Source organism: Peromyscus maniculatus, chromosome 13, assembly GCF_049852395.1.
Source record: "Peromyscus maniculatus bairdii isolate BWxNUB_F1_BW_parent chromosome 13, HU_Pman_BW_mat_3.1, whole genome shotgun sequence".
NCBI classification, from domain to species: domain Eukaryota; kingdom Metazoa; phylum Chordata; class Mammalia; order Rodentia; family Cricetidae; genus Peromyscus; species Peromyscus maniculatus.
Genome location: NC_134864.1, coordinates 59,146,106 through 59,218,194, shown reverse-complemented (window position 1 = coordinate 59,218,194; position 72,089 = coordinate 59,146,106). Strand labels below are relative to the sequence as shown.

Genomic DNA, 72,089 nt, shown 5'->3' with positions numbered 1-72,089 from the left:
CTGAAATCCAATCAGAAAGTAGTTGGTTACTCCGGTAACACTGTGCCACTGCTGTGCCAGTGTATCCTGCAGGAAGGTCACTGCTGTAGGTGGCAGGGTTTGTAGCTGGGTGACTGGGGTGGTTTGAATAGGAATGGCCCCCATAGGTTCACAGATTTGAATGCGTGGTCACCAGCGAGTGGCACTATTAGGAGATGTGACCTTTTTGAAGTAAGTGTGGCCATGTTGGAGGACATTTGTCACTAGGCATGGGCTTTGGGGTTTCAAATGCTCAAGCAAGGCATAGGTCTCTCTCTCTGTCTCCCTCTCCCTCTCCCCTTCCTTCCCTCCCTGCTGTCTGTGGATCCAGATGTAGAACTCTCAGCTCCTCTCCAGCACCATGTCTACCTGCACGCCACCATGCTTCCAGCCATGATGATAATGGACTAAATCTCTGAACTTGTAAGCCAGCCCCAATGAAATGTTTTCCTTTGTAAGAGTTTCCCTGGTCATGGCATCTCTTCACAGCAATAGAAACCCTGACTAAGACAAGGTGACAGGGTTTGTAGCTGGTGACTGCTTTTCTCCTCTAGTACTATGCAAAGTACTTCCAGAACCATGAACACCAGTCAGTAGAGGTAAAATTTCTAGTTGGGTACTAGCTCGATTTCTCCATGTCCAGTGATGTTTAAGTGGTGTCTTCAGCAAGAGGACCTTTATCATCAGGTTGTAGAGGTAACCAATAGCCTTGACAGTAGCCAATGACGTTTGGGGATTTCTATGGAACCCTTTTGGCCAACAACTCAATAAGATAAAACCCATTCCTGGTACTGGAGGTTTTAGTTGATGATTTATGATAACTAGTTGGAATATTATGTCTCCTGTTACTTGGTGACCTCCGTTTAGATTCCTTTCATATATGTATATATTTTAGGGAGCCTCCCCTTTATAACACAATGTTCTGTTTCCCCTTCTTTAGAAGATCATCTCCTCCCCCCACCCTGTCCCTTACTAGCTACCTAACATCTGTAGTTATTCTGATCAAAATACACATTTCTAAAGCTTAGAAGCTAACATCCACAATAAAATATGTCTTTTTGAGTCTGGGTCACACAACATCACTCAGGATGATTGTTTACAGCTACATCCATTCACTTGTAAACTTCATAGCTTCATTTTTTTTAACAAATGAATAATATTTCGCTGTGTAAATGTACCACATTTTCATTATCCACTCATCAGTCAAAAGACACCTAGGCCGTTTCCATTTTCTGGCTCTTATGACTAGAGCAGCAATGAACATGGATGAGCAAGTCTTTCTGTAGTAGGATGTAGAGTCCTTTGGGGATATGCCCAAGAATGGTATAGCTGGATCTTACAATAGATTGATTTTCAGCTTTTTGAGAACATCCATGCTGTGGGATGTCTTTCTGTATGCTGTGAATATATGTTGCTCCCATTGGTTAATAAATAAGCTGCTTTGGTCTATGGCAAGGCAGCTTAGAGGCAGGCAGGAAATCCAAGCATAGATACAGGAAAGAGAAAGGCAGGAAGAGGAGACACTAGCCTGCCACCCAAGGAACAACATGCCAACAGATCAGTAATACCACAGCCACATGACAATACATAGATTAATAGAAATGTGTTAATTTAAGATGAAAGATCTAGCTAGCAAGAAGCCCGAGCCATAGACCATACAGCTTATAACTAATATAAGCCTCTGTGTGTTTACTTGGGACCGAGCAGCTGTGGGACTGGGCAGGACACAGAAAAACTTCCAACTACACAGCTACACTGCTTTCCATGGTAACTGTATCAGTTTGCACTCCCACAAACTGAGTAAATGTCCTCTTTCCCAGCATCCTCACTCTTATCATTTGTTTTATTGATTTTGGCCATCTAACAGAAGTAAGATAAAATTTCAATGTAGTTTTAACTTGCATTTCCCTAGTGGCTAAAGACATTGATATTTATTTTAAGTGTTTCCCAGGTTTTTGTGTTTTGACTGTTCAGAACTCTGTTTAGTTCTAGACCCCCATTTTTAAGTTGGGTTATTTGTTTCCTTGATGTTCAGATTTTTTAGTTCTTTGTATATTTAATAGATAACAACCCTCTATTAAATGTATAATTGGGCCAGGCGGTGGTGGCACACGCCTTTAATCCCAGCACTCAGGAGGCAGAGCCAGGTGAGTTCAAGGCCAGCCTGGTCTACAGAGTGAGATCCAGGACAGGCACTAAAACTACAGAGAGAAACCCTGTCTGGAAAAACAAAAACAAAACCAAACAAATGTATAATTAGTAAAGACTTTCCCCTACTCTGTAGCCAGTTTGCTTAGATGATGGTGCCCTTTGCTATACAGAAGTTTCATGCAGTCCCATTTGTTAATAGTTGCTCTTAAAAAATTCTGCACAGCAATTGATAAAGAGACAGCCTACAGAATGTAAAGGAAATTTGCCAACTATGTATCTGACAAATTAGTCTGGCAGGGTAGGGGTGGCACACACCTTTAATCCCAACACTCGGGAGGCAGAGGCAGGGAGATCTCAGTGAATTCAAGGCCACCCTGGTCTACAGAGTGAGTTCCAGGACAGTCAGGGCTACACAGAGAAACCCTGTCTTGAACCAACTCCCTCCAAAAAAGGAGATTAATATCTAGAACCTATAAGAAATTTTATAAATTAAGCACAAAAATATAAATAGATGAACAAATATAGTGAAGAAAATTTTCTCAAAAGAAGAAATAAAAAATGGACCAAAAAATACATATAAAAACTGTTCAACATCCTTAGCCATCAGGAAAATGCAAATTAAAATTACTTTGAGATTCTATCTCCCCCCAGTCAGAATTACAAGATGGCTCAGTGATTAAGAACACTTACGGCACTCGGGAGCGCAGGCCCTGCACCTCACCCGGGCAGCACAATAGAGCCAAACCTGTTGGCTGAGGTGTGGGTGAGCCAGCCCCGAAGTTGTGAGCATGGGAGAGCTGTACTATTACTCATCTGTCATGTGGTGGCATGGGCAGGGGAGAGATACCCTCCCCCCACCCACCTACCCACCATCGCCTGAGGCAGATGGAGGAGCTGGCCCTGCCCCTCATCAGCTGCAGCACTCAGGAGAGTGGCCCTGTGCCTTGCCTGGACAACACAGTAGAGCTGTCCCTGATGGTGTAGGTGTGGGAGAACTGCCCCCCGCCAGGATGTGAAAGCCAGAGGACTGGCTCCGCCTCTTGCTCGTGGCTATAAGGGTGAACTAGCCAGGGCGGTGCTGGAGAGCTCACCCTGGTGGTAAAGACAGGGGAGAGCTGGAGAGCTGACCAACTACCGGGACCCAGAACCAGGGTTATGTGTTGGCCCACCCCAACATCCACCCCATCTCTGATCTGCTGGAGCATTGGGATTGGTTCTGCAGACCCAAAGCTGCAGGATCTCCATGACACAGGGCAGCAACAGGATGTCCAAGGAGAGTCCCAGGGAGGGCCCAGCATGGATGGTGTAGCAGAGGCCAGGGGCCTTGGAGTGGACCAATGATTCTTTGCGATAAACGCCTGCCTGTAAAAATGCGTGACTGGCTGTGTCACACTGCAGCTTCCACGATGAGAATCTCCTTTTCTCCTTTTTTTTTTCCTTTTTTCTCTTACATTTTATTTTGTTTTATTCTGGGGGATGGGGAGATGGGTGGGATCAGGAGGCATGATATGGAAGACACAAAGAATAAAAAGAAAGTGTAGAGAGAGAGAGGGAAGGAGGGAGAGAGAGAGAGAAAGAGAGAGAGAGAGAGAGAGAGAGAGAGCACTTGCTGCTCTTGCAGAGTATCTGAGTTCAGTTCCTAGCACCACATAGCAGCTAACGACTGTAACTCCAGGTCCAGAGCATCTGATGCCCTCTTCTGGCCGCAGATGTCACTGCATGCATGTGCTGCACATACATAAGGCAGGCAAAACACCCATATACATAAAAGAAAAAGAAGCAAATGTTTAAAAGAAGGAAAGAGAGAAAAACTAAACAACAGATGCTGATGAGGATTCAGGGGAAAATAAATCCTTACACACTGCTGGTGGGAAGGTAAACTACTTTAGCCTCTATGGAAATCAATGCTGGAAGTCCTCAGAAACTCTAAAAATAGACCTACAAAATGACCCAGCTTTACCACTCCTGGAAATATGCCCAAAGGAATCGAAGTCAACATGGCACAGATAACCTTTCACATCCACGTTTATTGGTGTACTATTTCCAAAAACCAAGATATGGAATTGACCTAGATGCCCATCAGTAGATGAAGGGATAAAGAAAATTATTACATGTACACTGTATAATTTTATTCAGCCATAAAAAATGAAAGTATCATCTTTTTAGGGAAAGGGATGGAAATGGAGGTAAGTTAAGCAAAATAAGTCAAACCCAAAAGGACAGATTATGCATGTTTTCTCTCACATAAACAATCTGTATTTTTAAAATATGTACATATAATGTGTGTGTGTGCGTATGTATGTATGTGTGTGTGTGCAAGCAGAAAGCAGACAATTTGAGGGCAGAAGGGGATCAGTGAGGCATAGGATAGGAGGGAGAGAAAGGACAGTGGGGGGGTTATATAAGCAAAGTACAATGATGCACTATGAGAATATTATATGGAAACCCATTATTTAACTAAAATTAACTTCAAAATTGGGGGGGGGGGTCAATGTAGGGACTGAAGAGGTGGCGCAGCTGTTTAAAGTACTTGTGCCAGGCAGTGGTGGCTCACACCTTTAATCCCAGCACTTGGGAGGCAGAGGCAGGCGGATCTCTGTGAGTTCGAGGCCAGCCTGGGCTACACAGAGAAACGCTGTCTCAAAAAACAAAGTACGTGTTGCTCTTGCAGAGGACCCAGGTTCAGGCTCCCATGTGGTGGCTCACAGTTGTTTGTTAACTCCATTTCTGGGGGATCTAATGCCCTCTTGCCCTCTGAGGGCACTGCACACATGCATATACACGCATGCTGTCAAAATACTCATACATGTAAAATAAAAACAAATAAATGCCTTTATTTTTTTAATCAATGTCCAGCAGAAAAAGGGCTGTGTCTTGGAAGGAGCAGATGAAGAAGTGCTAAAAACAGGCTCTCCAGCTGAACAGCTCACCTGTGAATCTGGACTCCCTCACCTAGACGCAGTATGATGCTGTGTGGTCCTTGGGGGCTTCATCCACACCAGTGCTAGGCACAGAATATTACCTGCTACCGTTCGACAGAGTCTGAAGGTTTATAAATTATGTATGGGCAGATGCTGACAAAAAAAAAAAAATAAGCAGCCGGGCGGTGGTGGCGCACGCCTTTAATCCCAGCACTCGGGAGGCAGAGCCAGGCGGATCTCTGTGAGTTCAAGGCCAGCCTGGGCTACCAAGTGAGTTCCAGGAAAGGCGCAAAGCTACACAGAGAAACCCTGTCTCGAAAAAACCAAAAAAAAAAAAAAAAAAATAAGCACTCAATTTTTAAATAACTTTGTAATAAAATAGAGATGATTTTTATATTATTTTTAAATGTCCTTTTTTCTTTTAAACATAGATAAAAATATTACATATTAATTATTCAATTAAGAAGAATACACCGTTCTTGGCAGCCTTTTCTGGGGCCGTGTTCTCAAAAGACTCACTGTCGTGCTAAGGCTTGCCATTCAGAAGGGCCAAGCCTTTCTTTTCCTGGGTGTTGCTGCCCCCTGTCGGAGATTAAGCGTACTACAGAAATCGGAATGCTTGGAACAAAGCCTTTCAACAATACAGCCGCCGCAGTCTGGGGGTGAGCCCTGTAAACAATGATTTGCTTGAAAATATGTCTACTTACTTCCGTGCTTCGAATTTCCTACACAACTTTTGGCAGCAGGAACCTGCCTGAAATAATTCAGGGGACAGCTTTCACACCAAGTCCCTGGGCATATATATGTCCCCTTCAAGAAAGCTGGTGCCGGGGATGGGAGGATAAGCAGGGGGTCCAGTCCACGCTCCCACGGCATACACAGACCAGCAGAGCAGACACTTGAGTGAAGAGAAGCCTGAACGTGGAGTGATGAGCAGTGTGGATCCCGGCGCGGCCGCATCCACAGACCATGTACCGTCAAAGGAGCTTGTGATGTAAGAACCGGCAGGGGCCAGTCAGGTCAAGAGGAAACCACGGCCCTTTCTGAAAAGCACCACTTGAATGTGCCAAGGCAGGGCAGCCAGTTCAGGCAACAGCCAGAGAGGAACTGAGCTGGGCATAGTGACGCACACCTGGAATCCCAGAACTACGGGGCTCTGGCAGAAGTCTCCAGTTCGAGGTCAGTTGGGGCTGCTGGGTGAACCTCGTCTCAAAATAAAATACAGAGGATGTGTTTCTGTTGGTAGAGAGCGTACCTGGCATGTGCAATGCCACTGCTTCAGCTCCTGGTACCACAAAAAGGTTTTTTTGTTTGTTTGTTTTTGTTTTTTATTCTACAATACCAAGGGTCACAAAGGCAGTCTTAGCAGTTAAGGGAGTGTAGAATAATACTAAATGTATTCATTGATGCAAGTATCGGCTTGGGTGGGGTCAAACCAGGGCCAGCTGATTAGGTGCCACTTCTCAACCTCTCAGAACAGAAATCAATGTCTGCTTCTGAAGGCTATTGTAAAAAATAAGTGAGCAGTTTTTTTTTGTAAATTCTAAAATTAACAAGCATTGACATATGAACCGGGCTGTCACTTATTAAGTGTAGATTTTTAATTTTTTATTTGAACAAAAAGTTGTAACTATGATAACGTTTTTTGGCTTTGTTTTTTAAGAAAGGACCTCATGTATCAGAGGTTGGCTTTAAACTACTTACCTTGGTGCTGGAGAGATGGGCTGGTGGTTAAGAGCACTGGCTGCTCTTGCAGAGGACCTGGGTTTGAGTCCCAGCACCCACACTGTGGATCACAAGCATCTGTAATGTCAGTTCCAGAGGCTCCGATCCTCCTGACCACAGATACCAGGCACACTTATGGTGTGTGCTCATGCGTGCGCGCACACGTACAGGGCAAACATACCCATAAAATAATTATTTTCCTTTATGCCTATGTGTGGATGTGTGCACACAAGTGTATGTGTCCTGAGAGTCCAGAGGGGAGACACTGGATCACTTCCAGCTGCACAAGTGCTCAGAACTGAACTCAGATCCTTCCTAACTGCTAAGCCGCCGTGCCAATCTCCTAATGTGACTTTTGATGGTGAGGAGGGACCCTCTACACAGCCAAGGCTGGCGGTGGACTCCATGCTCCAGCTCTGCCTCACGAGGGCTAGGATTACAAATGGGCACTACCACATATGTGGCTTAAATGACACTCTTGATGACCCCATTCCCGCCTGAATCAGGAGTGATTCCTTCGTTAGCAACAGTCCATACAAGCGGTTTTGTGTTGTTGTTTTGAGTGCCAGCCCAAGCTTTCTCACTTCCCTTCCTCACCAAGGCCATGCACTCTTCCTTTCAAATACACAATGCAGACCTTGCTGTTCCTAAAAGGCTAAGCTCGAATCTGCTGTCCTGCTCGGACTCCTTCCTTAACCACGTGAAGGAACACTGTCCTTTTGACCGCACAGAGAACTGGACTCGGCTGCATTCTGACACTCTCTCCTGGTGCTGCTACTTCAGTGTTTTCTCTTTTCCAGGTGCTTGGCCTGGGCTGGAAATACCCTGCAGTCCCTGGAAATGACAGAGAAATCCTAAATGTCCCTTGATGAGCTTATCGGAATTATTTCCAAAGTGATCTCTCCTCAAGCCACGAAGTCTCCTTCGTGACAATAGAAACACTGCTATCAGCATTACAACAGGATGCTGAGATACATATAAACATAATCTCAGTTCCTCTTGACCTAAGACCACCACTTACCGAAGGGGAAAAAAAAACTACTATTATGCCTGTTTATGAATTGGAAAACTTGCCCAAGGTCACAGAGCCAGTAATTGGCACACCTAGAGAACTAATGCCAGAACCAGCCAGTCACCTGCGCTGTAGTGACGCCCTGTTCTCTTCCCTCACAGCAAAGGCAGAGAGGGCTCCACCAGGCTGCCTGGCTCCTCCAGGCTGGCTAACACCACAGCCGTGAACATTTGTGGTTCAGTGTTCCCCAACAACCGATGTCAAGGAGGAAGTGGCAGGAAAAGTATCATGGATAGAGAGTGTCTTAGGGTTTAGGTTGCTGTGAAGAAACAGCATGAGCTGGCCTTTAATCCCAGCACTCGGGAGGCAGAGCCCCTCGGATCTCTGTGAGTTCGAGGCCAGCCTGGGCTACCAGGTGAGATCCAGGAAAGGTGCAAAGCTACACAGAGAAACCCTGTCTTGAGAAAAAGAAAAAAGAGAAAAAGACAGCATGACCATGGCAACTCTATTTAATTGGGGCTTGCTTACAGTTCAGAGGTTCAGTCCATAATCATCGTGGTGGGGCACGGCGGTGTGCAGGCGGACACGGTGCTGGAGAAGCAGCTGGGAGTCCTACATCTTGCAGGCAAAGAAAGTGGTCTGAGTGTCACGCTGGCCTGATCAAAGGAGACTTCAAAGCCCACCCCCATAGCGACACACATACTCCAACAAGGCCACACCTCCTAACAATACCACTTCCTATGAGCTTATGAAGACCAATTACATTCAAACTACCATGGACACCAACAAGGACTTTCACTCCAGTGGCCTGGCCAACTCTGTTGGAATAAATAGTTTTATTAAAAAAAAAATTTTTTTTTTTTGACAGGATATCTTTCCATTGCCCTGGCTGTCCTGGAACTCATCTGTGTACAACAGGCTGGCCTTGAAATCACAGAGATCCGCCTGCCTCTGGCAACGAACCTTCTTGGAGGTACTCTGATTACCTCTCGCTGTTTGCACAAACAGGTATTTCCATTCCTGTGCTGGTTTGAATGTACTGGTTCCCATCAACTCAGGGAGTGGCACTATTAGGAGGTGTGGCCTTGTTGGAGGAAGGGTGGTCTTGTTGGAGGAGGCTGGATGACGCATACCTTCTGTTGGAAGTGTGTCACTGTGAGGCAGGCTTTTAAGTCTCTCTTTCTCAAGCTTCCCTCAACGTGACAGTCAGTCGACTTCCAGCTCAGCACCATGTCTGCCTGCAGACTACCATGCTCCCCGTCATGATCATAATGGACCAAACCTGTGTGAGACTGGAAGAGCACCACCCTCAATTAAGTGTTCTCTTTCTAAGAGTTGTTGTGGTCATGGTTTCTCTACATGGCATAAAAACCCTAGGACAATTTCTTTCATCACCTGTCACTGCCAGCCTGGGAATGGAGAGGGATCAACAACTTCGGACATGCTGAGTCACACGGGAATCTCATTCTCAGTAGGGATAGGTAAAACCCACGTGTTCCTCAGAATCCCACGATACTGAGGCCGATCTGCAGACCACACAATGATGGCACTAGCCCAGAGCAGTTCTCCCGGTAAGATCCTGCTAGTGCTTAGGAATCTCTTTCCAAATACACATATTCTGCAAATGAACTATGGGGCACCTAGGATGAAGAGCACACTTCAAGGCCATAGAAGCCAGTGCTAACCCAGGGTTTGTTCTTTGTTGTCTGTTCTGCCCAAATGACCTATTGCATTTGTTTCTGAGGTACTGAAGTATTTTTGTATTTAGACAATAATACGGCATGGACAAACTATGTGCTCACATCCTACCGTACTTCCTTCCCAATGGAATCAGGACTGGTTTTCCTCTTCCTACCCAGAACTGGTCTTTCCACCTGAAGGTCCTATGCTCACTACAGTCCTACCCAACTGTGCACACTGTAAGCACAATGAAGACTGCCTTGGAATAACATGTATGTTGGCAAAAAAGTGGCATGAATGTTACAGGAGTAACCAATCACTGTCTCGTTAGATTTAAAGCCTGATTCACAAGACAGAACTAGGGCCTGGTATCATTAATTTGGATCAAAATTCCACTATCAGCCAGGCGGTGGTGGCGCACGCCTTTAATCCCAGCACTCAGAAGGCAGAGCCAGGTGGATCTCTGTGAGTTCAAGGCCAGCCTGGTCTACAGAGTGAGTTCCAGGACAGGCACCAAAACTACACAGAGAAACCCTGTCTTGAAAACAAACAAACAAAAGTCCATTATCTAGCTAATCTTAGGCACTAGGAGAATCTACTCTATTATTCTGCTGAATAAACAGTAATCAACTGGCCAGCTAAGTCAGTGTTTCTCAACCTGTGAGTCACAACCCCTTTGAGGGTCAAACAATTTTCACAGGAGTTGTATATCATATATCATGCATATCAGATATTTATACTACAATTCACAACAGCAGCACAATTACAGTTATTAAGTAGCAACAAAAATAACTTAATGGTTGAGGTTCACTACAACATGAGAAACTACATTAAAGGGCAGTAGCATTAAGAAGGTTGAAAGACACTGCTCTAAGTTCTTATCTTTATACTGATAAATTAATGTATCTCTCAACCTTCACCAGGGAAGCTCTTTTTGCAATAGATAATTATAGAGACCCACAGCTGGTCAGGTCAAACAAGAGACAACAGAGTTCTCGGTTCCAAGTGGGACATCTGTCATCACAGCCCTGGATTAGTTCCTTTTCTGTTGCTGTGACCAAGGAGTCAGTCACGGCAGGGAGTTATGGCAAAAATGGTGCCAGGGGCAGGAAACTCCCAAGCAAGAAGCCACAAGAGCAAACTAGAAACCGGCCTTTAGCCCACAGAGGCCACCTTCAGTGACACACATCCTCCAACAGGCCACACCTAAACTTCCCCAGGTTACCACCAACTGGGGACCAAGGATTCAAATGCCCAAAACGAGGGCAGACATTTATAATTCAAACCACCACACATCCCCTTCTCTGAAGGCCCAGTGATCACTTTGGAAGAGCGGACTGTAAAGTTGTTATTCTGTTGGTCAAGGAGGTCCCAGAGGCCACCACCACAGCTTCCTATGCCAATGTCTGTATTGGTTAATGTACTACAGATGACCTGAGATTCAATGTGTCAATGTTGCAGGAAGGAAGAAAAGTCTTCCTCTGGAATGGATTTGACTAAAAGTGTGCCCAAATCTGAACTCTCTCCTTCCTTCCTTCTGTCTTGTTTGTGGTCACTTTCCTCCGTCTATTTGGTCAAACTCTGTGCCTTTCCCTGTGTGGTCTGTCCTTGTTGCTGTCGCTAACAAAGGTCTTTCCTCAGTATTTCTTGAACAGCACAGAAGGCACCGCATGGGTAAGGAATGAGGGACACTTGACAGAAATCTTTAATACGAGTTTTACCAGGGAAGAAGTAACTTTACTGACCCCATCTGACCCAGAAACACTCTGTACTGCAAACATACATTATCAAGCAATATTTATGGCAGGCAATGTTGTATAAGGTTGCTTCCAACTTGTTGGCTGCATTCAGCAACATACACATACATTATTCTGGGTCAGAAGCATTAGAGTACATAAACTTAAGATTAAAAAGCTATGTATTAACTTGGGTTGTAAAAGCTGATGACATGAGATATCCAAGGCATTGGAAGATAATGACATTGTTCTCTTAAAGGCAACCTAAGCAGCTGAGTACACAGTAAATGCAGTCTAAGATCTCAAGAGTTCTAACGTTGCTATGACGTCTGCCAAACTTACCTATGTTATCACTTCAGGTCTTAAGAGACCAGCAGCAGTCCAAATGGAGCAACAAGCCTCCTTAGGTGCTGATGGCACTGAACTCTTGCACCAGACTCCAAGTGTACCATACAGATGCTCGGAGGACAGACAACTGAACAAATTCTCACAGCTGACTTTCCACAGAACTTACATGGCCATTTACCCAAAAAAAAAAAAAAAAAAAAAAAAAAAAAAAGTAACCTCTAGTTACTTTCCAGACATTTTTGCTTAAAACAAAATGCTTTCTACACATCCTATACTTTAGCAGGCGTGAGTCCTACTTAAAGTTTGAGGCCAGATAGGCACGGTGGCATGAGCCGTGGTCCCAGCCACAGGAAGGTAGAGGAAGGACCACCAGGAATTTAAAGTCAGCCTTTCAAAATCCCCCAAGTCTGAAGCTAGCTGTGTCTCTCAACCTTGGAAGATTTTACTTCCACAAAGGATGAAAGTTGATGCCCAGAAGCATTTTTGGTGGTCACATACGAGATGGGATGTCCCTGACACCTAAGCCAGAAGTTGGGGGTACATTTATAGGCCATCCCCACACATAGGATTTATGTGGCCTAAATAAAATGTTAGTGCAGAAAGAGTAATTCTGGGATTGCTGTATTTTATCTTCCTATCTCTTCAATTAACCTTACAAAATGTAAATTCCACTGGAAACCTGACCAGACTGCTTATCTGATAGAGCTGCAATTATTCTTCAACTTGCTTTCGTTTTTGTCTTGTTGGCTTTCTGGCAGTCTTATAGACCCCCGACAGGGAAACTTGTAACCCTCCTGCCTCTGCCTCAAGTGCGGGGTAAGAGGCCTGTGTCACTGTGCCCACCTCAGTTCCTAATTTCATGAAGAAAACCATGTCCTAGCATTTAACTTCAAGTGTTTGGCCAGCAACCCAAGGAGCTCTAATTAAAATAGTAAACCACAACAGAGTACAATACCATACAGTCAACTGAGATTAAGAACTGGTATACTAAGACTTTAAATATAATAAATTTTATTTATCTGGTGGTACGTGATGCTCATAGGGCACCATACAACAAATTTTAAAAATACAATATTAAAAAAAAAAAATCAAACAGCCAAAGAAATCAATTCCATCAGAGGGCAATGGCCCATGGGGAAAGCCCAGAGAAAAACCCACCCTCTTTCCCCTAAGAACATTAATTCTTCCTGCCTAAATTTTGCCTTAAGAAACATCAAAACCAAGTGCTAAAGGTCTCTGAGAAGAGTTAAAACTTCACATAACATCTTTCACAAGGGTTTATCACAAAATGCTTTTCTTATTAACAAGAGCATTAAACAATCCAAAAATTGGAGCGTCTATTTGGTCAAAATCTTGAGGTCCCAGCCTTTAGCATTCCCCCCCTTATCCATCCTTGAATGACCTCCATTAGGAAAATGTCACTCAAGCAGTCTCCTCTCATCTGCATTTCTAATGCAAAGCTTATTTTCCATAAATAGCAAGGAGATAAACAAACTTAAGCTATGTTAAGTATTTTAACTGATAATACATTAAATTTTCCCAAGAATGGTTTAAAATCAAATTTTAACTTTGAGAACTATATTCAATTCTCAAGATTAAAAATCACCAAGGGTTATTTGAAATCAACTATACAAAAGAACAGTATTTAAAAGTGCATAGGGGATGGCTAGAAAAATTCTAAGAACAGGAAAGTGGTTTGGAAATTGACGGTTGATTTTACTAGACAATGATATACATTGTCAACAAGTCAGACCACATACAAGGAACAAGGAACCATGTCCTGCCTGGGAACATTTAATGTTCAGTATCACTTTTATAGAAGCAAAGCAGGTGTGTCTCCTCTAAGCTCCCGCCAGAGACTTCTTTTGTTAACAGGCGCACAGACTACCTAGTGTGCCGCTGCAAAGTTTGAGGGTAGCAGAGTCACAGGCTAGTCACACTGACGGCGGCAGGATTTATTTCCTTTAGAATCCACACAAGTACAAACAGGGAGACAAAACACTGATGGGAAGAAAAGGCTTAAAAACAAGAGATTTAGAGCATAAAATAATAAAAGAAAACCGATTGATTCATTGCCCCAAAACATTAGAGCAGAGCCTTACTGTTTGGTTCTAGGACTGGAGGGGCATTTTGGCTTATGCTGCACATTTAGACCCATGTATTATCTGACTGCTACAAACTAAGCAAATGCAGGCATTTTTGCTTCTACCATTGCACAGCACCCTGGTACATAAGGACTCGGCGCATGCCCCCTTTTCCATTATACTGGTTTCAAAAGGCAAAAGCCAGGTCATATGCACCTTTGCAGCCCCTGCATCTAAGGACAGTGCCTAGCATGCGGCAGGTATTTAATAGCTGCTTACTGAATAAACTCATTAGTGGCCTACCACAGAAGTTCAAGGACTGTTACTATACTAGCATTTCTTAGCATCACTCCCAAAGGGAAGAACACACTTTTGAAGTATAGGCAGCTTTTCCACTTCCTAAACACAGGCCCACTAAGAGTTGGACATGACTTAAAATAAACCCTTTCTGCCCATTCATAAAGCATTTTGAGAAATCAAGAGGTGAAAGGTGCTATGTAAGTACAAAATAATATTCACGACAGTTCAAAGTACTACTTTCCTATGGTGATGGAATGGTTATGCTACACTGAGGGGAGCAGCCCAAAGGTACTCTTCTCGTCATCAACAAACAATGGACTTGACAGAGAGACCATCACTTTATAATGTGTTCTGCTATGTTCCATAATAAACCAGGTAACAGAAAATGAAATTAGGCCACTTATTCTACACAAACCAATACTTTACCAAAGTTCTGCATTTTACAAGTTATATTCAAAAAACACACACAAATTAGCATTTTGTACACGAATGTTTATTTCTCAATTAAACATTCCCTTTAAACACAAGGAATGAATTCTAAATCTTCATAAAGATGAATAAAAAATGACATCCCTCCAGTATAGTGTGTGTAATCACTGTGTCCTTGGTCACTACTGGCGTTTACTGTTTAACATCAAAAACAAAAGTTATTTAAAAATCATGCTACTGGATTTCTACCCCCTCCTATGACCAGCTCTACACTGATCTGCAATGTTTACAAGTTTATATCATCAGATCGAAGCAAGTTTAAGGTGTGAAACAGCTGTGTATTAGACACACAATCAAATTACAAGATGTAGTCAAGTTCGTATCGAATATAGGTGTTCTTATCATCATTGTAGATTCTTGGGTAATGTGCTATGAGCGCGTCCTGGGAGCCGATGTAGATGGAGTTGTAAATTTTCCAATACACATCTCTGACTTTGCGAGCTGGGTGAAAGAGGCCCTAGAGTAATTAGAAGGTAGAATGTTACTTTAACAACTACAAGCTGTGAGGACAGGATCAGGAGCATTTCGTTTAGCTGGCGTGATGGGACACACCTTTAATCCCAGCACTCAGGAGGTAGGCAGAAGCAGGCAGTTGATCTATCTAGGAGTCCAAGGCTAGCCTAATCCATAGTGAGTCCCAGGCCAACCAGAGCTACAGAGTGAGGCCCTGTCTCAAAAAATAAACAAGTATTTCCTCTGAAGAGGGAAGGAAAAAAAAATCCGGAAACTGCACAAAACTGCAATGGGTAAAGACAAAATTAATTCCTACCTCAATGTAGAACTGCACCCCCGTGGTAATTAGTAAAGGACATTAGCCCACTTGAGCACGGCTCTAACAGGCCTCACCCTTCCCCATCCCATTCCTAAAACTGGTCCCCAAAGTTCTTCACACATCTGGTCACTTCCTCCTCCTTAGGCAGACCATCAAGGTCCAGCTACAAAAGGGTTCAAGTCCAGCAATCAAAAGCCCCCCTTTGGTTCACCTAATTAACATGCCCAATCAAAACAGACCACCTCAACCTAGCCCATTCTAACACAAACCTCCCCTTTTTCTCTTCTTAAACATTACACCCGATGGGCCGGAGAGACGGCTCGGTGGTTAAGAGCACTGGCTGCTCTCCCAGAGGATGGAGTTTAATCCCCAACACCCACATTTCAGCTCACAACTGTCTGCAACTCTAGTTCCAGGGCTTCTGACAATCTCACACAGACATATGTGCAGGCAAAACACCAATGCACATAAAATAAAATTTAAAAGTAACAAAAAATTACACCTGCTGCCGGGTGGTGACCCACACCTTTAATCCCAGTACTATGGAGGCAGAGGCAGAGTGGCCCCCTGAGTTCTAGGCCAGCCTGGCCTTCAGAGTGAGTTCCAGGACAGCCAGGGCCACACAGAGAAATCTTGTCTTGAAAAACCCAAGGGGGGAGTGGATGCATCTGCAAGGTCACTTGCTCCTCTCTTTCCGTCTGAGTCAGAAAACAACCACTTGAACTGCTTACTAGAGGCTCTCTGTGGAGACAGGTGTTTGCGTGCAGTCTGTGCCTATCAGGGCTGGGAGGGGCCCACTCAGCAGGGTCCCCTTCAATTAGGCTGTGACTGACTTCGTAATAAACTAAATGATTTTTGAGTGAGCTTGTATAAAACCAAACAAACAAAACCCCACATTTAGCCTACCTGTAAGCAATACTGCAACATTCTGCATGGTCCAATAGCCACTCTCAGGCCCTCCAGAGCTCCCATAACTGCCTGGATTACATGGGGAGATGTCTCAAACACATTAGGCCATACATAGTTCAGTAAGTGGTTCAGAGAGTCTTCACAGCCAAATCCATACACACCAAGAGACATGTGTTGTACCACTGCACTAGCCGTCTGTCGGTGCACAAGGTCCCTGTAACGGGGGAAAGTCTTTAAGTTAGTCTTAATTGTATGAGAAATATTCACTTGCATGTTAGGAACTAAATTACGTTTGACTAACAGTATCTCCTTTAAACTCTGTAACCTTAAATATGATAGTAAGTCAATACCAGCATATAAATCAAATTAAAGTTGCTCTCAAATTTTTCATTCAAAAATTAAACATAGGAGAAAAACCAATCAGGTTTTCAAATCCGCACAAATAAGAACTTTCATCTGAATTTGTGTTCATAACAATCAATGTGCTATTCATTTTGTACCTATTCTGAGTACATGGAAAAAAAAATATCATGCTCATGCATTTTGCCAAGCTATTAACAACATCACCCTTTGAATAGTAACTATATATATTAAATATTAACTATAACACTGTTACTTTTATTTATCTGATTATTTAACACAATAAAGCAGAAGTTCTCAATAAGTTTTCCAACTGAGTATTCTTTTAGTCATTTTCAACTGAGTTACCCCTACCTCAACTTACAAATACATCTCTTTTTAATTTTTATTAATTCCTTGAGAATTATATACAATGTATTTTGAGCTTATCCATCCCCAAAGCATACTTTTGAAATAAATATAGAAGCAACAAATACTGTGAACTCTACAACTAAAACATGAAAACCTTAGCCGGGCGGTGGTGCTGCACACCTTTAGTCCTAACACTCAGGAGGCAGAGGCAGGTGGATCTCTGAGCTCACAGCCAGCCTGATCTACAAAGTGAGTTCCAAGACAACCAGGGCAACTGTCTTGAAAAACAAACAAGAAAAAAGAAGAAAAACTTTCTAAGAGTTGAGATCACAAAAAAAGAATGTAAAAGCATAAGAAATTATTGATACATGAAAATTACAAAATGTACAACTGACAGAAGTCTGCAATGTTCTAAAATGAATTTGATATATTAACTGAGAATATAAAATTCAAATTTATTTGCAGTGCAATATTCAAGTGTTTTTCATATGAACAATCCCCAAACCAGAAAGTTCTGCCAAACTTTCAATTTTACTATCAGTTTTATTTGTAATCAATATATGAAGAGACAAGTCATGTTTACTTTTCACAAAATTCCTCTAATTAGAACACAACTTTTAACCTCAAATCACACATTTCAATGGTTGTAATGTTCAGGCATGCCTCATGAAGAAGCAATGAGAGAGAAACAAGGTCATGTACCGCTATTTTGTTTGGTCCTGGAACAAACTGAAATTACTAATGTGTCTTCATAATTACATCTATACTTTCTGGTACCACACTAGTCAGTTTAAGTTGACCTTATGAAGGTTACTGAGTGACTTTTGATACACTGAGGACTGAATCCAGGACCTCATGCATGAAAGGAACACTACAACCCTACCCAATTTTCACAATTTTGTTTTGAGACAGGGCAGTCTTAATATATTGTGCAGGTTAGCATGGAATTTTCAATCCTCCTGCATCAGCCTCTGTAGTAGAGGTTGGAGGCGCAACGTGGCCAGTTTAATAATTTAAGCTGTACATAAAAGTAACTACTTGAACCTCCCTACGCTTTCATTAGAAATCTTGTCGGGTACAATTAATTCTGTACCTCAACCTACAGTAAAATGGCAAGACTCTTACCAAGTAATTCACAAGCAGTACTGAACTAACAGCTGCCATCTGAACACTGGGGCCTGCAAGGGGAAGACTATGTTCTGGTGGAGTGCTGGCTTACAAAGCATGTATGAAGCCCCATAAAAGCAAGCCTGGTGGTACATGTCTACAGTTCCAACACTCTGGAGGTAGAGGAAGTGAGGAAATATGTTTAAGGTCATGTTCAGCTACCCTGGGTGACCTGAGACACTGTCTCAAAAACAAAACTACAGGTTTCACTGCCATACAGATTAACTCGTGTTCATCTTTTATTCGCCCTAATTGTTTTTAAAAAGTGCTTCAAAATGTATTTAGCTTAACACATATGAAATGAGACTAACTCACTACAGCAAATATTAAAGTAAGAAATTATACTTATTGTGGGAAATAATCCATCACAGTAATGTTTCTTCCCTAACAATACAACAAATAGGTCATTTAAAAGTTATCTTAGGCCGGGCGGTGGTGGCGCACGCCTTTAATCCCAGCACTTGGGAGGCAGAGCCAGGTGGATCTCTGTGAGTTCGAGGCCAGCCTGGGCTACCAAGTGAGTCCCAGGAAAGGCGCAAACCTACACAAAGAAACCCTGTCTCGAAAAACCAAAAAAAAAAAAAAAAAAAAAAAAAAAAGTTATCTTAGTGGGGCTGGAGAGATGGCTCAGAGGTTAAGAGCACTGCTTGCTCTTCCAAAGGTCCTGAGTTCAATTCCCAGCAACCACATGGTGGCTCACAACCATCTGTAATGAGATCTGGTGTCTGTGGTGGGGATATGTGCAGACAGAACATTGTATACATAATAAATAAATAAATCTTTAAAAAAAAAAAGTTATCTTAGTAAAGTCTAACATGAAGCATATTGTTAATTATCTTTCTACATTTAGTTTTAGTCACTCACCTATCCATTAACGCATCCTCAAGTAAAGGCGTTACAGCATAGATGTAGTCTTTTCCCATTTCACCAATATACTCAAACAAGAAGGAGAGCGATTTTAACACTCCATTCTGAACATTGAGTTCAGGAACTCTGTATTCGTTCATTAAAGCAGGGAGCACTGTGAAGGGGGAGCACGTCTCGGCAACAATGGCAATGGCTACAGTAGTGCACACTCTGTTCTGCCTTTCCTGAACTTTGAGGTTGTTTAAAAGCGTAGCCAGTACATCATGGGGGCTGAAAAGAAACAAGAAATTATACATCAGCAAGGTATCATACTATTAAACTTGTTCTCAGAGAAAAGAAAAACTGCAGTGGAATGGAATGGAGTATCACTGGACATTGGTAATGTTCTGATACAATGTAGTACTTTTCTTGCCACTAGAATTGTGGCTTTTGACCTAAGAGCTTCATACAGGGAAGGAGAAAATGATATAATTATAACCTCAAAAAATAAAATAAAAATATTAAAAAGAAAGTTTAAAAAGGCTCCAAATTGTCAGATTTTTCTTTTTCTTTGCTTTGGTTTTTCAAGACAAGGTTTCTCTGTGTAGTCCTGGCTGTCCTGGAACTAGCTCTGTATACCAGGCTGGCCTAGAACTCACAGAGATCCACCTGCCTGTCTAGATTTTTCTTAATGTTAATTCAGGTAGACTCATTTTCAAATATAATTTTTACTCTTTAAATTTTTGAAATATAAGCTAGGCGGTGGTGGCGCACGCCTTTAATCCCAGCACTCAGGAGGCAGAGCCAGAAGGATCTCTGTGAGTTCGAGGCCAGCCTGGGCTACCAAGTGAGTTCCAGGAAAGGCGCAAAGCTACCCAGAGAGACTGGGGGGTGGGGGGAGGGACTTTTGAAATATAAAGAAATTTAAATGGTGGATTCCAAAGCCAAGCAGAATATCCAAAACAAAAATATCCAAAACCCTGGATTCCCATGCTCAAACACATAAAATCTGTTCCTCATCTTCCCCATTAACCCTTCTCCCATGTTTATCACAAAGTGAACATTAAGATATGAATTATATATAAATACTGCATGTTGGCCCACACCTTTAGTCTTCTTAGCACTTGGAAGAGAGGGACAGACTAATCTTAAGTTAAAGCCAGCCAGAACTACACAGTAAGATTCTCCAGAATAAAAAGGTAAAATCAAATAAAAACCGGAGCCAGATGGGTAGATGAGATCAGGTTAAGAGCACTGGCTGCTGGACCTGGGTATGACTCTCAGCACCCACATGGTAGCTCACAACCTTCTCTAACTCCAAGTTCCAATGAATCCAATACTACCTTGTGGTACCTGAGGACAGCAGGCATACAAGTGGCTACAGACCTATGTGCAGGCAAAGCACTTATATACATAAAAGGTTTAGATGACAACAACAAACATTAAAGTGAGTTTAATATACAAAGAAAAAAACCTTCATGTCGAGAATTTCATACGTGCCTAACTTGAGTTTGGTCAAACCCCCCTTGTCTTTCTAAGATCTCTCTCGTCTCTCCCTTCCCCCACTGGCCCTCCCAACCTTATGTGCTCCTTTTATAAATCCACTGAGTCAGGGCTGGAGAGATGGCTCAGTGGTTAAGAGCACTGGCTGCTCTTCCAGAGGACCCAGGTTTGATTCTCAGCCCTCACATGGTGGCTCACAACCATCCATACCTTAAGTTCTTGGGGATCCAACACCCTCTTAAGACCTCCACAGGCATCAGGCACGTATATGTGTAAATACATGGATATATATATATATATATATATATATATATATATATGCATAAAATATATAAATCTAAAGAAACAGTTTAAATCCACTAAGTCCCCATCATGCTAATGTTCTGTGTATGGGTAGAGATACTGTGCTGAAGCATGTGTAGCCAGCCTCACAGGGGCCCATCTCTTATCACCGACTCTTCCCAGCAGTCATCAATTGCCAATAGCTCTTCAGACAGGGGAGAGACTTCATGAACCCCTCTCCGATCCACGCCAGTGTTTTGACTGGCTTGATCTTGTGCAGGTCAAGTGCAGTTACAACTCATCTAAGTTCTTGTCTGCAACTACGCTGTCATGTCCAACAAGTGTTCTTTTGCTGCAGATGTCTACTACCTCTGGCATTTACAATCTTTATATCCCACTCTTCCAAAACAATCATAACATCTTGAGGATTAGGGGTGTGATATAAATGTCATTATGTTAAAGGATAAACTGCCCCCTAAGTTTTTATCTTTATACCCATAAATCAGTGTTATTTCTCAACCCTTATCAGAAAAGCTTTTAACTTTTAAAAATATATTTGTTTATTTTTGTATGTATGAGTAGCCTACATGTGTGTCTGCAGATCCCCGACACTGGAGTTACATTCGTGGATTGTAAGGCATGTGGGTGCTGGGAATCAAAGCTGGCTCCTCTCTAACAGTAGCCAGTGCTTTTAACTGCTGAGCCATCTTTCCAGCCCCAGAGAAGCTTCTTTTTATTATTAAGAGCAACTAAAACAGAGGCCCATAATGGGACACCATGGAGATTAAGACGGTAGAGTACTCATCCCTCAATATTTTAAGCAATATCCTAGCTGGACATGGGGCACAGGCTCTTAATATGCCTTTAATCTCAGAACTGGGGAGGCAGACCTCTGAGTTTGAGGCCGGCCTGGTCTACAAAGAGTTCCAGAACAACCAAGACTACATAAAGACCCTGTCTCAAAAAAGAAGAAAAAAATTAAACAATATCCCAAAAAAGACCAACAAAAACTTGAATGTACCCTGAAAATGGACCTATTTCCCTCTCTACTACAGTAGGGGAAATTTTAAAGCATTCTATCTATTTTAGTTCAATTAAGAATTTAAAGAAATAGTTTAAAAATAGGGAAGGGCAGGTCAGTAGTTAATGAAATACTTTTTCTTCAAATGATTAACTATTCGATGCCTCAAAGATGTCTACATGAAAGCATTTTCCAACACAATGATTTGTTACAACCTATCAGAAAAGTGAAAATACTCACCCAATGGCCTTTGCAATGTAACCAAAAGTGTTGACAGTAGCTCTTCGAATAGCTTTCTTGTGAGCTTTTAAGAGTTCTAAAAGCTCAAAGCAAATCCTCATCCACTCTCTTGCAGACACATATTCAGCTCCCCTAGTTAAAAATAAATAAATAAATAAAATTAAGTGAGTTACCATTGTTGTGATGTCAAGGTGCTTTGACTTTTGTTTTTGTTGTGCTGGGAAGAAGCCCAGGGCCTCACACATGGGAAATAAGGGTCCCACCCCTCATTCAAACGGAAGTTTAAAAACAGTAAATGTGCATATTCAGTTCTGAAACCACTACTAACTCTCCTTAAATATTAAGTGAAAACTAAAAAAGTGGTGGTGCACACCTCTAATCCCAGCACTCAGGAGGCAGATCTAAGTTCAAGGCCAACCTGGTCTATATAGTTGGTTCCAGGCCAGCCAGAGATACAATCAGACCTTGCCTCAAAAGAAAATTAAACAAAAAGAAAGAAAACCTGGCTCAGTTTTAAAACTACACTGCTAAGCCGGGCGGTGGTTGCACACACCTTTAATCTCAGGACTCAGGAGGCAGAGGCAGGTGGATCTCTGTGAGTTCAAGGCCAGCCTGGACTACAGAGTGAGATCCAGGACAGCCAGAGCCACACAGAGAAATCCTGTCTCCAAAAAACAGCAACAAAACTACATTGCTGATTCTTATTAATAGCCAAAGTAAAATTTGACTGAAAATATTAATCTAGGATAACCTGACCATATTGCACTTAGGTAAGCAATTTTAAGTAAAACTTGCTCACTGAATACAAATCTGCTAAATCTAAAAAGAAATACTGCCTATAAGAACGTTTAAGCAGTCTACTTAAACAAAGTATGAGACTGTTACTACTTCTTAAAAATGTTGGGGTAATCTGCTTACCTGTCAGCAATTCGTCCAACAAGGTCGATACAATTCTCTTGTACTTTTTCATGCCTGTTCTTTAAGATGGGCGTGAGTCTAGGCAAGAGATCTTTAATTGGTGGTGTCATCTTATGCATACCTATTTGACAGAAAAAAAATAAACTATTACAACATGAACTGCAACCTCTGTTCATTTTTCCTTTTACTGTGCAATGCAATGCATAAATATAAACTTACAAGCTACCTATAGATAAAAGCCCCAGATTCTAATTAGATTTAGAATTTTTTAAAACTTTAGCTTCTAATTACATGTAGAAATGAAAGAAGCTGGGCGGTGGTGGCGCACGCCTTTAATCCCAGCACTCGGGAGGCAGAGCCAGGCGGATCTCTGTGAGTTCCAGGCCAGCCTGGACTACCAAGTGAGTTCCAGGAAAGGCGCAAAGCTACACACAAGAAACCCTGTCTCAAAAAACCAAAAAAAAAATTTAAAAAAAAAAAAAAAAAAAGAAAGAAAGAAATGAAAGAAATCAGTGATTTAAAGAATGAGGGTTACACTGGGCGGTGGTGGTGCACGCCTTTAATCCCAGCACTGGGAGGGGTGGGGGAGGTGGCAGAGGCAGGCGAATCTTTGTGAGTTTGAGTCCAGCCTGGTCTATAAAGTGAGATCCAGGACAAGCTCCAAAGCTCCAAAGAGAAACTCTGTCTCAAAAAAAACCAGGAAAAAAAAAAAAAAAAAAAGAGGGTTACTCAATAACAACAAGTTTTTATTTAGTTTTAAAATGCTATTTGCACACTGACATTTAAATATGGAAACGGCCTATGTTCTGACCAAAGACAACAGTATAAGCAAAAGCAGACATGTAAATCAAATCAGAAACCCCTTAATTGCAAAACCAAACAGATCTCCAGTCTTCCTGAAGTGCAGGGCATGCCTGGATGATATTTAAACCTATGAAGTGGGGGAGGGAGAGGCAGCCAGCAGGGGCTCTTTCTCTAACTGAAACTGCTTGCTGATTCTGTCACTTTTCTCATGTTTCCCAAATAACACGGTTTACAACTCTGACAAACCAGAGACCTCCACATGGTTAATTGACTGTTGGCAGGTCAGTATCTTTAAAGCATACAAGACTGGGCTGAACTGTGAATTATATGTAAAGGTAACCATTCAGAGATCTATACTGCATAAACACTCCTTACTAAAACAGGGAAAACAATGGTTATTATCTCCAGGTATTAGGAACTCTTGGCCTTTTCCCGCCCCTTCAATCCCACAGAAGTTACTTCCAAACACTATGCTTAAATATGAGACATGTTCTCCCCCGCCCCCAAACAGGGTTTCCCCAGCTATCTTGGTGCCATACAGCAGGCTGACCTCGAACTCCAGACATCTGCCTATCTCCCAAGTGCTGGGATTAAAGTTGTATGTCACTACTGCCCAGCTACACTGAGATTTTAAAGTCAGGAATGCCTTTGTTTGCTTTATCATTACTTCCTGAAAAAGACACCCAAGACTGATAGCTGTATCTTCTTCACTTATGACTAAAAGATAGGCTAGGTTGCTGCTTTACCTCATCGTCGTCTTTGAAATCACTGCAAACAGAAAATCCTAACAACCCATCAAAACACTTTCATATACAAGACTGACTAAACAAAGACCATTTCTAAAGCTCAATTACAACTTCAGGGTCGCCCCACCCCCTCACAAAAGAGACTGGATCATTTTCTAGCAGATATACTAGTTCTACCAGGGTCCTCTCTCCCAGCAACTCACACATTTTGTGCTGTAACCATTTCCATACTTTGTAAGTCCTAAATTTCCCCTTTAACATTTTTAAGTAAAATATAAATATAAAATAGGAAAAGAAGACCTTTGTGACATTCTCTGACAACCCTGAAGTGCTCAAAAAATAGAAAAAAGAAGAAAAAAAATCAACAAACTCCTAAATACCACTTTATATTTTGCTTTCAAATTACAAAGAAAATTGCAAGCCAAACTCTCACATGATCAGGCCATCACATACCTATTACATTTACAATAGCCTTCAGTGCTCCAAGAATGCTGCCCAATACTTCAGGGTATTCTTCACCCAAATATTCATACAGCACCACACCCAAGTGCCCCATCAGTTTTTCCTGTAATAAAAGAAACATTTAAAATGTTACTTTCTCCATTAAGCTACCGGATTTTTTATATATATATATTAAAATCTATATATAAAAAAACCCTGGTAGACTAGATAGGTTACCTCTTGACAAGTCTTCATAACAACAGCAGTTCTGGAAATCAAGTCAGCTGCTTGTTGCCTAACTTTTGCTGATTTGTTATTTAAACGCCACAAAACAGTACCGCAGATCTGAGGCAAGTACGGTTTGACTCGTTTGCCAAGAGCATTAACTACTGTGCCAAAGCCATTCAACATTACTGAATCCTAAAAGAGAAAAAAGCTAATTACACTTTTTTAAAAACAAACACACAAAATCACTAAAAATACAGAATTTAGTTTTAACTGAAAAGTTGATTGTTAAATAACATTCCATCTATTCCAACCACCCAACATCCCGTTAGTTTTTAAATCAAATCCAAAAACTTAAGGTAAAAGAACATTTGTTGAAACCGAGGAAAATTAGTACTTAAAATGTCAAACCTAAATTACTTTTAAGGGATACCTGCTTTAAAAGGACAGTTTTCTATATAAACGAAAGTCACCAGCAACATGGCACCATAATTAGCTACGATGGGCCTGGCTGGCAGTTGCCCTCAAGCCTGCCCCCAAGAAACACATGGTGGAAAGAGAGAACTGATCCCTGAAAGCTGCCTCTAATTTTCTCCCACACACATGCACACAAAATAAAATTTAAACCAGAAATAAATGATTAGTAGCCATTACCTCTGTAGTCTGTTCTTGGAAAGCATAAAGAATGCCATCAATCAGTTGTTCTTCAAGTTTATGATCAATATCTGCTGCCCCTAGGTTACCCATAATTTTCTCAATTGTCTCCATCACCATCTTCCTGTACTGCTCAGCTTCGTCTTTCAGATCATCCACAATCCTAGATATAATTTCTGCAGCTCCTACTTTGTTTGCCAGCTCCACAGTGGTGTCGACTAACTAAAAAAACAAAAGCAAAACCCTTCCAAATGAGTTTCTTTTCTAAGGAAATAAAACTTCCTACTAAACCTTCACAGTGAGAGCAGCTCCTTGCCTATAATGCTAGCACTCAAAAAGCTGAGGCAGCTCTTCCAAGTTTGATGCCAATCTGGCTATATACACAAGGTCCAGGCCGGTCCAAGAAATATGAGATCCTATCTTCAAAACAAAAACAATTCTAAGTAAAATAACTTAAGTTCCAGCAAGCTAGAGAAAGCCTCAATTTACAAAAACATCGCCTCACAGTTAAGCACTGGTGAGCTGGGAGGCCAAGGAAGAAGGACCAAGAATTTGAGACCAGCCTAGACTACAAAGTGATTTTGTCACTAAAAGAAAAAAAACAACAGGGCTGTAGGGAGGGTTCAACAGGTAAAAGGCACTTGTCAACATACTTGACAACCTGAGTTTGAGTCTCATGATCCACCTCCAAGAGGGAACTCCAGCCAGTTGTTCTCCTACCTCCATAACATGCATGCACTGGGGGCACGTGCACACACCAAATCTAAGTGTAATTTAAACACAAGCACTTGTGTACACCCAAGGGGGTGGAGGTGGAGACAGGACTGGGCTGGAGAAATGTCTCAGCAGTTAAGAGTACTGGTTTATTCTTCCAGGAAACCCAAGTTCAATTTCCCAACACCCACAATGTGGTTCACAAACATTTGTAACTTCAATACCAGGAGATATCTGGCTCACAATTGTTTGTAACTCCAATACCAGGAGATCAATGATCTGGTCTCTGTAGCCATGAGACACACCAAATGGTGCAGATACACACACACAGGTAAAACACCCATACATACATTTGAAAAATAAACATTTAAAATTTTTAAATGCGCCGGGCGTTGGTGGCGCACGCCTTTAATCCCAGCACTCGGGAGGCAGAGGCAGGCGGATCTCTGTGAGTTCGAGGCTAGCCTGGGCTACCAAGTGAGCTCCAGGAAAGGCGCAAAGCTACACAAGAAACCCTGTCTCGAAAAACCAAAAAAAAAAAAAAAAAAAAAAAAAAAAAAAAAAAAAAAAAAAAAAAAAAAAATTTTAAATGCACTAGTTTTATGGGGATTTTACATTAAATGCATGCTTTCCAAAAACATGACAAGAAAGAGGCCAGGTGTAACAGAGCACACCTTTAATCCCGGCACTTAGAAGACAAAGGCAGGTAGGTGGACCTGTGAGTTTGAGGTCTACATTGCAATTTCCAGGCTACACAGTGAAACCCTATCTCAAAATAGAAAGTAAATAAAAGGGCTTAAAAAGTTCATCTTCGGTCACAGTAAAGTACATATAAATTTTAAGATAGCCAAAGCAAATTATTGTATGTAATGTGCATTCTAAGTAGACAATTCGTCAAAAAGCTTTTTGAGACTCAAATTTTAACAATAAATAAAAGGTCACCTGTCGGTAATTTCTTCTATCCAGAGCCATTCTGTGTTGCCAGAAGTGTTTAAAGAAAGGTGGAAGAATTTCCGTTTTAATGTAGTTTGCTTCTACACCATCTGTTCCACAACACTGTTTCACCACCTAAAAGGTTAAAAAAAAAAAAAAAAAAAAAAAACACTAAATCAAACACGTGACATTGACACAACGCAACATAGTTTTGTTTTGTTTTTAATGTTATAAAGACCTCTTTGACCTTCCAAAACATGCACATTACGTTAACAAATATATTCCTACAAACTGGAACAACTAATTACCTTCAATACAATTTTCTTCATTTCTTCATCTGGAGACTGGAATTCTCGAATAAGGATTAACATCACTTCTCTGGTATAGTAGTTGGCATATTCTGCATCCATAAGAGGAATAAGATACCCAATAGCCTTTAAGAAAGCGGCCAAACCCTATTTAAAAATAAAATATATAAACAGACACACGTCAGGAAATTAAATTGAGGTTGCCTTACTGAATAGCAACAACCCAGAATCTAAGAGCGGACTTACCTTTCCTCTGTGCTGGCGGATACCCTTCCATAGAGGCTTGAGCACGGAGTCAAACGACTCGATACCGTAAGGAGTCGCTGCTTCAGCCAAAGCAGCAATAGCCAAAGCACTGATGGTCCGAACTTTCTGCTGTTCATCCACAAGACCTACACAAGCCAACACAGGCGTGAGCCGGCCCCAAGACCTCATTTTCACAATCCAGCCCAATCATCATCAAGGTCTCTAACCATGTCCCCAAACTGCAAAGCACTGATGGTGTGAACTTTCTGCTATTCATCCACAAGACCTACACAAGCCAACACAGGCGTGAGCCAGCCTCAAGACCTCACTTTCACAATCCAGCCTGATCACCATCAATGTCTCTAACCATGTCCCCAAACTGCAAGACATGTTCCAGTCAATACAATTTCCGCAAAAGCAGTTTGTTAACAGAAACTGTTACAAACCCCACTTCAAAATAGAGCCCATTTGTGTGGGAAAGCCCTTTCAGTTATTCCCCACCCCCAATCAGTAATCAAACATTCAGGACAGCTGATCTACAAAAGTTACATCACACTTACCGTGTTCAATGATTTCAACTAAACTTCTGAGATGTGGCAAGATAGCACAGCCCATAAGAATAGCTATCTGTTGTACAATCTTAATACCAGTGTGCCTGGCTTGCCAAGACTTCTTGCTTTTGCACACAGCTTTTAAGAAGGGCAATAGAGAAGGAATGCCCAGGGCAGAAGCTACAACAGCAAAAGCTCGAGCTGTTGTGTTTCGGACATACTCATCCATGTTATCTATATCAGGTCTCATGGTAGAAATCATAGTAGCCAGACCAGCAGCCTAAAGACAAAAGACACAACAACAGCTTCAGTTAATACCATCAATCCTCAAACCCTTCAAAAGGCAGACTTCCTTTTCTAGGAATTGAATGTGAATACCTTTGCCAAGTTAGAAATAATCTCTCGGCCTTCCACTCTGGCATAGTAATCTTCATCAATCAGCAGCGGCTCAATGACCACAAGAATCTGAGAAAAAAAAAAAAAACACAAGAGGAATTGCATTTCCACATGAACCTACAGTTATCAAAAAACTTTGTTTATCAAGGAATGGGGTTAAAGAATTTTAATTCCATAACATCAAGCCCTAGATATAGGTGAAAATTAAATGTAAACTAACATTAAAAAATATATGAGCACTGTCATATAAAGATGATTCTTTATTCTAATACAAAATAAAATATCTATTCTCATTCTAATCTGTCAATAAAAGCAATTGGAAAAAATGAGTTAATAACTCAAGAGTAAAAATGACAAAAAAATTTACATATATCTTTATTTTTATATATGTGATGCTTGCTTCTGGAAGAAGAAAAAAGATCTGGTAGTTGTGCTAATTAATGTTAATTGTCAATTTGGCAGGATCTAAAACCACCTGGGCAATGGGCCTCTGGGAATGCCCTTAAAAGATTATCTTGCAAAGACCCACCTAAATTGTGGGCAAAACCCATTGGCCGGGCAAGAGATCCTGCACTAGAGTTAGCATACATCCACACAAAGACATAGGCCAGCCTCGATAACATGGTGAGACCATTTCTCAAAAACCCCAAAAGATCAGGACAGACTAATTCAACACTGATTAACTCTGAGGATGCTATACATTGTTAAACTTTTCTAGACTATGCTTGTATACATTCAACTAAAATTTTGAACTTTAAAATTTTAAGAACACAAGGAAAGGGGCTGGAGAAATGGCCTGTCAGTTAGAGGGCACTAGCCACTCTTCTTGAGGACCCAGGGTCAATCCCCAGCACTCACATGGCAACTTAGAACATCTATTAACTCCAGCTGTGGGGGGATCCAATGCCCTCTTCTGGCTTCCAAGGGCAACAATCATGCAAGTGATTCAGGCAAAGCACCATATACATGAACTAAGTTTGTATAAATATGAGGACAAACTGGAAAAATAAACCCTTGACTTTTATAATGAAAAAATACTAAACGGCCAGGCAGTGGTGCCACATGCTTTTAATCCCAGCACTCAGGAGGCAGAGGCAGGTAGATCTCTGAGGCCAGCCTAGTATGCAAGGCTACACAGAAAGACCCTGTCTTGAACAATGCCCACCTCCCCACTAACCTACCACCGAAAAAGAGCTTCCAGATTCCAGAGAGTGGAAAACAGAATTCAAGCAATAAAAATTAGACCATTAAATACTACTTAGAGAACCAACCAACCTTGTGCACATATGGCCGTACTAAGTCATCCAGTTTATACAGTATCCTATCAATAACTTTCACAAGTAAATGACGCTCTTGATCCTCAAGTGTAGGAGACATCAACAGAGGAAGAATCTGGTTAAACAAAGGTCCAGCCCCAAATTCTCGAGCTTTATCAGTAATCTGACGTAAAGCAGCCTGGGGAAAAGCAAAAAGAAAAGATTATTTTCATTTATGAGCAAGCATTCAGAAGGGGTAAATTTCATCAGGAATCATATTTTGATGTATACTTAGGTAAGACAATTTACATCTAAGAACTCACATGACCCAAGTTTACTGGTATCAGCTCATTCAAACAGGGTCATTTAGTGGCAGGTGAGGTGGCTAAGAGGGAAAGGGGCTTATCACCAAGCCCACTGACCCCACCACAAGCCCTGGGATCCGGACAGTGGAAGGAGAGACCAACTTCCACAGCTGTCCTCTGACTTCTGTCTACTCTGGAGTATCACCTACCCACATGCCTGTACACACACCCACGCACTCTGTATATACTAAAGAAATGAATAAATGGGCATAAAAGAAAAAAGGGTAATTAATTTATAGGGCTTGTAACATTCCTCAGAGGGTAATGGGTACTAGCCACCAAGCCTGATAATCATTTGAGTTCAATTCTAAGAACCCACAAAATAGAAGGAAACAACTGATTGTATGTGTGCCCATAAATAAATGTTTAAAGGATAAGTTAGTTGTGCCATAGAACCATACAAGTATATACCATATGCCTTAGTTGAGCCATAAGAGCCTTCCAGAATCAAGCCACATTCAGTGGTTTTTTTTTTTTTTTTAAAGATTTATTTATTTATTATGTATACAGAAGAGGGCACCAGATCTCATTACAGATGGTTGTGAGCCACCATGTGGTTGCTGGGAATTGAACTCAGGACCTCTGGAAGAGCAGTCAGTGCTCTTAACCTCTGAGCCATCTCTCCAGCCCCTACATTCGGTGTTAACAGAACAACTCACGTAATTTTCACTAATCACTTCTAGTTCTAAACACTCTAAAGCTGTCAAGGACAAACGGAATTTAATTTTCTCATATCCTTATCAGAACAAAAATCCTTTGATTAGAAGAATTAAATTCACTGAGCCTGGAACATAAGTCTTTAATACCAAGCAGCTGCTCCAGAAGAGGATCCAAAGCTCAAGGCTTGCCTGAACAAGCTTAAGGCCAAGCTAAGCAACTTATCAGAGATCATATAAAAAGCCAAAAAAGGAACCCGAACAGAGTGCCATGTCTTATTCTGTTAATTCCATCACTCAGGTGGCTAGGCAAAAAGGATTGCTATCAGACTAAACCCAACCTAGGCTGAGTTTCAGGCCAGCTTGAGGTACAGTTTGAGAACCTGTCTCAAAACAAACAAAAATAATGATATAATAATTTAACAAACTAGACCGAGGAGCCAGATGTGGCACATACTTTATTATTTATTGTTCATTAAAGGTGGAATACACCTTTAACTAACTGAAACATTTGAGAGCCAGAGGCAGGTGGATTTCTGGAGGTTCCAAGCCAGCCTGGTCTACATAGTGAGTTCCACGGCAATCAGGACTAAAAGCCAAAAAAATAAATAAATAAATAAAATAAAAACAGAACTTACCTTTCTCATTGGAGGTGTACCATTCTTAATTTTTAAAAGCAACTTCATTATTTTTCTCTCTTTTTGCTCTTCTGGACTAAGTGTTGATTCATCAACATCAACCTACAATGAAATTGAAAGGCAGATCAAGACAGTGATTTGTAACTCCCAAACAAGAGCAATACTTCATTCACTTCTGCTAGCATCACTTACCAATAGTTTATCAAAGTACTGAATGTCATCAGGCTTCAAAAACGGCAGGTTCCCAGACGGCTGGTCATTGACACTTTTCATCGTCCTGTCTTCAGTCTGCATGTGGAAACCAGTCATACCGCCCAAAGGTGTGGGGGTTGCTGTCAGCTTCCGGGCTGGAGTGCGAATAGGAACATAACCAGCTGGCGGGGGAAGGACCTAAGAGAGTCGCAATGCACGTTAGCAGGACGGCCTTGACTTCACACACTGAAGGACAGCACAGCAGCATTTACACGTACAGAGAGGTTACAATTTATTAGCTAGCAAGCTTATTTACCTGGAGAAAACATAACCCACTGTTCAAAATTAAAAGTTAAGATATTTATGAAAAATAATTTCTAATTCGTTAAATTTTAATTAACAAATTAGAAATTAAATGAGAAAGAAACAGATGAAGCACTCTAAAAATTCTGGCCACATTCAAACAATAACATGTTTGAAATATCAACATGCTGTAAAGCCAACATGTGAAATTAATGAAACTTGAAATTATAAAAACTACACACTTGGCTCAGTCTGGGAGGAAGGGACTAGACCTGCCTGGACTGAGTCTACCAGGTTGATCGTAGTCCTCGGGGGAGGATTTGCCCTGGAGGAGGTGGGAATGGGGGGGTGGGCTGGGGGTAAGGGGAGGGGGTGGGAGGGGGGAGAATAGAGGAACCTGTGGCTGATATGTAGAACTGAATGGTATTGTAAAATAAAATAAATAAAATTAAAAAAAAAAGGAAAAAAAAACTACAAATCAGTGATTTCCCAAAAGGTACCACTGTTAGAGCAAATATTTATAATCATTCATTTAAGTGGAAACAAACTTACATGGTTTATATAATAGATTACAAAAATCATGTATATTTTAGAAATAAATTGAAAATTCACATAAACCCCTAAATACTATAAAAATGTATTTTAAGACTGAACTCTACAAAACTGACTTAAATACAGAAAAGTAAAACTAAAGTATTTGCCAAGACCCTCTGAAAGAAATGCCAAATCAAACCTATTATAAAACCCATTGAATACCTAAAAATATGAGTTAAAACAATAGGATTCGGTTTAAAGCAGTGAGACTTTTGTTGCTAATAACACTTTCCTCGGTAGGACAATAAGCCTAACACAGGTCCTCTCCAAATAGTCAAATATCATGTCTGAAAAATGTCAAGGAGATTGAAGATTTGATAAACATATCTGATGCCACCTGTACTTCATTAAATTATTTTTCTGCTGCTTGTTAATGCATGTGCAGCATGGACCTCTGACTAAGCATTTTGAATAAAGTAGAATTTATTCCTTGATTCTTTAGTATGTCAAATCCACTGGTGTCACTGTACACTGAAGGTGTACTTTAAGATTGTACTTATTACACTCACAAAAGAACAAGTATCCTTCCTATTGGTATTAAGGAAACTAAGGACTATAACTGAGAAAGATATTTAAACAATCAACATTAGATTGTCCACAGGCAAAGCATTACATGGAGGCTACAAGGTGACTTTGGTTTTTAATGTTTTATTGATTAATTCTTGTCCTCCTGGGCAAATGCTCTAGACTGAGGAATATGGCACGTTCATCGGCAGCAATAACTAACCCAAACCTAACGGGATGGAGAAGCGCATACACCTGCACACTACTGACAACAGTCAACAGCAAAAAGGCTCTAACGGCCTCTATAAGATTAAGGTTAGCCAGGCGGTGGTGGCGCACGCCTTTTACCCAGCACTTGGGAGGCAGAGCCAGGTGGATCTCTGTGAGTTCGAGGCCAGCCTGGACTACAGAGCGAGTTCCAGGACAGCCAGGGCTACACAGAGAAACCCTGTCTCAAAAAAAAAAAGATTCCTTACTTAAAAACTAAGAAAAGCCAGGAGTGGTGGCGTACCCTTTAAACAAATCTGTGAGGTTAAGATTAGCGTGGTCTCTATCTGAAGTTCTCCAGACTAGCCATGATTACACAGTGAGACACTATCTCAAAATATAAGAATAGTTCTTTACTAGCGGGCATTAGAGAAATGGCTCCCCAGTAACTTACAACACTTGCACCTCAAATCGTGAGGACCAGAGTTCAGAACCCACGTTGGGCAACTCACAACCGCCTATAATTCCAGTGGAGGAATTAAAATGGCTTCTGCAGACACCTGAACTCACATGCACATACTCATACACATAATTAAAAATAAAATAACATTTTTAAATTAACTTTCACTTTATGTGCAATGATGTTTTGCGTGTTGTGTGTATCTGTGTTAAGGTGTCAGAACTCCTGGAGCTGGAGATACAGTTGTGAGCTGCCATGTGGTTGCTGGGAATTGAACAGGGGTCCTCTGGAAGAGCAGCCAGTGTTCTTAACCACTGAGCCATCTCTCCAGCCCTTAAAATTGTATTTTTTTAAATGTTTTTGTGTGCCTGGATTTAAGCTTGTACACTTGAGTACAGAGCCTGAGAAGACCCACAGGTGCCAGGGAGCTCTCTGATGTGGGTGCTGGGAACTGAACCCCACCCTCCTCCAAGAGCAGCACATGCTCTTAACAGCTGAGCCATTTCTCCAGTCCCCAAAAGGAAATATGTTTTTCAGGGGGACAGTTTGAGACAGGGTCTCTTTGGCCTGGAACTTGTTATCTGGACCAGACTGGCCTCAAACTCAGAAATCTGCCTCTGGCTCCCATCAATCACCAGGATTAAAGACAGGCACCATCACAACTGGCAAAATAATAAAGCTCCATGTTACTCATTTCATCTCTATTACTTTTCCAACTGAAATGCACTTAGTAGTACCTATATAAAAGGAAAAAAAAAAGAAGGAACTGACTAATAAATCTGGGTGAGGCCTATGCAAATTTGCCAGGTGATTTTTTTTTCCAACCAAATGCTTAAAACTCATATCCTAAATACCAACACATTCACCATATATTCATCAATAGTACCTTATATCCTTCTGGGAACATAGCATCTAATTCTTCATCAGAAAGTGGGCGGTTTCGCTCATCAATTTCTCTCTCCCATCGCCAAGCCTGAAGCTGTTCAGGAGTCATGCTCATTATGTGACCTACCAAAAAAGCCAAGTTTTAATAATCCACAGTGCAAGACTTTATCATTAAATAGGTCCTTACTGTTTGTTTTTATATTAGAAATGCAAATCAAGACACTTTTATATTCTTATTATTAACAGAAAAGCTAGCACTAATAGCACCCAGAAAAAAACAGCAAAAAAATTATAACCGTTACAAGAGAAAGAATGAATGAATGATTTCCAATGAGCATTTCTACCTGGAGTGGGGGTAGCCATGTTCATGGCTGGTGTGCCGATTGGGGTTTTTCCTGGAGTCAGAACAGGAGTGCTTCCCCCCATCTGACTAGCCGGTGTTTCATCCCAACGAGACTTTCTTTTACTTGCTCCAGGAGTTGGTGTTTCCCCGATAGAGTCTCCTCCTCGATCTGTTCGAGGAGTCTCAGCCCATCCACTTCCATGCCCAGGAGTATCTACAAAAACAAAGAGTCAGTAAGATCACACTATTAACCACTTTTCAAACACTGCTTCCCCCACATGCAAAAGGAAGATATTCCAAAAACAAGATATACTTAAAAGTTTTGTTCAGTATTTTTGGGTTTCCTTTCTACTGACTACAAAGGTACACACACAGCAACTAATGAGAAACAAAAACTTGTGTTTTCATCCATATGATCAATCTGTGGAACCATCAACTGTTTATCTTGAGTCATGTTCCAGCTACTCTCACTAGACATCCAACACTAGATTTAGGCAAATTTCTGAGACAGAACATAAAATATAGGCTAGCAGGAGCCAGAAGAAAGCATTGTTTAAAGGATGAAGTTTCTGTTTGGGTCACTGAAAAAAAGATATAGAAATGACTTATAGTCATAACTGTGCAACACTGTATGTTCAAAGCCACTAAATTGTATACTTAAAACTGGTATATTTAAACATACACACAGGAGGCTGAGGCAAGAGAATCACCAGGTAAAGACTAGTGAGATGATATCCAACACATTTTTTAAAGTTAAAAAAAAAAAAAAAAAACACAAAATTATCATCCTTTTATTTTTTTTAAAATACAAAATTTATCTTCTATGGTTCTTCCCATTAATCTTCAGCCTCTTCAAAAGGGGGAAAGAATTCATAAAAGGGTATATTCATAAAAAGGGTATATTGTTTTGATGAGACTTTTTACAACTGTGGCTGGATGTCTTTCTTTAGTCTTCCAAGAAGGGCCATTTTACTTTTTTAGAGTTACTTTTTAAAGTCATGAGGTCAATAACTTGGACTACTATGCATGTAAGTGCTAATGCAAATTAAAGCCCAAGTTGACCTCCAGCAGCAGTTCATTCTATGTTGACAGTGAGAGAACACTTTGCCTGTTAGGATACTGTTACTGGTGGACTGAAATGCTGAAGAAACCCCTCCCCCTATTTTGTTTTTTTTTGCAAAAATCAAGGTATATTCTAGGGTTTCCTGGTTGATCTCAACAGATAAACTGAGATGATAGTCTTAGTTCAGAAATGATCTGAATGTAGATTTACAGTCTACGTGTACAGCTGGCTAAGTGAGATCGCTTTCACAGTTCTGCATGTATCCCATCGGCTCCTCATTAGTCACTGAACTCTTAAAACTGGTATTGTAACATTATTACAATGTTTTGCACCAATTTTATAAACTTTACAGTACAATATGTGTTCCTTTTCTGAGGCAAACCAAAGGTATATTTCTCAAGGTTCTGCTGCTATCAGCAGCGTTGATGGAGGATTTCTTATACGTTTGTAATAGATAGAAATAAACCAGAAAAAAAAAGTGGTGGAGGAAAAGGTGAACACTGCAAGAATACTCAAAAGGGCTGAGAGTTGCAAACGCCAAGATTGGCTTTGCATAGTAAATGGAATAGAACAGCTCTGAACTATAGCTTACTTTTCCTGGTTTGGTCTGACAGAATGATTGAATGCTTTTGTATAAAAATCAGAGCCTTAAAAACAAGGATTTGGTGAGATTGTAAAATGGTGTGCCACTTTGGCAAAACAGTCTGGTGGTTGGTCAAAATGCAAAACATTGTTACTCTGTTACTCAACAATTCTACCCTTAGGAATATAACCTCAAACTACTGAAAATGTGCACCTATGAAACATGTACATGAAGGTTTACAGCAGTGTGTTGCTAATAGTAAAAAAGTTAAAACAACTCAAATAGCTATCAAATACTGGAGAGAAATAAAATGTGGCTTATTCATACAATAGAATATTATTAAGACATAAAAATGAATGAGAAACTAACAGATTAAATGACTTTGGTGAACCTTCATAATTTCATTTGTAGATCTTTCCATTTCTAATTTATAAATACATTTGGGGTTATAAATTATAAATGTACTGCCTCCTGTCAACATTGTATACTTCTATTTGATGATTTCTGTGTCAAACATTATATGGAAATGTTTCCAAGTATTTTCTGTGTTAACTGTGAATGAATAGAACAAAATAAATTGCCTGTGATGGGAAAAAAAAAAAAAAGAATGTCAACAAGCAGAGGTGAGAAGTCAGAAGGTCCTATCAGTAGGTATGGTAGAATTCGATTGACAACTGATGGCTCCTGTGAGAGACACAGCCAGTTTTCTTTGGAGATGTGGTTCCTGAGAGGATATTTGTGCTGAGGATATGGCCTCACACATTTGCATACAGACAACATTAAATGAGCTCAATGGTTAAAAAAAAAAAAAAAAAGAGAAAAAAAAAAAAGAGAAAAAAAAAAAATACAAAATTTATCTTCTATGGTTCTTCCCATTAATCTTCAGCCTCTTCAAAAGGGGGAAAGAATTACTGGGCACTCAATTTGCTATGTTCTTTTTTTTAATTTTCATTTAATCCAAGTTGAAGTGTGTTCCACTGACTTATTCACTGTGTGTGCTGGAGAGTACCCGCCGTGATGTACCCGTGGAGCTGGGGCTCTTCTACCACGTGGGTCAGGGACCAAAGCCCTGTCCCAGGCATGGCTGGTGGTAAGCGCCTTGACCACTGAGCATGTCACTCCCAAGGTGGAAGTTTATTAAGAAAAGATTTGAATATGGATTTAAGCTTGAGTGCTGAGACCCACAGTCAGGGAAAGGACAGTTTACACACTCAGTGGGTTCAGACTTTTCCAGAGTCAACCTGCTCCACCTCCCCAGGAGCTGGCCAGTTACATAGGAAGTACAGACCTCAGCCTGAAACACAACACTCAAGTCAACTCTTCATCCAAACACTCGTCTGTCCCCACTCCTCTAAAAGTACCTACCTCTTTCTGTCTTGGGGGTCTCGTCCCATCTGTTTTTACGAGCGCTGGAAGTTGCACCGCCATGGCCTGGGGTTGCATGGCCTGGCGTATCGCCTCGTCCAGGAGTAGCGGCTCCCGCAGGTGTATGACTAGGTGTAGGATCCCATATTTTTGAACCCGGGGTTGCTCCAGGCGTTTCACTTCCTTTTGCACGACCTGGTGTCTCATCCCATCTTAAAGAAGGGGTGTGCCCAGGGGTCTTAACAAAGCAGAAGAATTGTGTTTTACAAATGTGTTAAACAAAAAAACCAAATACATGTATCTGTAAGTTGTCTCCTATACTCAAAGTTAAAATAGACTATCATTCTGCTTACTGTCTTACAATGCTTATAACAGAACCAATGCACAGCTTTCATTTGGAACAATGAAAAAAAGCCCTAGATCAAACCACAGGACTGCAAGATGGCTCAGCACCGGCTGCTCTTCCAAAAGACCTGGGTTCAATTCCCAGCACCCACATGGTAGCTCACAACTGTCTATAGCTCCAGTTCTAGGGCTTCTGACACCCTGACACAGACATACATGCAGATAAAACACCAATGCATATAAAAATAAACAAACAAGCAAATCGTTAAAAAAGCACACACACACATTCTGGGTTGTAAACTTTTGTAAATATATATTGTACTGGTAATTTGCCAAGTGCTGCCTAAGTTTGTTAAAAGCTGATGCTGAAGGAGGAGTTGCCCAACCCCCATTTCAGACCCGAGCATGTTTGTCTCAAACTGTTTTCTAAGACACACTTCCTGGGTGGAGCTGACTCCCTCTTACTACAACAGGAAGAGGAAAAAGAGCAAAAGAGCCCAAGAGTAAAAACACCATCCTTGAGAACAGCTAAAAGGTAAACTATTTCCAGCAAATGTCACCTACTGTTACCACATGATAAACACGTCTGCGCTACAGCAGGGAAGAAAAGGCATTCATGGAGGGAAAGCCGCCTAAGGAACTAAGCTAACTGCCTCCGTTTCCCCAGCTGATTTCTGCTGGATGTTGGGATGAATGCCTTTGCTGATGATGTTACTTTTGTTTTTTTTTCTTATTCAGGCTACTCCAGCTGTCTCTTCTGGATATTATAAAACCCTCATTCAATAAAGTTTTATTTATCTGCTGTACCTATCTTATCTATTAGTTATTGTTCTCTTATTCCTTTAAAAAAACTTTTATTATAAACAAATTTGTAAACACACACACACACACACACACACACACACACACACACACACCCCAAATTACCCAGACCTTAAGTATCCAGCAGGAATATCCATTTAGAAGGGAGGCTGTGCAGCTTTCTTTTACTCTTATGTGCTGTACACTTAATAACTCATTCAAAACCGAAAACAAGGCAATTAAAATCATCTCTAAATCATACAAAATATCTTAAAATAGACAACTAAGAACTCTATGGCTTTAGAAAATCCATGGACATTTGTCTATCTACATCTCCAATACAAGACTTTCAGTTCTGATTTAAACTCATGCTTTCCAAGCTGGATCTCTGAGACACAGAACCTCTGGAGAAGGAACATACTTTTTAAAACATGTTATAAGCCAGAAGAAAGTAAATCTCTGCAGAGTGCAGAGCCAAGCTGGTTTACATGGTTTCAGGCAACCCACACGCTGCTTTGATAGAAGCATAGAACCACTGTTTCTAAGAGTTGAAGGTTCCCAGAGATGGTGGTAAACGTACCACCGCCATGATGGGAAGTTGAAGTGGGCAGAGCCATCAGCCAAAGCTGCTATTTTAGCCCTAGTAATGCTGCAGTTTAAAACAACAGATTCACAATAAGACAGATTCAGATGGAACAAGACTTTAAATGTTTTACCATGTGTGTAAAAATGTACGTAGGCTTGGAAGAGAGAGAAAAAGTAATATATACAGTTATATAAAGAAATAGTGTTTAAAAATAAAGTCATTAAAGAGACAGTAGAGGTAGTATAAAAAATAAGCCACGTAAAGATGGATATCACACAGAAAATCTCGATTGTGTTGTCTTTGGGATTTTTTTTTAAGACTTATTTATTTATTATGAATACAGTGTTCTGCCTTCATGTCAGATTTCATTACAGATGGTTGTGAGCTACCATGTGGTTACTGGGAATTGAACTCAGGACCTCTGGAATAGAAGCCAGTGCTCTTAATCACTGAGCCATCTCTCCAGGCCCCTATCTTTGGGATTTTTAACTGCAGAAAAACATTTGATTATAAAAGTTGTTGAGTTAGGCCAGTATCTATATTTTAAAGGTACCTTGACTTCAAAATTTGGATGTAAGGATATGTTGCTTTGGAAAGGAGGCTCTGCTTTTGTGTCCACAGAAAGCCAGAGGCTATGAATTTGTTCCAGATTAAGTAAGATACATCAGGTTTGACCAGCCAAGACTCCCAGAAAGATCTCCCGATGACACCATGGCCCAGATGATCCAACATCCAGAACAGTTTCAAGGCAACTGGCTCAGATGATACACCCTCACGGACTACTCCATAATCCTAAAATTGTCTTTGTGTCCCCATAAGATACAGCACCCCCCTCCAGGAGAAAGTAGTAAGAGAAGCTGTGCCCAAATTCCCGAATATACCAAGCTGGCTTTGGAGATGGAACTGGCTCACTCCTTCTCTAAACCCAAACATATTGCTTAAAAAATAAGGTTGAAAGATTCTTTTGTCCCATATCAGAAGAGCCCTCTGGTGTGGGACAAAGGAAAAAAAACAATATTTTTATTTAAATCAGGTTGATTATTAATGCGATCTCTTTCTAAAGAAGAAAAGGGGATATGCTATAGATATGATAGGATGAAAGGGTAGATTACTGAATCTACTTTTAAACAGCAACAACTTGTTTGAAAAGTTTTACATTGGTATAGATTTTAGTTTATTGATACAAATTTAAAGTTAATTTTGTTATACTGTGTGTATATTTCTACTCTTGTTTAAGGTATTATGTTTATACAGCTCATTTAAAATTGTAATGGAAATTAAGAAATAGATTAATATTTAGTCATCTATGATAATCATACTTTTTTTTTTTTTTTTTTTTTTTTGGTTTTTCAAGACAGGGTTTCTCTGTGTAGCTTTGCGCCTTTTTCCTGGAACTCACTTGGTAGCCCAGGCTGGCCTCGAACTCACAGAGATCCGCCTGCCTCTGCCTCCCGAGTGCTGGGATTAAAGGCGTGCGCCACCACCGCCCAGCAGATAATCATACTTGTAGCCATGTTAGTTAAGTTTTCTAGGGATACATAGATATATTTCAGATAGGTTATCTTCAAACACTTCAAAGACCTACAGAATATGGCATTTAAAATGTTTTAAAAATTTAGACTTTCTGGACAATGAGAAATGTCTGTCTGCTCCTGGCAGCACCAATTTACTTCAGAGAGGAAGATGAGCATCAAAGAAACTCCATATGGAGTTTATCATCTTCTTGGCAAAAATAGCCATTTGGGCAATAAACTGTTCTTGCCTGGACTGCTTGATCGACTGTACATGCAGGACCCATGGGAAGGTGACCACTGAACTTTGCTTGGCAAAATGGTCCTTCAGGTTCCTGCTTCACAGAGGAAACTGCCAGACATTCTACAGGACACAGAAAAGTGACTGAGAGACTCTCTAGGCCTGTGGGCTGAAGACAGATGCCCCAACTTTACAAGAGAACTTTGGATGACTGTCCAGGCCGCCAGCTGTCTCTGTCTACTCTCACAAGACTCCCGAAAGTTGCTTGCATCCTTCTCCCATTTCTCAGGTAATAGTATATCCTTCTGGGGTCTTTAATGTAGTTGAAGACTAAAGTTATAAATGTGTGGAATGCAGGCTGGCAGGCTCAGCAGCAAATACCTTTACTACTGCGATGCTGCCAAGATCAGTGGGAAGAAGAGACTAGAGGTGGATTCAAGTGAGGCCCCAGAGTGCAGCACAGCTCAAATATGCAGTGTCATGGTGGTGGCACGGGGAGGGGAGGGGTACGTTTATATTTGTGGGACGAAGCAGCCCAGAAACCGGCCTGGAACTCACAATCCTGCCTCACCCTCCCTAGGGAGGGATTATAAGGATACAGCACCACATTCGGCTAAAGACTGTTATTCAGGACGGAAAAATTCTGGATAAGGTAAGTAACAAAAATGAATTATTCACCATCTTAATTTGCTCTTCCTATCCAAAGAAGAGGTGGGAATGTGAATCCTCCTGCCATGCCTCCTACTTTCCATAAATAAGCTGATGGGTCTGAGTCAGGATGGTTGTTATACAAAGACGGCTCAGCAGGTAAGAGCGGTTAACTGCTCTAGCCAAGACCCTGAGTTCAGTTCCTACCACTACACTGGTGGCTCCTCACAGCCTGCATCTCCAACTCTGACACCTTCTCCTGACCTCCATGGGCATCTGTACATGTGTGGTGTGCATTCACAGACATACCTGTAACTAAAAGTAATAAATCTTTTTTAAAAAATTAACTCTTCTGGGGGGGGGGGGTGCACGCCTTTAAACCCAGCACTCGGGAGGCAGAGCCAGGCGGATCTCTGTGAGTTCGAGGCCAGCCTGGGCTACCAAGTGAACTCCAGGAAAGGTACAAAGCTACACAGAGAAATCCTGTCTCAAAAAAACAAACAAAAAATAAAAAATTAAATAAAATAAAAATAAAAAATTAACTCTTCTGTCTAGTTACAAGTACACAGCTAAGCTATTCTGAGTAAAACAAGTTTATCTTGGCTTTAAAAACTCAGAAGTACAGCTAGGATCTAGTTTGTTTTAATGACTCTGTTTCTGTCACTGTGGATTGCTGTTAGCGCTAGCTTAGCCCACTGTGTATTATTTACATATCATGAAAAACTCATCTTTAACTAATAGTATTTTCCCATTTTCAGGATTGGTCTACATTAAACGCAATGCATAGCTCTCGGCTAGGCATGGTGACACAAGAGTTTAATCTCAGCACTCAGGAAGCAGAGAGAAAAGTTTCAGGACAGCCAGGGATACACAGAGAAACCCTATTTTGAAAAAACAAAACAAAACAAAGCAAACAAAGGGTGGGGGTATCCAAGTTTAGTTCCCAGAACTTAGACAGCTCACAACACCTGTAACTCCAGCTTCAGAGGCTCCAACACCCTCTTCCGGCCTTCACTGGCACTGTACTCACACTTGCACAAACCCACATACAGACAAGTATAAATAATAAATCTTTACCAATTTATTTATTTATTATGTATAGAGTGTTCTGCCTGCAGGCCAGAAGGGGGCACCAGATCTAACTACAGATGGTTGTGAGCCACCATGTGGTTGCTGGGAATTGAGCTCAGGACCTCTGGAAGAGCAGCCAGTGCTCTTAACCTCTGAGCCAATAAATCTTGTTTTAAATTAGCTTTGAACACCAACAGAATTAAAATTAGGGATGGGTCAGAAGATGGCTCAGTGGGTAAAGGTATCTGACACCAAACCTTACAACTTGAATTCCATCACTAAGACTCACTTGGAGAAAACCAACTTCTATGGCTTATCTCTGACCTCTACATGTACACATGCACGTTCACATACACACACAAAATAAAGGGAAAAAAATAGAAAAATAAATATAAGTAGTCATGAATTATGCATAGCAGGATCACATTCTCTCAATGAGAAAATGGAGAGTCCTCAGGATCTGTCTTAAACTGTGTGTGTGTGGGGGGGGTATCTACCACCCCCACATTTCCCCAGAGTGCTCTTGAGTTGGAGCAGCAGGAAATATTAGCTAGAAGGATTTAGAGTGTGGAGATAAACAGAAAATATAGGATAGCCTCAAGACGGCCTGGAACCTATTCCAACGAGCCCTGACTGCCTCTGTCATAGGGTATTAATAGAAATGCAAAAGATCACCCCCCAGCACAGCCAACTGCAGACCATCTCAGACACCTGTACCCAGGCCTGTGGTCCAATCATCCTCTCTTTGCAGACCAGCTGGGTAAAGCCACTAGGAAACCTCAAAATGGGCTCCCACATTAAACTAAACTGAAAACTATGTATTGGGTTTAATGTAGACCAATCCTGAAAATGGGAAAATACTATTAGTTAAAGATGAGTTTTTCATGATGTGTAAATAATACACAGTGGGCTAAGCTAGAGCTAACAACAATTAAGAGCACTGTGACAGAAATAGAGTCATTAAAACAAACTATCTGTACTTCCAAGTAGCACTACTCAAAGTGTGTTTCTGGAAAGGACGAAGCAGTGTAAAGAGAACAGGCTGACAGTTGTGAATCCAGCAGATGTAAGAACACCAAGGGATCAAGCCAAAGGGGCAGAAAGATGATACAGGGAACTAACTCATCATTTCCTCTTCAAAAGGAATTTTGAAACATCAGCAAGGTATGGTGAATTGTACCTATAATCCCAACACCTGGGAGGTAGAAGTGGGAGAATCAAGAGCTCGGAGTCATCCTTTCTCAGTTACAACATGACTTAAGGGTGAGCTAGCAAGATAGAAAACAAAGGAATATAGAGCGATGATTTCCTAAGTACAGAATCTCTGTTTTGTGTGATGGAAAAACCCCACAAATGGATAATAGTATCAGGACATAATATCACGATGTAATAAATCAATACAATTAATGTAATTAATGAATATCATAAATATAATTATTGAATGAATACTGCGAATGTAATCAATGAATACCACAAATGTAATTAATATCATGAGTGTAATTAATGAATACCATGAATGTAATTTAAAAAATCAATCAATCAATCAATCAATCAATAAAAAAGGTGAGCCAGGCTACATGAGACCCTGTCCAGGTATCCAAACCTGTCCAACTAAGACAAATATACAAGTCTAAGGAATAGAAGTGGACAGATTGCACACCTTTATCCCAACACTAGGGACACAGGAGACAGATCTCTGTGTGTTCAAAGCCAGCCTAGTCTAAATAGCAAGTTTAAGGCAAGCCAAGGCTACACAACAAGACCCCATCTAACCCTATCTTAAAAAAACAGAGAAAAGAAAAAGGAAGGTGGGAGAAATATCTCAGCAGCTAACAACATTACTCTGCCAGGTGGTAGTGGTGCATGCCTTTAATACCAGCACTTGGTGGGTCAATCTCAGAGTGTGATGCTACCCTGGTCTATACAGCAAGTTCCAGGGTAGCCAGAGCTATAAGGCAAAACCTCGTGAGTGAATGAATGAATGAATGAATGAATGAATGAGGAGTGAGTGAATGAGTGAGTGAGTGAGTGAGTGAATGAGTGAGTGAATGAGTGAGTGAATGAGTGAGTGAATGAGTGAGTGAATGAGTGAGTGAATGAGTGAGTGAATGAGTGAGTGAATGAGTGAGTGAATGAGTGAGTGAATGAGTGAAAGACGAGAGGGAGGGAGGGAGGGAGGGAGGGAGGGAGGGAGGAAGGAAGGAAGGAAGGAAGGAAGGAAGGAAGGAAGGAAGGAAGGAAGGAAGGAAGGAAGGAAGGAAGGAAGGAAGGAAGAAATGGCACTAAAGCTCAAAGAGAACAGTCCATTCCTCAGCACATGGAATGAACAACGCCCTGCCCCCATTCAGGTACTGAGGTTGTAACCTCTGATGTGACTGCAGTCAGAGACTGGTGATATTCAAGGTTAAATGAGATCAAAAGGGACAAGAAAATCGAATCCTCGCAAGACTGACAAAAAAGAGTTACGAGAAAACAGTGACCAAGTGCTCTCACCAGACAGCACCCTGCTAGCAGTAAGATCCAGACTTTGACCCTCCATAAATGAGAAAATAAACTTCTGTCACTTAAACCACTCCATAGAGAAAAATTTAAAAAGCAATCAAAAGAAAAAACTTACCTCTGCCTGATCCCAACTTGACAGCTTTTTGGGAGTGGCGCCAGGAGTCTGGTCAGCGGTTTGATCCCAGCGCCGCTTTCGTTTTGAGGGAGGCTGGGATGCTGCTGCCCCATTGACGACTTTTAGTTCTCCAGCTTTAGCTTTTTCTGCTAGTTGTTGCCTAATTTCTCTCTGAAAAACATTGGAAAGAGCAGAATACTTATCTTTCACATTGTTTCATTAGAAGAAAAAACTCACAGGTACCAGGCATGCCTGAGATTCTGTTCAATTCCTGCATCAGTAATTGGGAGGGGAAGAATTCTGTCAGCTAAGTCTTTATGCCACTAGTATACTCATTTCTATTTAATAAGTTATTTGGTATTCCACTCATTTTATTTTCTGTTCCTAGTTCTGGTACTGCTCCTTATCTTTGCTATTATGTATTTGCAGTTCTACAGCACTGTCTTTCTTCCTAAACAGTATATAAGCAACTCCAGAATTTTAACAGCCTACACTTTAAAGCTAGTGAAACAGATCTTACTGTAAAGTAAAATCTCTAGTCAGTAAATAAGATCTCCACTCTAACAGCAGAGAACTGAAAAATATGAAACTAAAAGTTTTTAAAACTCATTGACACAAAAATAAGCCAGGGGTAGTGGCACACGCCTGTGATCCATTGTCTAAGGCAGAAATGTTTCTTTGAATTTAAACCAATGAGAGTTCCACACCAGCCAGGATACATAGCAAGACTCTGGTCTCAAAAACAAAAAAGAACAAAAAAAGGCAAAAATAAAACTTAGTGTTGGGCTAGAGAGATGGCACAGAGGTTAAGAGCATTCTATTCTTTCAGAGGTCCTGAGTTCAATTCCCAGCAGATATGATGGTTCAACCATTTATAACAATATCCGGTGCCCTCTTCTGGCATGTAGGCATGCATGCAGACAGAATACTGTATATATAATAAATAAATCTTAAAAAAAACTTTAAAACAAAAAGCAACTTAATGTCATAACAAATGCATTTACTTTATTCTTTCATTCTAAAATGAGGTCCCACTTCTCTTTTAATTCACCTAACAAACTTCATTTAATTATGTTATTAATAAAGATACAGTAGCTATTAAAACAACCCCAGCCAGTTATGGTGGTGTGCACTTTAATCCTCAAGAGGCAGAGGTAGGAAGATTCCGTTGAGTTAGAGATCAGCCTGTGACTATGGAGCTACAGAGTGAGTTCTAGGTTAGCCTGGGCTAGAGGAAGACCCTACACTTCAAAGAACAATCAAAAAGAACAAGACTGGGGACAGCAAGATGGCTCAGCTGGTAGAAGCAATTGTCACCAAGCCTGACACCTGCATTTAGTCCCTGGACGCACTGGGTAGAAGAGAACTGCCTCCTGCCAGCTGTCTTCTTACCTCCATGCACACCATGGCATAAACCATGGCATAAGCATATACACACAAATAAATATGTGATGAAACAAAAATGACAAAAAACAGCTGAGGTTTAGCTTCCCAGCACTGCTTCTGTGCTAACTAACACAGAGTTAGTAAGCCAGAAGATCACTCAGAATTCTTCATCTACATCCAAACCAAATGAGCAGTAGGGATTCTTTAAGAACTAATGTGACCCCTAGCCCCTGAGGTATACTAAACTCCCTACACACCTCCCCAAGCATACATACACACAGGAGACCAAAGAGCTCCACAAATCAAAATATCAAGTTTCAAAGGTGATCTAATTCTGGGATAATTTTTTAACTTAATTTGTAATTTTTACAAATGAAATACTACAGTCCAATCATGCTTGTTCCCACCTTTAATTCTAGCACGTGAGAGGCAGAACTGAGTTTTAGGCCAGCCAGGGCTACATAAGACCATCTTTAAAAAACAATTTCTGGGCAACAGTGGCATACACCTTTAATCCCAGCACTCCAGCTTTCAGGAGGCCAAGGCAGGTGGATCTTTATGAGTTCAAGACCACCCTAGTCTAGAGTGAGTTCCAGAACAGTCAGGGCTACACAGAAAAACCCTGTCTCAAGGGAAAGAAAAATTGCTGTGAACAACAAAAACTCTACTGTAAACTTCTCTCAAACTCTCTTCAATTACTTCACAGCCATTACGCTGAGAAGTGAGTTCCTACCTCTTCCTTAGTCAGATGTTGTTCCCGCATAACATCCATGTAAGTTCTGGCATTCATTTTAGGGTCAGGGGTCTTCCCTCCTGCAGAAAAGAACAGCAACAGGACAAGAGTACAATAAATAAAGGATATTAGGTTCAACTGATTTCTCTGCCCTGCTCTAATATTATGTTATTCCATAATCATTTAATTTATTTTTTGGTGGAAAACTTTGATAATTATACATCTTACTTTTTATTGAGTTTGCTGATCAATTTAACCTGTTTGAACACAAACATATCTACAGCAGTTTAAAACAATTATTTTAATGCATAGATAAAGCAAAATGACAGCACAGTTTAGAGTCTTCAGAAGTGATGGGTTCCTGGGTTGCTAATCCGGAATACGTACACTTTCGTGCCTTTGTCTCCATCAGCAGTTCTGACTTCAAGCAGCAGAATAGAAGCCTAGAAAATTATCTCTTTACCATTAGTAACACTTTGGAAAGATATTTATATTCAAAACATTACCTGTTGCAAGCTGTTAAAATCCTGACTACATTAACTGACTACATAAGTTCTTCATACAGTGATCTAGATCTAAACAGTTGTAACTTAGAAAATCTAATATACCTACAATCTTACTCTCATGTCACATTACTAAAAAGGGCTTCATGTTTTTTAAAATTTCTTTCTTGACCCAAAATATAATTCTATTTCTTAGAAAGTACAATTACAACTGGAAATATATTACTTAAGATATATTATTTCTACCAGTTATTACAATGCACACAAAAGAAAAGTGGTGTACAAAGAGATGTGTTAGTCTCTTGATTAAAGTTTCAGTATTTGCTTTTCAAACTGCAAAATATCTTAAAGAAGCCCAAACATTATATAACAAGATCAACAAAGGCACACTATGCTTTAGAAATGTGATAATTAGCTATACAAGTAGTATAGCATTAAAATTTAGGACAAAATAATAAAATTCTAAAACATCTCCTATGCTGACGATCATGCCCAATTGGTAGTGTCATTCTTTCTGACACTAGCTCTGATAAGACTTCCTTTGGAATACTTTTTCACCATAATCTAGAGAGGATGTGTTGAACTGCACCCTTAAGAATGCAGACAGGACTGGCATATAGCAGTACTGCTGTAGGAAAGAAATTAAGGACAGTTAGTATGGGCCTGTGAATTCTGACATACATGTTTAAATCAATTACAATTATGCAAGTAAAGAAAAGAATATCCCTATTAGTTCATGCAGGCTGAGAGTCTACCTTGTGAACCTGCAGCGATCTATTTTAAATCAGGCACTTAGTTTGAGGGTGGGACTCACTCACGCACTGAGGAGAGCTTCCACCAGGCTCGCTATGCCCCTTGCACACTACAATTAGCAAGACAGACTCCAACTACTACAGACAAAGTCTTTGTACGTAACTTTCGTTTTTACTACAAATTTGCATAGAGCAAAGTAGGTGCATTTACTAAGCTTTAAGGATATGAGGGGACTCTAGTGTGAGAAACAATTTCTCAAAAGTAACAATCCAAAACTCTAGAATTTGGAATGAAAACTTGCAATAATTTGAAGTATTTTGAGCAGAAAACCACATTTGTTCCAAGTATACCAAGAGTACCCAAAACAAAAGTAAAAGAAAAACCTTTAACCCTTTGCGTTTCTATGGCATTGGCTCATTATTTTCTTGTCCTTCTACCTGGAAAGAAAACTTGCATTATAAAGATGAAGACTATGGCATCTGTGACTTCAACCAAATCTATACAAATCTATAAGGGGGTCTTTAAAAAAACAAAAGCAAATTCATAAGCATGCCAAAAAAAATCAAAGGGCTAAAGACAACTTAATTAAAATAAATTTCTGAATACTTATAGAAAAGTGGGAAAGAATTACCATCTGCAAAAGGATCAAGACGCTCTGGGGAAATTATCATGGTCCGCCTATGCTTTTTGTACTCATCTTCCCGGTCTGCAATCTTTGGAGGACGATGTTCAGCAAACGGGTCATACTGGAAAAAGGATTGTTTCATTTAATGCCCACTCTATCACACGACCAACACTTCCCCACCAGACACATATCAAGTAAACAAACCATTTATGTAAAAATGTTATCATTTTTACTATTTTCTACAGAGAAAATATTTTCCAGTTTCAAATAACTCTGAACTTTTGAATTATAACCTGTTTTTATGTTCAAGCTATCTGTGTGTTATTTCTCTCGCAGTTATACATAAAATGTTTTTACATTTAAAAAAAGGACAAATACTATAGAATTGTATTACATGAAATACATAGAATATACAAATTCATATATAGACAGAAAGACTAGACGTTTATCTCAAGATGGACAAAAAAGGAATATAGAATAATGATTTCCTAAGTACAGAATCTCTATTTTATGTGACAGAAAAGCCCCACAAATGGACAGTAGTATCAGGATATAATATCATGAATGTAATAAATCAATATAATTAATGTAATTAATATCATAAATATAGTTATTGAATGAATACTGCAAATGTAATCAATAAATACCACAAAAATAATATCATGAATGTAATTAATGAATATCATGAGTGTAATTAATATCCTGAATGTAATTCATGCCACTGAATTATGAACTTAAAAAAGGTTACAACTGCAAAAAAATAAAAAATATAAAAAACAATTTAAAAAAAGAAAGAAAAAGTATGTATGGCTGATCAGTTTACAGAAGTCAACACTTCATGTAATGATGCCTTTACCAAACAGTTCTTTCTGATTCTCCCAAGTCAGCTCTTCTCTCAAAATAGTCTCAGAATTGACTGCTAAAACTTCTGTACTTCCACTAGAACTCAGTCCCTCTTTGTAAACTGAATAAATTTTGAAGTCACCTGTTCTGTTGACTGTGGTATATCATTAAGCAAAGCCACAGGGGCATGATATCCAGGCTTCTTCTGACCCAGCAAACTTGTAGATGATGAGTAGTCATCGTCATCCTGCAATGAAACACAACCAAAAAGTCAAACAAATGTCAGAACATAAAAATGTATAATTTGGCAACTATCATAGGTTTACTTCGAACTCTTCACTTTAATCACAGAAATAAGTAAGCAGTAATTGTTATCAAATGTACTGACTTCCTTAACAGTGTGCTGACACAGCCACATATACTCTCTCTTTTCTAGTATAAAACGGGTACACTTGTTGACTCTCGAGAAAGCGTATCTATAAATTCAGTTTAAAATGAAGACCCTTGTTTCTTAGCTTCTACAACAGGCAGGGGAACGGCGTGCTAGGACAAGGGTGGCAGTGCCAACAGTGAATCCCTAGCCCTAGCACTCGGTTAAGGCCAGCATGAACTGACACTGTCTCAACACACACGCATGCACACATACACAGAGGGTGAGGACATCCTCTGCAAACACTAGTCTCCGATCAGCCTCTAGAATTTCATCTTTGGGACAATCACACAAACACCTTTCTACCAAGGGGAAAAAGTGCCAGTGACAAAGATGTGACTTGAATTTTACAAAAATAACCAGTTTGAGGAGGGGGGGGGGCACTGGGAGCACACATTTAATCCCAGCACTTGAGAGGCACGGTCTACATGGTGAGTTGAAGGCCAACTAAGGTTATATAATGAGATCCTGTCTCAAAACAAAGCATCATCAACAGCAAGTTTGATAATCTATATGAATTCTGTCTAATTGCAATCATGCAAAAACAGATTAAATAGCTATTTCACCAAATTTGAATGTTTGAGATGGTCAAAAGAAAAGCTACGTAGAATTTACATTAAAAACCTTTGATGTTCTATTTTGTTCAGCCAAAATGGAACATCTGTGAGTTCAAGGCCAACCCAGTCTATTAAATGAGTTTCAGGACAGCCAGGGCTACACAAAGAAACCCTGTCTTGGGGGGTGGGGGGGATCAAAACTGACCACTTCAGGAAGTATCTGAGGGCATGGGGAAGGCTCCAGCATTCAGGAGGCAAAAAATAGGCAGATCCTGAAAAACTGTATCAAAAACCAGGGAGTAACCACCGTCAGCGTCAGCACTTGGAAGACAAGACAGTTTGAGGCCAAGCATGGTCGGTCTCCATAACCAGTTCCAGGTCGGCTAGGGTTACACAGCAGGGGGATGGGGTCCTCTCTCCTTTTAACCATGCAACTCAAACAGAAAAATCCCCTCTATTTCTTAACTTTTTCAAAAACAAAAGCAAAATCAAAACCCTTGCCTCTTACAACTTACATCTTCAAGTTCAGTTGCAGCAATTGATGTCACGTATCCAGCAAATCTGCTATCACTTCCACCATAAATTTCTTGGTCATAATAACCTGTGGAATCAAGGCCCACTCCTTGGGCTTCATCAAGAGCTGCCTTCTTGCCCTGGATTTCTCGAATCTGTGCTTCAATATCTGTAAGAAAGAAAACAAACAATTTCACATTCCAAAGAGCTCTTAATAAGATCTTATCAAAATAACCTTAAACATAGCAAAGTTTAAGCGACCTGACCATGAAAGAGGTTAAAAGAGTAGTCCACCTACACATCTATTTCATCCCTTACCTCAACAGATGACAGAAACCCAAAGATCTGATTTACTATGTCATCAACTACAACTTACCCTAACCATTAGAATGGGCTATCAAAATTAATTGAGAAATTCTAAACCTTCCCCTAACTGAAAAATTACAGCAATTAAAAAATTACGCTAAAATATGTATTTATTATTAGCATGTGCGGCACATGTACAAATGTGTAGAGACCAGATAACTTGAAAACTGGGTTCTCTCCTACCTTTACATGGTTCCAGGAATCAAACTGAAGTTACTAAGCTTGTGTGCAAGTGACTTGGTGAGCCATCTCTGGCAGCCAAAAAAATTAAAACTGTTGATGTTCACCAGGAATCAGAGCTATACTTACAATTATTTAAATTTACCACTACCAGAACTGAACTAGAGACATAATTCAGTGGTGCATAACTTGCTGAGCATTGTATAATCTGATACCCAGCCTCATGTATTATAGCACAAAATAAAACCCATTATTAGAGATATAAAACCAACAGTATGAATCACTTCCCTGCCTTTTGGCTATGATCAAGTATAAAAAAGCATTAGCCGGGCGTTGGTGGCGCACGCCTTTAATCCCAGCACTTGGGAGGCAGAGCCAGGAGAATCTCTGTGAGGCCAGCCTGGGCTACCAAGTGAGTTCCAGGAAAGGCGCAAAGCTACATAGAGAAACCCTGTCTTGAAAAACAAAAACAAAAACAAAAAAAAAAAAAAAAAAAAAAAAAAAAAAAAAAGCATTAAACTGAGCACAGTAGAGCCAGCAAAATGGCCCAGCAGGTAACAAACTTGTTGGTAAGCCACCTCCTTCTACTTGCTAGGTCAAGGCCTGTTTCACACTGTACAGTAGGCTCCAGGTTAGCTAGCCCCAAACCTTCTAACCAATTCTCCTGTCTTTGTTTGCCATCTTGCAGTAAGAGTACTGAGATTATACATCCACTTTTATGCATCTTTTTACACATCTAGCTTTTTTTTCTTTAATTTATTTATTTTTATTTTATGTGCATTGGTGTTTTGCCTGATGTATGTCTGTCTGAGGGTCCCCTGGAAATGGAGTTCAGACAGTTGTGAGCTATCATGTGGGTGCTGGGAATTGAACCCAGTTCCTCTGGAAGAGCAGTCAGTGGTCTTAACCGCTGAGCCATCTCTCCAGCCCCCTAGCTTTTGTTTTAAGGCTTATTTATTATGTATACAGTGTTCTGCCTGCACGCCAGAAGAGGGCACCAGATCTCATTAAAGATGGTTGTAAACCACCATGTGGATGCTGGGAATTGAACTCAGGACCTCTAGAAGATCAGCCAGTGCTCTTAACCTCTGAGCCATCTCTCCAGCTAGATGCATCTAGCTTTTTACATGAGTTCCTGGGATCTAACTGCTAAGATTACAGGTATAACTCAGCATGACCCGCACTCTTTGGTTTTCTCTTCAATACACTCTAATTGGATGTACTAGAATGAAATTTCCTAGCACTGCATAAACAAGTATAACAACTCCCAATTTGTAACTTCAGAAAGCCACAAGAAGAGAAGCACTGTCAGAATAACCTAATTTGAGCTACATTTTCCTGGTTTGTTTTTTGCTATTATCTTTTTTTTTCCCCCCTGGTTTTTTGAGACAGGGTTTCTCTGTAGTTTTGGAGCCTGTCCTGGAACTCGCTCTGTAGACCATGCTGGCCTCAAACTCACAGAGATCCGCCTGCCTCTGCCTTCCGGAGTGCTAGAATTAAAGGCATGCACCACCACTGGCCGACCACTATTATCTCTTTTGATTAATATTTATATTTTAAATTTTTTAAAAATTGACCATGTGTTGGTACATGCGTTTAATTACAGCACTTGGGAGGAGGGAGAGCAGAGGCAGGTAGGGCTCTGTGAGTGTGGGGCCAGCAGCCAGGTCTACATAGTGAGTTCCAGGACAGTTAGGGCTATGTAACAAGACCTTAAGAAAGACAGAAAGAAGCCGGGCGGTGGTGGCGCACGCCTTTAATCCCAGCACTCGGGAGGCAGAGGCAGGCGGATCTCTGTGAGTTCGAGGCCAGCCTGGGCTACCAAGTGAGTCCCAGGAAAGGCGCAAAGCTACACAGAGAAACCCTGTCTCGAAAAAACCAAGGGAAAAAAAAAAAAAAAAAAAAAAGAAAGACAGAAAGACGACGGGCGGTGGTGGCGCACGCCTTTAATCCCAGCACTCGGGAGGCAGAGGCAGGCGGATCTCTGTGAGTTCAAGGCCAGCCTGGGCTACAGAGTGAGTTCCAGGAAAAGGCACAAAGCTACACAGAGAAACCCTGTCTCGAAAAACCAAAAAAAAAAAAAAAAAAAAAAAAAAAGACAGAAAGACAAAGAGACAGGATGGGGGGGAGGAGGAAATAGGAAATGGAGAGGAAAGGAAAGGAAAGAGGAGGGAGGGGGAGGAAGGAAAAGAAGGGGAGGATAGTTGAAGTACATACAGAATGATAGAGAATGTGTTTAGGAAAAAATGTAAATCTCTTCCCACTCTGTTTATGTCTGGCACTGTTTTAGTGCCTCTAGAATGTCCAAGAGGAACACTAGCAGACCTCTTGGTAGTTAGGAGAACTGGCTAACACGTCAGTGCTCTTTTCTGAAATATTCAAGCCTTTTCTCCCTCACACTATGCACCTAACACTTTACTTGGGTGGTAGTTGGTGCTTTTGTGTGCATGTTTTGAGACAGGTCTCACATGTAACCCTTGGCTCACCTGGAATTTACAATGTACACAGGCTGGCCTCAACTTGTGTGAAATCCGTCTTACCTGGCCTCACGAATACTAGGGTTTCAAGCAGAACCACCACAGTTAAGTTTGGGGTTTGTTGTTGCTGTTGATTGGTTTTTCTGCCTGGCCCATAGTCAGGACAAATCTGTCTCACCTGCCAGTCCCACAGCCGCTCAGACCCAACCAAGTAAACACAGAGACTTATATTGCTTACAAATTGTATGGCCGTGGCAGGCTTCTTGCTAACTGTTCTTATATATTAAATTAACCCATTTCTATAAATCTATACCTTGCCACGTGCCATGTGGCTCATGGCTTACTGGCATCTTCACATGTGGCTTGTCATGGTGGCGGTTGGCAGTGTCTCTCACTCAGCCTTTCACTTCCCAGAATTCTTCTCCTCCTTGTCCCGCCTATACTTCCTCTTGACTACTAGCCAATCAGTGTTTTATTTACTAACCAATTAGAGCAACACATTTGCCATACAGAACATCCCACAGCATGCCTCTGCCTTCTGAGTACTAGAATCAAAGATGAGTGTGGCTCTGATGTAAGCTTTTGAAGGAATCACAACCACCACTTCTATCAGACTACCACTTCTACCAGACTCTGGAAGGAAATGGGTATGAGCAAATGAGACCGGCTACAGAGCCTGTGATCGCTCTTCTACATCATCAGTATAGTATGACAACCACCTCCATCAAATGACCTCATACACCCGTACAAGAGCGGCATCCTGACCCTCACACATCCAGGAACTCAAAAACAGAGAACCTCCTGAAGAGCTCAGGACCCGGTTAACTAAAGGACCAGAAAACTTTCACCTGGCCCCTTTACTTTTATAGTTCAAGTCCCTTGTGCTAACATGTGTGGCTTTTTTTATTTCCCAGTTCTTCTGCCCCACTACCACCACTTTACCCAGTTGACTGGTTTCTACTTGGTGGGAATGACATTTTTCTATATATCTAAAGACTACATCTGCTCCAATTAAGTACAACTGAAACCCCAACATGATTTTTTTTGTTGTTGTTATTCTGGAGATGAATTGATACCTGACATACCTATTGGAAAAAAACATCCTTCCCCAGAAAGTACAGAAGACTGATATTAACAATGTCAATGAATATGTGAATTATCTGGGTGGCTGACATATTTGACATTGTTTTTAAATAGGGTTTTTCTGTGTTGCTCTGGCTGCCCTGGAACTCAGAGATCCTCCTGCCTCCACCTCCTGAGTGCTGAGATTAAAGATGTATGCCACCACCACCTGGCATATTTGACAATTTATTCAAAATAAACTTTGTGGACATGCCTCAGGTTTGTCTAGCACCCATGAAGCACTAGGTTTAATCCTCAGCACCAGAAAAACAAAAGATGGGAAACATCGGTGCTGGAGCGATTACTCATCAGTTAAGAGCACTTGCTGCTGTAGCAGAGGACCCGGGTTTAGTTCCCAGCACCAGTTCCAGGGAACTGATGCTCTCTTCCAAACTCTGTGGGCACTGCATACACATGTTGTGCATACAAGCAGGCAACTGTCCGTACTCACAAAATCAATCATGGGAAACATTTAACATACTGTTCTGTAGATGTAACCAACAGTCTTATTAAATAAGAAACAAAGAACCAATGTAAAAGAGAAAGCCGAGAGGTCAGAGCTCAGAGCTAAAATCTCACCCTTCCTCCTGCAGTGTCCCTGCTTCCTGAAAAAGAGCTATATCCTTTTGTCTGTCCATCTTTTTATAGTATTTTGTTCTGCCTTCTTATTGGTTGTAAACCCAAACACGTGACTGCCTCGTCACTGTATGTATGTACAGCCAGCCCCCCAGGTCTTAAAAGATGGGATTAAAGGCGTGTGCCACCACCGCCACACTCTTGCTATGGCTCTAATAGCTCTGACCCCCGGGTAACTTTCCTTCACTAGACTACCCTTCTATGCTGTTTTTCTGTGCCTGGGATACTGCAGACTCCAGCTTGCAGTGTTCCTTCCTTGATGCTTCCTCTTCATTTTTAGTTTGGATAGGGCCCTCAGATGGTAATTCCACTGACTTTTTTTTTTTAAGGTAGGATCTCTCCATGTAGTTCTGGCTGACCAAGTGCTGAGATTAAAGGTGTCCGCTACTATAACTGGTTCACTGACCTCAGCCGGAAGCAATTAGTAAGGCAAGAATTTCTCAAATTTTAAAAGGAATCCCAGAAAAAGTTCCTTTACTCTGCAAACAAACTCTTAACCTTTTTTTTTTTTTTAGCCAAGGTCCCAATAGATCAAGTGTACATTTTGGCTGACACAGTGTTCCATACCTTTATTAATCCCAGCATTCGGGAGGCAGAGGCAGGGCAAGAGGATCTCTGTGAGTTCCAGGTCAACCAGACATACATTGCGTCTAAAAAAAAGAAAGAAGGCAAGAAAAAAAGAAAGAAGAAAGAAGAGATGACTCAGTGGTTAAGAGCACTGGCTGCTCTGCCATCCTATGGAAGTATGATTCTAACACCCACAAGGCAGCTCACAACCATCTGTAACTCCAGTACCAGGGAATCTGAAAGCTCCTGGCCTCCTCAGGCTCTAGGCATGCAAGTTGTGCACAGACACACATGCAGGCAAACATTCACCTACGGGAGAAAAAATGGGTGGGGTAGGAGTAGACAGGTTTACTATGTGTGTAGCACTGGCTGTCCTGGAACCCACTATGTAGACCAGGCTGGCCTCAAATTCACAGAAGTTCACCTGCCTGCCTCCCTAGTAATGGGATTAAAGGTGTACACCAACTACAAGTGGCCAATTAAAAACTTTTAAAATATAGTGTATTTTTTCTGAATACCAAAAGACAACTTAATCAATACTCAAATAATTCTACAGAAAAAGAAATTCAAAAAGAAAGGAAGGAAGGAAGAAAGAAAGAAAAAGAAATTCAAAATCATTCCTTTTTTTTCTGGCAACCAAAGGAAAACATTACATCAAAGTTTCTCTTTTTTCAGCCACTCACTCAAACAAAACAAACCGGGAAATCTTTCTCAGGGGCTTTGTTTCAGCTCTAACATTCCAATGTAAGAACTCATCCACAGGAGCCTGGGATGGCTCAGCAGTTAAGAGTGTGTACTACTCTGCAGTACGCAGATACTCCCAGCGTTCACCGCAGGTCAATCACAATGCCTGTCTTCTAGTTCCAAGGTCTATGATGCCTCTTCTGGCCTCCAAAGGCACTGCATTCACATACATAAACTCATGCATATATCCATAAAGATAAATGCATAAAGTAAAAAAAAATTAGAAGCAAAACACATTTCTATATGAAATTTTTGTTTAAACCAACATCTCTTCCTTGTTTTGCCAAAGGCAGCAGTACCTCCAAATTGCTAGACAGTAAGACTGTGCTAACTTCTAACTATACATAATTTAATGCAAAAAATGCCTAAAAGATAATATTTGATATGACTAAGTCTAGTTCTTATTTTTCAAATCATGGAAAGCAAAGGCACACTGGTCAAGTAAGGAAATAATCAGTTTGAGAACTAGGGACGCCTCAGCAGTTAAGAGATCTTGCTGCTCAGCCGGGCGTTGGTGGCGCACGCCTTTAATCCCAGCACTCGGGAGGCAGAGCCAGAGAAACCCTGTCTCGAAAAACCAAAAAAAAAAAAAAGAGATCTTGCTGCTCTTCCAAAGGACCAGGGTCCAGTTCTTAGCACTCATGTCAACTTTAGGGGGTTAGACACCCTTCTTTACTTTATGGTCACCCAAACACATGTGTGTGTACACACACACAAACATAACACAAGCACATAAAGAATAAATATTTTTAAAATATTAATAAACAGGTGGTTAAAGAGGGTGTGAGAGATGATTCTAGCAGAAATGTTTGAAAAGCAGTATGGGGATATTGTTCAGTTGCCTAGCATGCATGAAATCCTAGATTTCCTCTCCAGCACTACATAAATCAGGCACTGTGGTTCATCCTATAATCCCACCATTAGGGAAGACCAAAAGTTCAAGGTCAGCCATTTGTTATGGTGACACATGCCTTTAATCCCAACCCTCAAGAGACAGGCAGATGGACCTCTATCAGTTCAAGACCAGCCTGGTCTTCATAATAAATTCCAGGCCACAAATCAAAAAAAAACATGTGACAAAAAGAAAACCACAAGAAAATTCAAGGTCACCTTGGCAATATATCTTACCTTCTCTCAAAGAGAGAGAAATACATTTGAAAAAAATATGACAACAAGAAAAATCTTCAGTTTGGTTCATTAATGGGTATCAATCACTAGCCTGAGATGAGAACCATGCAGTGAGGCACAAAAGTACCCATCTGAAAAGGCAGCACTTAGGAGGTAGAGGCAGGAGATCAGGAATCTAAGGACAACCTCAGCTACATAGCAGGTCTGAAGTCAACCAGGGCAATGACAGAGACCCTTCAAACAAAACAGAAAAAAGGCCAAAAAAAAAAGTACAGGAACACTTCCACAGAAGGAAGACACAACCATAACCTTTTTCTATACAAAAATAGTTATTTACCTTCTAAGATTCAAGTGGTAGCCATTACTTTAAAAATAAACAAGACACAATAAAGAACATGGAAACCACTATTGAGAAATGTTACTCCAGTAAATTCAAATCCAAGTCCCATTCTCAATTACTCCAATAACCTAAGAATGACTGACTGCCTCCAATGAAATTATTCAGTGACTTTCTTAAAACACAACCGTCATCTGTGGAATGGAGATGGCTCAGCCAGTACGAGTGCTTGCAGAGGACCTAAGTTCATTCAAATCCCCAAAAGCCACGTTAAGACTGGCATAGTCATGCGTATCTGCAACTCCAGTCCAGAGAAGGAGGGAGATGGTAGGGCGCTGACGACCAGCAAGCTCCAGGTTCAGTAAGATACCCTGTCTCAAGGGAATAAGGCCAACTGTCTCCCTTTGACTCCATGAGCATCTGTGATTGTGTGCACAAGTGGGGGTACCTACACACATACATATATAACACACATGCATGCTTGCACACACACAAAATAAATAAAAACTTGTTACTTGGGGGAAGGAAGATGGCACTTTATTCTATACTCACTGAGAAACCAAAATGAAATCTTGCAGTTTCTAAAGCCTTCCAAATCTGATGCTAAACCAAATTTTCCTCTCAATGCAGAAGGTTCTCAAAACTATAAACTATTTCCTACCTGTCTGACCAAATAGATGTACTAAAACTGAGTTTTAAAATGCCACTTTTCAAAGAAAGGGTATAATTCAATGGTAAATGCTTCTGTAACAAAAACTACAGAATCCTGAGGATTAATCCACAGCTGAAGGGGGAGGGGGTGTGAAAGGGGAGAGGGGAAGAGATGAAGAGAGGAAGAGATGGAGAGAGGGAGAGATCTTAAAGGTATAGTGATGTATGCCAAAAATCCCAGTGTTCAGAAGCCAAAGAATTCCTCCAAGTTTGAGGCCAGTTTAAGATACAAAGTGAGGCCAGTGGTGCCTTTATTAATGCCAGCACTCCAGAGGCAGAGATAAGCAAACCTCTGACTTCGAGGCCAGAGATCCAGTTCAACCAAGGGTTACATGGAGAAACCCTGTCTGGAAAAAACAAAACAAAAAACCAAACATACAAAGTTACTAGCCAGCCAGGGGTACACAAATATTTCATTTCAAAACAAAAGTCCTGCAAGATGGCTCAGCAGCTAAAGGCACTCGCAGCAAGCCTGAAGACCTGTTCAATCCCAAACTGTCTGACTTCCACATGGATAGATGCAAAAATACAGACACACAATAAGTAAATATAAGAAGAAAGTTAAAATAAAAAATAAATATGACCCTGTTTATGTGAAGCTTTTCCCATAAAACCTAAGTGGTTTAAAAAAAAAAAAAAAAAAAAAAAAAAAACACCCTGGGTGTGGATTCACATATGCCTACAATCCCAGTACTTAAAAGGCAGAAAATCGCCGGGTGGTGGCGCACGCCTTTAATCCCAGCACTAGGGAGGCAGAGCCAGGCGGATCTCTGTGAGTTCGAGGCCAGCCTGGGCTACCAAGTGAGTTCCAGGAAAGGCGCAAAGCTACACAGAGAAACCCTGTCTCGAAAAACCAAAAAAAAAAAAAAAAGGCAGAAAATCAGGAGTCAAGGCCAGTTTGAACTACAACAAACCTTTCCCCAAAAGTAATAAAATAAATCCAACATATGTTAATCTATCAAATAAATGTTGATTTAACACTTGAATACCTATTATTGACAAGATACTAGAGCTATCAAGGCATATATAATTCTTGCGTACAATATTAGAAGAAAAACTTTAATGAGGTTATTCTGATTAAGGGTGAATGGTGAATGTGCTTCCTGCCAAGCGGACAATCTAAGTTCCGATTCCCAGAACCTACATCATGGAAAGAGGAACAGACTCTTTTAAGTTATCCTCTGAACTCTGCAAAGCAAATGTTAAGTATGAAAAACTTTCAAAAAAAATATTTTAGCCAGGCGCATGATGATATACACCTTTGATCCCAGCACTTGGGAAGTAGAGGCAAGTCAATGTCTTACAAGACCAGCCTAGTCTATCAAGAGAATTCCTGGATAGACGGAACTACATAGTGGAGAGAAGTGATTCTGTCTCAGAAACAAAACAAACCAAACCAAACCAAAGCTCAAGACTAGCCCAATCTACAGAGTGAGTTCCACGGTAGCCAGGGCTAGAGAGAAACCTTGTCTTTAAAAAAAAAAAAGGAGGCGGGGGAGACAGTGGTGGTGCACACCTTTAGCCCCAGCACTGGGGAGACAGAGGCATGAGGATCTTTTATGAGTTGAGGCCAGCCTGGTCTACAGAGCAAGGTCCAGGACAGCCAAGTCTACACAGATAAACACCATCTCAACCCCCCCCCCCCCCCCCCCCCGCCAACAAAGACAACTATTCTAAGACAAAAAAAAATAAAAATAAAAATAAATATTTTTACAGCCAGACCTTGGTGGCACACACCTTTAATCCCAGCACTCAGGAGGCAGAGCCAGGAGAATCTCTGTGAGTTCAAAGCCAGCCTGGTCTACAGAGTGAGTTCCAGGAAAGGCACAAAGCTACACAGAGAAACCCTGTCTCGAAAAACCAAAAAAAAAAAAAAAAAATTTTTTTTTTTTACTGAGGGCCATAAGCCCTCAGGAAAAGCAACTAATTTTGTTCCATGTTATAGAAATGGCTTAAAGACAACTGTAAAAACCTATATTCTTGAAGGTGGTGATGGCACATGCCTTTAATCCCAGCACTTGGGAGGCAGCAGCAAGTGAACCTCTGAGTTCAAGGCCTGCTTCATAGGGAAACCCTGTCTCAAACAAAACAAAACTAAACTAAACTAAACAAACAAAAACTATATTCTCCAGGAAAATGTCATAAGGGAACAAGAACTGTATAGAGTTCTACTAAAAAGTTATCACCCTGCCAGGCAGTGGTGGTACACACCTTTAATCCCAGCACTTTGGAGGCAGAGGTGGGTGGATCTCTGTGAGTTCAAAGTCAGCCTGGTCTACAGAGGGAGTTCCAAAACAGCAAGGTCTACAGAGGAACCCTGTCTGGGTAGGAAGGAGGGACTATCACCTTCTGACTTGTACCTAGATGTGACATGCAGTACCCTGCTTGCAAACAGCATTTGTACATTTTTATAAAAATACCAATTTTTGCTAATGAACTACAATCAACCAACAAGTAAGTTTAGCTGGAGCTTCTACAATGAAAAGGCAAAACCAAAAACTTTACATTCATCTTAACAGGGGTATGCTACATAGAAGATATCAATAAGCCAACAATCAAAGCTACAAGACACCCATAAATAAATAACATATTAGAGGATGGGACTCCATCTATGCAGCTATGGAAAGGCCATCACGGGCTGTGAAACTTTGCAGTGGGGCTGGCTGCTTTGGCGTCAACAATGCTCCTGTCAGTAAACCCCTCGCCCCTCACTCCATGCTCTGCAAGCTTAATAAAGTCACTGGTTCCCCAGAATGAAAAAAATAAAATAAACAACCTACCTCGGATAGAACAAAAACAGAAACATTTTTAAATTCTCTAATTATTTTGCCAACAATGTCTGAGATAGTCTAAAAGCAAAAAGAGGAACACCCAAACATTTCTGGCTTTAAATGTGTCGGTACTTTCAGTTCCTCAAATATCCCAACTATCACCTTTTGGTCCTAATCACTCTCTAGATGCAGATCCGAATTCCTTCCTTACACCCTCTCTTCCTACCACAGCAATGGTTCATTCGCATCTTTCACGACTCACTGCCTTGTTACAAGATGTTCCCAAGGGCTCAGACGTCCTCCCCTAATTTAAAACTGATTGATCCTTTTAGACCAGCACCGCGTCACCACCTCTCAAAAATAACTAAAGCATAGATTAACGGTTGCGTTACCAAGCTTCTCAGAAAGTACTGGCTTTACTTCTCTGTACACGTTCCTTTGATTTCCTAAGAAAATTAAGATTCACACACGTTTCCCTATCAAACTGTCAAATTTCCGATATCCTTATTTTTGTTACCTCTAATACTGGACCATATACACTTAAAAGGGATGTGTTTAGTGGCTCTTAGAAGCCGTGTTGTCAGCGTAAATTTTGGTTTCTAAGCCAGGAACCAAGACACAGGGTTTCAACTTCTGACACTTCGATTCCTTCCTGTCTTCCCTGGTTATTTCCTTATGGAATTCCAGGACGATCCTAGCTGTGTTTCCTCTGTCTACCATAAAAGGATCAAGTACCCTGAAAGCTTGTGCAACTGAGAAAAACCTGCGCTTTTTTTTTTTGTTTTCCTTTTAATTCTTTCTCCCGTCCGCTCCTCCAACCATCAGTCCTCAAAGAAAAACACTACACGACCGTGATTCAAGGAGTGAGCGACCCGGTTTGATGCCAGAATCATTCCGTGCAAGAACCAACCACCCCATCACCTAGCGGCTTGGAGACGCCGCCTGCATGCATCGCCGCGGCTTGGAGTAACAGGCCGGCGTCGAAGCCGACTCCGTTAGGAGCCAGCAGCCGGAAAGCGGCTGCCGACCAGACAGGGCTTTTCCCGGTGCAAAAACAGCCAACGACAGCGCCCGGAGGGGGCGAGAGAGACTTCCCTCCCACGCCCGCCTCCCCGCTCCCGTCCCCGGGAGTCCTCCCGGGCCAGCCGCTCCAGGGAGGCCCTCGGGTCGCCACCAGAGCCCTCGGCAGCCCCGGCAGCCGGCGGGGAACAAAGCGCCGGTGCCCGAGCGCCAGAGGACGCCATTACGCGGGCGGCGGGGCCTGCGCCGAGCCGCCGGCCGAGCAAGGCCCCGCCGCGCGGGCCTCGGCCCAGACCGGAGGGGCGGCGCGAAGACGCCGAGAGCCGGCAGGGCGGACCGCGGCGGGCCGGCCGGCTGGCTGGCAGCCGGGGACGCGCGTGGGAGGGCGGCAGCCGCTTTACCTTCGTGAGTCTTGGCGATCTTCGCCATTTTGTCCACTCGAACACACAGACGGAACTGGCGCTCCCGAGGACTTCCGCTCGCCGCCGCTGCCGCCGCCGCCGCCGCCGCCGCCCGCCCACAGAGGCGCTGCGCTCTGAGCGTGCGCACTCGGGGACGCAGGCCGCACGCTGGCACGGAACTCGACGAACTGCCACCTAGATGGAACCGCGAGGTGCACCATGGGAGTGGGCGGGGCCAGGGCCCGCGACCGGCGGCTTCCTTTAAAAAGCAGGCGAATCCCCGCCCCCGGAAGGACTCCGTTCCCCGGGGAAGACCCCGTCTCAGTCCTCGGGCGGTGGTGGTGCACGCCTTAAATCCCAGCACTCGGGAGGCAGAGCCCCGCGGATCTCTGGGAGTTCGAGGCCAGCCTGGGCTACAGAGCGAGTTCCAGAACAGGTGCAAAGCTACATAGAGAAACCCTGTCTCGAAAAACCAAAAAAAAAAAGAAAAGAGTTCCATCATGGACTTGGAGGTAATAACTCAGTGGTAGAACATTGCCTCAAATGCAAGAAGCCAAAAAGAAAAAAAAAAATATGGATTCTACTGAGGCAATTAACAAATGCAGGGACTGGAGTGGGACACAGGAAGATCCAGAGTTCAAGGTCAGCCTCGTCTATGCAACCAGTTCGAAGACAGCCTGGGCTCCCAAAAACCTTCCTTAAAAAAAGAAAAAAGCAACCAGAAGAAAGCCGGTTTCCACTTGACTCTGGAAGGTTGAATATTGAGTTGAGTGTCCTGAGGGGTCAGATTGTTTTAAAACTTGGGCTAGGGCATGGACACAAACCCAGTAGCCCGGTGTGGTGGCTGGCGCACACCTTTAAATCCCAGCACTTGGTAGACAGAGACAGGCAGATCTCCAGAGTTTGAGGCCAGAGCGAGTTCCAGGACAGACAGGACTACACAGAAAGACCCTGTCTCGAGAGTGGGGGAGGGGGGGAAGCTTCCAGATTGCAAATAGTGGAAACTAGAAGAGACACCATTAGAAACTGTCTAGGAAGGGTTAGAGAGATGACCCAATGGTTAAGAGCTGGTTGCTCTTGTGGAGAACCCAGATTCAATTCCCAGCATCTGCATGGCCCCTCACAACTGTAGCTCCAGTTCAAGGGTATCTGATGCCCTTATCTGGCCTCTGTGTGCACTGCAAGAATGTGGTGAGCATACAAAAATGCAAGCAAAGACATTTATATACATGGCATAAAAATTATATATATACATATATATAAATAAAGAAAAAAGAAACTGTCTATGAAAACTTGCTGCATGGCCTCACAATGAGGCTTGTAGATATATGGGTAGGTTTTTAAGCAATGTTTCCTTCATGTTCCTACTAGTAAAAGGATTGATGTAGAAGAAACCCAAAATAATAGAATTGATGTTATTTATTTACCAATGGATTTGCTTAGGAGACTTTAAACCACACAAAGTAGAATTTAGCTAAGAAAATGCTGCCTCCAAAATACCCCAAAGATAAATAGAATGCTAACCAGGCCTGTTAGAGATAAAGTTTATGATGCTATGATATCAGTGTTTGTTCACCAGGATTGACCAGCCATTAGGCCCACCCCCATATCAAAGAACATGTCTCAAACAGGCAGCTCGAGGGGCCAGCCCAACACAGGGTCACGAGCAGCCTTGAGTCCTGGTCTGCAATAAAGCCCCCAATTCTTTTCATGAGAAAAGCATAATTCTGCCAGGTGGGCAAAATGACCCCAGGTAACACTATTTGGAAAAGTACAACACTGGTGTGTATAAACGTAAAATAATTCTGGCAATAGCTTTGCTGTTTAAATCCCCTATCTGCCTAAGTAGCCAGATTTGCAGGCTCCCGACTCTGTTTCAATTGTTCTAAGTGCAAGCTGGGCCTGAGATCTAAAAGAGATTTAAGGATGACCTCATATGCAGAGTACATAGCCTAACGTGGGTCTGAGGTATCAAGGTCTATTCAAGACTGGCTCTTCTTTGGGCATTAGCCAGAGCCAGGTGTGCAGCATTAAAGAGCCTGTTCCTTTATTATCCTCCAGGTATGCCGAACGTCTTTTTCACTGGGAAGGCTTATTATTCTAAAACAGATTCAAGCAGACATTTGTTGCTTTTTGTGGTAGCTGTAGGAACTAAATATTTCTTGAAGACCCAGAGTAATGATAAGCATCACTAAAGAGATCACCCAGAATTATCTTGTGAGTCCTCTGGTGTAAAAATAAGATTTCCTCACTGGAGCCTACTTGTCTGTATGTTTGTCCCTGAAAGAATGCTAAAATAATTAATGAAGTAAGGTAAAACATTTACAGAAATGAGCCGGGCGGTGGTGGCGCACGCCTTTAATCCCAGCACTTGGGAGGCAGAGGCAGGCCGATCTCTGTGAGTTCAAGGCCAGCCTAGGCTACAAAGCGAGTTCCAGGAAAGGCACAAAGCTACACAGAGAAACCCTGTCTCAAAAAACCAAAAAAAAAAAAAAAAAAATTTACAGAAATGAAAGAGAGCTGGCGCCCATAGGCCCAGCTGTTTGAACACTTGGTTCCTGGTCCGTGACATGGTTTGGGGAGGTGGTGCAGCCTTGCAGGAGGAGGAAGGCCATTGCGGGGGACAGGCTCTGAGAGTTCATAGCCTCACTCTACCTCCAGATTGCTCTCCATGTGTTGTGCTTGTGGTTAAATCTGTGACCTCTCAGCTTCTTGTTCCTGCTGGCATGCCTCCCCACCGAGGCAAATACCTTACTCCCTCCTCGATAATAGCGACCAATGAGAACGGAACAGGTTTGTTTTTTAAAGCAGTTTGTCATTGTTGTTTTGAGGCAGTCTCACTGTGTATTCGTGTCTGTCCTTGTGTCCCCGGGCCCCCCCCCCCCCCCCCCCCCGCCTCCTTCTGTGAGTCTGCTTCTCTATCAAGTAAAACATTGCAGCCAGTCCCACTGGGTCCTCTGGATGCCGAAGACAGTTGTTTGGCTTGAACTGTTTGGGGGGCACCCAGCCAGGGGGATCAGGATCTATCCCTGGTCTATGGGCAGGCTTCTGGAACCCGGCGCCTGTGGTGTGACACCTTGCACAGCCTTGGTGCAGTGAGAAGGGGCTTGGACCTGCCTAGGCTCAGTGTACTGGGCTCTGCTGACTCCCCCATGGGAGACCTTGATTTGGGGGATGTAGGGATGTGAGGTGGCTTGGGAAAGAGGGCTGGGGGGTGGGAGGGGGAAAGAGGTCTGTGGGTGGTATGTGGAGTGAGTAGAAAATTTCTTAATAAAGATAAATGAAAAAAATTGTAGCCAAGCAATTGTTAACACATACCTTTAAACCTAGCAGTCCGGAGGCAGAGCCAGGTGCATCTCTGAGTTTGAGGCCAGCCTGGTCTACAACAGAGAAACACTGTCTCAATATATACATATGTATATTATAAGTTTGGAGGCTTTAGAAATGACTCAGCAGTTAAGAACACCAACTGCTTTTTCAAGAAGACCCAGGTTCAATTCCCAGTCCAAAGGGAGCTGATGCCCTCTCTGTTTTTCATGGGTACTGGGTACACACATGGTGCACATATATGCATGCAGTCAAAACACTCATACACATCAAATTTAAAAAATAAAGAATTACAGGATGGAGACATTTGTGGTCCACCCCATATAAGATTTATTGCAGCAAAGGTAGTCCATGAGCAGAATAGCACACAGAGCCAAAGTAGCCTGTGTGGTGATACTTTATTTGTACTGAAATGCGATATTTTACTTGTATGTTAATAGTTTCCCTGAAAAAAAAATATAATTTTATATCAAAATTTATAAGATTAATATATATATTTTAAATTTTTAATATATTAATGGTCATATAGAGTAATAACTAATTCTAGAAAAAAGGCTTCAATTAGCTGCCTATACATGTTTTTGTGTTTGAGTATCTTATCAGTTTTCTGCAGGAAATCACAACCAGGCCTAACATCGAATTTGAAGTCTCCAGAAAGATGATGGGGCCCCACAACAATAATTCCACATGGACAATATATAATAATACACTAAGCTGACAAACATCACCCACAGATCAGCTTTGGACTACAAAGTGCTCAGAACAATTTTGAGATGGCTAGCTGAGATGATCCAGTTTCACAGACTACTTAAACAAGGACTTGAGATAAGCCTTGAACTTTGGCATCATGCAGAGATGGGACAACAAATGATATAGCTACCTTCCCTAGAACTTGACAATTAACCCAAAATTTTTCTTTTCAGAATCCCCTAAAGATGTCTTCGCCCACAACCAGCAGGAAGCAATTTTAAGCACTCGACACCCACATTCCCAAAGAGGTGGTGTGGGGCTGGTGGTTTTTGGTCTTTCAATCGGTTTTGGGTTTGGGATAATTTTTATTGTTTAGGAGGGTTGGTTACAAGTTGTTGTTGTTAATGGTTAGGAAAAGGGCTAAGCAAAGGAGATTAGATTTAAGATTAGATTTTAAAAAGATATATAGAAATGATAGAATAGAGGGTAGTTTATTGAGTCTACACTGAAAAGTAAAGAGAGGATATAGATACAATATAGATTTTTTAAAAAGGTAAATTATTGAATCTACTTTTAAAAGACAATTATTAGTTATAAATACTTTACATTGGATTGGATTTTTATATATTATATACAAATTATATATATTGAGATTGTTAGAAAATGCTGTACATATATTTTTAATCTTGTTCAAGATATTGTACTTATACAGTTCATTTAACAGTGTAATGCAATTTGCTAATCCTTGAATGCTGTTATTACCAACTATTAGGATATAAAGAAATGAAAGTAGTTAGACATTACAATTGAACTTGTAGTCATATTAGGTATGTTTTCAAGGCTAAGCAGAGATATATTTTAGATAGACAGGTCATCTTCAAACCCTTCAGAGATCTACAGAATATGGCATTTAAAAAGGTTTAATAACTTAGAATATTTTTTCTTTTTTTATGACTATGAGACATGTCGGCTCCTGGCAGCACCAATCTACTTCAGAGAAGATATGGGCATTGAAGAAACTGCATATGGAGTTAACTTTCATTATGGCAAAAGTTACCCACTGGGTAAGAAAGTGCCCTAACATCGACTGCTAACAGACAGGACACACAAAAAAAAGGACTACCGATCCTTGCCAAGACAAGTGTGGTTATTGCTTTAGCAACAGGCGTCTTCTGAGGCCAGGACAATATGGTGGCCTCTGCAATCCAGAAAAGGTACAGTGCCCCCCCCCCTTTCTTCAAAGGCAGCTGAACAGGCAATAGACCCCCATGGCTTCTGGTATGCAGTGGAACAGTAGCTGAAATAGTTATTCTTGAAAGACTAATTAGGCTGATGGAGTCTAACCTCTCAATAGTAGACTGGCATTTGATAAAAGGGATGAAGCCACCCACAAGCCAAGAAGAATGGACAGCCAAATTCTAAAAACACCAACAATTTCCAGAATTTAAAATCCTGAATCATGACAGGACACTGGTGGAATTCAGGTTTATCTGGTACATGGACTACTCTCACCAAATGTGAGGTCAAACTGTAGACCTTGTGTACATCCTACTTCACAAATGAGTCTGTCAGATACGCTAAGCCTATAGGCCGAAGATGATGCCCCAATGTTGCAGAGAAACCTCGGGTGACTGTCCAGGCAGCTGTTTCTGTCAACTCACATTTTTTTGGAAGCTGCTTGCTTGCACTTCCTGTTTTTTTAGGTAATATTATTTCCTTCTTGGGTCTCTGAGGGAGTTGAAGATTAGATAGTTATAGTTAGTTGAAGATTACATAGTTACAGTTTTCCTTGTTAAGAATTTCAGAAAAGAAACTCACTAAGGAGGTGTAAGTGTATAAATTTGAAAGACATTATAAGATAGTTCTCTGTTAGTAATACAAGTTAGGATAGAAAATGATTCAGGTATATTACTTACCAAAATAGGATAGATAATGGAATATTTTCTCTGAGTTTGTCAAATGCAAATGGACTATACATTATAGGCATTTATTGCTTGTATATATTGTATATAGTTATTGTACTTATTATATATAGTTTTTCTTATATTAGTTATAACTTTTTTTCTTTTTATTAGAATAAAAAAGGGAAATGCGGTAATACTTTATTTGTACTAAAATGTGATATTTTATTATATGTTAATAAATAAAGTTTGCCTGGAGATCAGAGGTCAAATAGCCATAAACAGAAGTCAGGCCAGGCGGTGGTAGCCCACACCCTTAATCTGATCACATGGCAGACAGAGTCTCTGTGTGGTCAAGGACACAGCCAAGCATGGTGACAGGAGCGTTTAATCCCAGTACCAACCACTGGAGGTCTGTACAGACAGGCAGTGATGAGGAAGTGCTGTGGCTTAGAGCCCATGAGAAGGCAGAACAGAAAGGCAATAACAACACAGGTTACACAGGAAGAAGCTCTCTCTGGGGAAGCTACTGCTGGTGGTAAACTAAAGCCAGTCTGGCTCTTGCTCTGATCTCTTCAGCTATTTCCTCTGTATTTGGCTCTGTGTTTCTTATTTATTAAGACTGTTTAAAAATTTGTCTACAACCCTGCATAACACAGGAAGGTGGACAGAGGGAGCACCATCTGCCTTCTGCGGAGTCTCAATTTATTTTAATAGGGTGTGCAGCTAAATTTGGCTCTGTCTGTTTGTTTCCAAGACAGGGTCTCACTGTGTAGTCCTGACTGTCCTGGAACTCACTCTGTAGACCAGGCTGGCCTCAAACTCAGAAGTCAGCCTGCCTTTCCCTCCCAAGTGCTGGGATTAAAAGTATGAGCTACGCCAGTCTGGCTGTTTCTCCTTCTTGAATTAGACTGGTAAGATGAATTTAGCTGGTTGGGTCATTGTTTTGTTTTGTTTTGTTTTGTTTTTCAGGACAGGGTTACTCGTGTAACTGTTCTGGCTGTCCTGGAACTTACTCTGAAGACCAGGCTGGCCTCGAACTCACAGAGGTCCACCTGCCTCTGCCTCCCAAGTGCTGGGATAAAAGGCATGTGCCACCAACCGCCCGGCTGATTGGGTCACTTTTTTTTCTTCCAGAGCTGAGGACCAAACCCAGGGCCTTGCGCTTGCTAAGCAAACACTGTACCACTGAGCTAAATCCCCGACCCTGATTGGGTCACTTTTAATGATAGCAAGGACTTGATTGAATGAAACACAGGTGGGGAGACCCTTTGAAAGTCCCC

The 72,089-nt window shown here is 41.3% G+C and overlaps 1 protein-coding gene across 3 annotated transcripts; it reads right to left on the bottom strand.

Moving 5' to 3' along the window:
• Positions 1-14,446: 14,446 nt before the first annotated feature.
• Positions 14,447-65,212, bottom strand: Sf3b1 (splicing factor 3b subunit 1). Of its 3 annotated transcripts, XM_076550382.1 has the most exons (25): positions 64,889-65,212; positions 52,431-52,597; positions 51,071-51,175; positions 50,092-50,206; positions 48,205-48,284; positions 46,086-46,256; positions 38,266-38,503; positions 35,256-35,468; positions 34,913-35,034; positions 31,959-32,156; positions 31,767-31,868; positions 30,127-30,306; positions 28,834-28,920; positions 28,465-28,735; positions 27,905-28,050; positions 27,659-27,805; positions 27,360-27,485; positions 25,704-25,925; positions 25,062-25,244; positions 24,837-24,948; positions 22,834-22,954; positions 21,916-22,047; positions 18,888-19,160; positions 16,143-16,359; positions 14,447-14,921 (listed from the first exon to the last, which is right to left on the bottom strand). In XM_076550382.1, exons 1-25 carry the CDS (start codon positions 64,914-64,916, stop codon positions 14,763-14,765), a joined length of 3,915 nt encoding a protein of 1,304 aa, XP_076406497.1. In that variant the 5' UTR covers positions 64,917-65,212; the 3' UTR covers positions 14,447-14,762. The 3 variants fall into 3 exon arrangements, with proteins under 3 accessions (XP_076406497.1, XP_076406498.1, XP_076406499.1); XM_076550383.1 differs by lacking the exons at positions 50,092-50,206; positions 51,071-51,175; positions 52,431-52,597; positions 64,889-65,212 and adding an exon at positions 48,592-48,731; XM_076550384.1 differs by lacking the exons at positions 14,447-14,921; positions 16,143-16,359; positions 18,888-19,160; ... (15 more) ...; positions 38,266-38,503; positions 46,086-46,256 and adding an exon at positions 48,592-48,647 and having other exon boundaries at positions 48,249-48,284; positions 64,889-65,050.
• Between the last annotated feature and the right edge of the window lie 6,877 nt (positions 65,213-72,089).

Coding starts and splice junctions, on each gene's coding strand:
- Sf3b1 (XM_076550382.1), bottom strand. CDS start 64,916: ATGGCGAAGATCGCCAAGACTCACGAAG. Junction 35,035..35,255: donor CATGGCTACCCCCACTCCAG/GTAGAAATGCTC, acceptor CTTTTTTGGTAG/GTCACATAATGAGCATGACT. Junction 27,486..27,658: donor TGAAGAAAATTGTATTGAAG/GTAATTAGTTGT, acceptor TTAACCTTTTAG/GTGGTGAAACAGTGTTGTGG.